This window comes from Ipomoea nil, unplaced genomic scaffold (assembly GCF_001879475.1).
Source record: "Ipomoea nil cultivar Tokyo-kokei standard unplaced genomic scaffold, Asagao_1.1 scaffold2926, whole genome shotgun sequence".
Classification (NCBI taxonomy): Eukaryota; Viridiplantae; Streptophyta; class Magnoliopsida; order Solanales; family Convolvulaceae; genus Ipomoea; species Ipomoea nil.
This window is the reverse complement of record NW_017619354.1, coordinates 1,302,633-1,353,671: the sequence shown is the minus strand read 5'-3', so window position 1 is coordinate 1,353,671 and position 51,039 is coordinate 1,302,633. Positions and strand designations below refer to the sequence as shown.

The window sequence follows — 51,039 nt, the reverse complement described above, 5'->3', positions numbered from 1 at the left end:
TCTAACCAATCTACACACTTGCTTGGGATTGTCACTTTTGAAACCAGGAGGCAAGGTCATATACACTTCTTCTTTCAAATATCCATGCAAAAAAGCATTGTTGATGTCTAACTGCTGAATATCCCATCCTTTTGCCACAGCCACTGCCAAGAAAGTTCTAATTGTGGTCATTCTGGCCACAGGAGAGAAGGTTTCAACATAGTCCACCCCTAATTGTTGAGTATATCCTTTAGCAACCAATCTTGCTTTGTATCTCTCAATAGAGCCATCAGCTTTATGCTTGATCTTATACACCCACCTACAACCAATAGGGGACTTTCCATGTGGCAAATCTGTCAGAAACCAAGTCTTATTTTCAACCAAAGCATCTATTTCTGATTTCATGGCTTGTCTCCATTCTTCATGCTGGACTGCCTCATTGTAAGATTGTGGTTCAATTGCAGAAGAAATGAATGATGCACAAAATTTATGGCTTAGAGTTAAAGCTTCATAAGATATGAACTTATCTATAGGATATGGGGAAGTTCTATTACAGTCCTTTTCTTCTTCCTGAAACATGGAATGACAATAATAATCATTCAGCTTAGTGGGAGCAGATCTCACCCTCACTGATCTTCTAGGTTCTGGTTGAATAGTATGATTCTCAGGCATGTCTTCTTCTATAGCCAGACTATCAATGTCTTCTGATCTCTCTTCATTTTCTGCATTGTCAGCACTGTGAGATGTAATGTTCTCAAAATTAGAATTGGAACTCCTTCCATCATTTCCATCATTATTATGGCTTCCAGCAGGTATGCCCCCTCTGTGGACAAAGGGATGGACCATTGATTCTAAGACTTCAGTTTCTTCAAAGTCAGACTGACCTAAGATAGGCTCTCCTTCTTCTAGTCCTTGATTCTTCTTCTGCAAAAGGATAGGTTTGTTCATAAAACTGCACATCTCTAGAGACAAAGACATCCTGATTGTCAATGTCATACATAACATATCCTTTCACATGTGCAGGGATTCCCAAAAACACACATTTTCTAGCTCTTGCTTGCATTTTATTTCTCCCTTGGGGTGTGGTGGCAGCATAACATAAGCAACCAAAAACTCTTAGATGATCATAATTGGCAGCTTTATTGAACAAGACTTCAAAGGGGGTTTGTCCATTAATCACAGGAGTGGGCAACCTGTTTATAAGATAACAAGCATGGAGAACACACTGTCCCCAGAACTTCATTGGGAGACCAGACTGGAACTGCAAGGCCCTAGCCACATTTAAAATATGTTGATGCTTCCTTTCTGCCACTCTATTTTGCTGTGGAGTGTAAACACATGATTTCTGTTGCATAATTCCTTTTTCAACACAGAGTTTATCTAAAAAGAATTCTTTGCCATTATCTGTTCTTATGGCCTTTACTTTTGCAGAAAATTGAGTGTTAGCATATTGACAGAAGTTCTCAAATAGAGTTTTAACCTCTGACTTGTTACTCATCAAATGTAGCCAAGTAAACCTGCTATGTTCATCCACAACAGTTAAAAAATAATGTTCTCCTTTTAGAGAAGCAACAGAAAATGGTCCCCAAACATCCATGTGGATTAGATCAAAACATTTTTCTGCTCTAGAATCACTGATGGGAAAGACTGATCTCTTGTGTTTAGCATAATGACAAGCATCACAAACAAATTCATGCAATTTAGGACTTTGTCCATGTTTTATTCCTTTCAAGAGTTGTATCTTATTTATGGGGTAATGGCCTAGTCTATTGTGCCACAACTGTAAGGACAAAGAATTACACTGAGCATCAACATTATTACCAGCACAATGTATCTGTCTTCTAACTGGAGGCTCATCTATCAAATAAAGTCCATCCTTCTCTTTAGCAAAGTCAAGCATTGTCCCATGAGTATCCTGAATGTTACAGATGTTAGCATCCAAGACAATTGTGCAATGGGATTGTTTAGCTAACTTACTGACAGAGATAATATTGAATGTGAATGATGGAATGTGCAACACATCTTTCAATATTAACTGATGATGAAGTCTTACTTCTCCAATATGACTGACAGTGACTGTTTCTCCATTGGGCAATCTCACAAAAACTCCATGAACCTTTTCATATTTATCAAGATACTCTAGGGAACAACTGATGTGATCTGTTGCCCCTGAGTCCAAAATCCATGCATTTGAAGCTATGGTAGTATTAACAAGCATGTAAGAGACAGGAATACCTTCATTAGAGGCTCTGAAGGCAGGCTTCATTCCTGAGGTGTTTACTGTCACAGCTGCATTGGTAGTAGATTGACTTCCCTTTCCTTGATTCTGTATGAAGGCCATCAACCTCTAAAGTTGGTCAGATGATATCCCAATATCAGTGGCTTGAGATGAGGCTCCACCTTCATTAACTTGATTAATGGATGAAATTGATGACTGGTGACCCTCTTGAATTTGTTTGTTCTTGGATTTGTATCCTGGGATCCATCCAGGGGGATATCCATGTTTCTTGTAGCATTTTTCAACAACATGACCAGTCATGCCACAATGAGTGCACTTAGGCACATTTTTCCCATTATTATTAAACTTCTTCTTGAAGTTGGAGGGTGATACTGCCACAAAACTGTCTTCTTCTGAAAATTGGTTCTGAATGTTGTGAGCTGCATTAGCCTGACTTATTTCACTATTTCTCTGCATCATAGACCCACTGATATTCCTTTCTAACTTTAGGGCCATATTGAGGACCTTCTCCATATCTGGAATAGGGTCCATCACAAGCACTCCTGACTTAATGGACTCAAAATCATCATTAAGACCATCAAGGAATCTAATAACTTGGTCATCTGCTCTTTCTTTCTGCATTTTACTCAATAAATTGCAAGTACATCTAAGACCACATTCACAAACTAACAAAGGTCTCATAGCATTCAGTTTCTCCCATAAGGCACTGCATTTAGTAAAGTATTCATTCACAGTTAGATTACCTTGTGAATTCCTGTAGATCTGGTTTTGTAGCTCAGCAATTATGTGAGGATCTGCCTGTGAGTATCTCTTCTTAAGAGATCTCCAAATGTCAGCAGCTACTTCATAGTACAAAACTGTTTCCGCAATGCTTGAGTTGAGGGATTTTAGGATCCATGAACACACAATGTTATTACACCTTCTCCAGACTGCATATCTAGGATCACCTTCCCCTGGATTCGGAATCGATCCAGTAGCAAAACCGAATTTATTCTTGACTTCCAAGGCTATTTTCATAGACCTGCTCCATGATGCATAATTGTGCTCGGACAATGGTGGAGAAACAAGGACTAAGTTCGGATTCTCCGTGATGTGCAAGTAGAACGGATCATCGAACTCATCACTCCGTTGAATCGGACTGGAGTTTGCTGGATTCTGATTCGCAGGGGGGAAGGTTTGTGCGGCTGAGCTTCCTTCTCCTCCTGCGTTATTCATAGTTACTGCTGCTGCGTAGCTATGGCGTCGCTCTGATACCATGATAGGAAAGCTAATGTATGATGAGCATCATTGGAAAGGAATGAGAAAGCTTCATTGATGATAGAGGATCAGGACTGGTACGGAGAGAATGAGATTACAGATCGATGGATAGATGATGATCAGAAGACTATATTTGACCCTAACTAACATAACCGAAAATGAAAGGGTGAGAAAAGACAATTGAGCCCCTAAGCCTAACACTGCTTAACTGCCAAGCTCAACACATCTTTATTCACTTGATTTATTATTTTGTCAGAGTGCAATAATGGATAAACATGCTCTTGTGTGGTAGTTTATAATTTTTTTTTTATTAATATATAATTATTAGGTAGGACTTTTATTATTATTATTATTATTATTATTATTATTATTATTATTATTATTATTATTATTATGTTACAACGGAGTTGAGAACCAATTTGCACATATACAACTTTTTTTTTTTTTTTTTTTTAGTTTTATAGTTAATGTTATTTTTAGTTTTTTTTTTTTAAAGTGACAATAGAAACATATAATCACTACTAACAAATTAAATAATTACAATAATATAAATCATTTTAATTACATCATAAGGCTAACCTGATCCCAGCCAACATCCCCTTTAATTTTTTAAATGATGTGATTTTTTAAAAGCTAGTTACTCCGTATTTTGTTTTAAGTTTTTGTTCCATGTTGGATAGAAAGTTTGCAACTGCAGCAAGTTTTGTGTACTTTAAAAAAAAATTCTTATTAGTTATTTATTATATTATTATATTATTATATTTATAATATAATATGAAAGTGTGACCACTTTAGAAAGTGAGAGAATATTAGAGGATGTAGTGTGAATAGTAATGATTTATAAATTGGGTAATGTGGAAGTAAGACCCATTTAAAAAAGTGAGAGAGATTTACAGGATAAGTAATCCTTTAAAAAAAATACTACCCCGATGCAAAGCTTAGGTCAACTTACCACTAAACTACCACTCACTTGTTTTTAGTTTGCTGAATGAAACAATGGGTTAGAAGAATTTACTCAAATAAAAGTGGACAATAATTATACTTTATATAAATAGAAATTGAGAGTTAATACCTAAAATTGTCCTCGACTATAGTGATTTTTCTCAATTTTGTCCTAAACGACTTTGGTGACCTAATATCGTCCCAGACTTTTGTGTTTCGCTCAATTTAGTCCTCCATTTGTTATTCCGTCAAATTGGTGTTAAATAAAGGGACAATTCAGTAATGTCAATATTGATCTCTCTTTACTTTCAACTTGTGAAGTGCGAAATTCCTCTTTCTTGTACGAATTACACCCAGAATTACTCCCGGACCTGCAAATCAAATTTTATATTCGCAGTTTTAGGAGTAATTCTGGGAGTAATTTGTAAAAAAAAAAAAAGATTTCGCAGTTCACATGTCTATGAGTAAAGAGATGCCAATATTAAAATTACTAAATTGTCTATTTAGTTAACACCAAATGGACACAATAACAAATGAGGGACTAAATTGAGCAAACACACCAAAGTCTGGGACTAAATTGAGTGAAACACAAAAGTCTGGGACGATATTAGGTCACCAAAGTCGTTTAGGACAAAATTAAGAAAAATCACTATAGTCAAGGACGATTTTGTGTATTAACTCAATAGAAATTCAATATGACAGTCACAATATAGAAGAAAATAGTTTTTATATACAAAATACAGAAAAATATTGTATTAACAAGCCACAACATACAATATATATACAGTCTGAATTGAATGGAAATTAAAACCAGTTCACCATGCAATGCAAGCTCATGTAGCTTTGGTTACGGAGGTAAAAGTGACGGAAGGGCCGAGAAGGATGGTTCCATATTCTATGGAAAATGTGTCATATCTAAGGAAAAACTCCACCAACATCAGCCGCCCCAGCACCACCACCAGATCCTTGCCGGGACACTGTTTATCCGCCGTCGTTGCATTCTCAGTCTCCCTCCCGTTAGACCAGTACACATATTTCACCAATTTCTCCCCATCACCCACGAATCTATCCCCCACGAACTCCTCACCCCTCTCAAATATCTTGGGATCCTTCGTCGCCAACGTCTGATACCCGTAGATTACCTCGCCTTTCTTAATCAAGAACGACGATTCATGGCTGTCGACCACGATGTCCTCCCTGGCCCGCCCCACCTGGAATGGAACCGGAGGCTCAATCCGTAGTGTCTCGTACACCACCGACTTTGTCAAACTCATCTTGTTCAGCGCTGAGAGTGTAACGCCGCCTTCTTGTTTAACCGCCGCCCTGATTTCCTCCGCTAGCCGGCGGTGCAGGCCCTCCCCCGCAGCGCCGACCCACTTGATGAGAGAGGGGAAGAACACTTTCATCCCGCCGTAGGCGTTGAACCCTGCCAGAAAAATGAAGTTATGGCAGGCTTCGTCTCTTTTGATCCCGATCTTCTCAGCTTCGTCCAAGATGGATCCCAGGGAGCTATAGAAAGCATCGTAAATTTTCTTGTAATCAGATTTCATCAAGCAAAACGGTAACGGGAAAGTGTGCAACGCTAAGTCTTCTAGGAAATTGGGGAGGTATTTCAGCCCGAGTGTCATCAATGGAGCCAACTGGAGAAATACCCATTTGTTAAGGTACTCCGTGCCGTTAGATCCGACAGCGGTCTCCGTCGGATCTCTGTTGCCGGAAAATAGACGGAACATGAAGTTAAACGTCGTTTCATCGCTGAGGTCGTTGAAGTAGGATTTTCCATCTTTACCCTCCACTCCATCTTCAAGCTTGGTGAAGAGCTGGGACATGCAGAGGGAGAAAATGGGAATGAACTTATTATGTAAGCCGGCGAGCGTGGAGAGGAAGAAATTCTTTAGGGTTTGGTGTTGAGGCTCGGTGGTGTCGAGGAAAGGGCAGAGACGGTAGCCGCCGAAGAAGTCGGTGGAGGGCATGAAGTTACCGTCAAAGAAATCCGTCTTGTCTACTCTAGCGTTGTCGAAGAGGATCTGGAAGCTAACGGCGTCGACGAGGACGACCGCCTTGGAATCTCCGGCCATAAAAGGCCCCGGCGGCACGTTTGCTCGGTAAACGGTGGATTGATGGGTTTGCATGCGGGAGCGGAAGAAAGCTTCTATGCCTTGGTTGTAATGAAAGTCATATCGATCCTTAATCGCCCCAAAAAACGGCAAACCATAACTGCCTGGGATTTCTCGCAACGGGAGCTTTGAACAAGAACCATGCTCAGACGATGATGACATTCTGATTTCTAGCTGGAGGCTGTTTGAAGGTTTAAGCTAGGATATTATGATTCAAGAAGTATATATAGAAGTGATTGGTTAAGTATTCTGATATGTTTCAGTATATATTAATGAAAAATACTTGCGGTACTCCCATTTTAAACTCCTAACTTGTACTCCCTCTCAAATGCTTTTGATGTAGACATTTTTCTATGAACCCACATGATGAAAATAACCAATTCTGGTTTGCCACTTCAGGGAGTATAAATGAGAGAGTAGAATTTGGGAGTCTATGTAGTAGAACTCTATATTAATTTAAAGAATAAAGAAGGTTACTTGCGATAAAATGTTGGCGTGTAATGGCTTATTTCTGACTTTGGCGCAGATGATATGATTTGGATATCATATTAAGCCATTAATTTGGAAAACAACTTAACATACATCATATCCGATCCTTTGCAATAATCAATTGAATCCACAAGATCGAATAAGAGTTTTAAAATATATAACTTTTCTTATCATTCACGTTTCAATCTATACATCTAACTATTTGGTGCTATATATAGTAGCTATCTTACATCACAGCCTCACAGCTGTCTCAATGGCTTTGACTTATATAATATAAATAGTTGTGTATAATTTTTATTTTATTTGTTAACTTAAAAAATAAAATCGTCAGTCTATTTATATATAAAATGGTTTCTTTATTCTTTTTTAAGATTTGAGTTATACTAATTCAAAGTACATCACTATTAAAAAAAGTAAATAAAATATTAATAACAACTTAGATAAAGTATTAACATTGCAAGGATATACCTGCTTACAAAAGTTGTGAAGTATATCTATCTACAGACTTAATAAGAGTCAATTTATAAAATTAGATCTATAACTGGAACTAAAAAATACTGATATAACTGTTTGTTGAAATGATTCATATTGTTTTGATTTTAATTATTTTTCATACTTTACTATATATTATATCATTTACTTTTCATAAATATCTTTGCTTAAGTGTAAACTTCAGTAATGGAATATTCCGTTAACTATTTATTATTCTTAATTTATTCATTGATTTTCATAAGGAATGTCTTAAGTTCGAACTCATCACAATCAAATTTGACATAATTGTTATGTTAGAGTGTATTTGAAAAAATACAATATAACAACCAATTAATGTGATTTCTCACTCTATGGCTAGAGGCTCGTATATTGGTCGAAGAGTGTAGTTAATACATATGAGAAATTATGTCTTTTTGGGAAAGGATAATTTGGTTATGTTTTTGAATGTGCACCGCGTCAAGACACTAAATTTACAGTGAAGCGCACTAGGAAACTAGATTAAATTAATAATCCATTTTATGGTAGAAGTGGAAACAATAAGAAGCATGGATCACACCAACTAATATGGTTTTGTATTGCAAAAGATATGCTTATGGTACTATCTAGTGGTGATTCCTCCGACACTTTCACACTCGATCCAGGCCCGGCCTTGGGCAAGTGCAGGCTGGGTCCTTGCCCAGGGCCCATGCTTGGAAGGGGCCCACCACTCCCATGACCTCTTATATATATACCATAGTATTTCGTACAATTATTTAACATACGTTAATGTTATTGTTCCTTGTGTTAGCTTAGTTGGTAGGATTCTGTTTTTTTTGTCCATATGGTCAATGGATCGAATCCCCCTAGATGTTGTTTTCCATAAAATTTCCCGTATGTAATAGTTAATAGATAAATTAGGGATACTATTATAATATGTTTTTAGTTGGTTGAGTTGGTAAGATTTGTAGTTTGTAATTTTGTATACTCATGGTCAAGAGATCAAATCCCCTCATATATATTTTTACATAAAATCTTTCCTCCCTACTTTTTAGTAGATGAATTTAGGGATGTTATTATAATAAAATTGTAACTTACCAAATTAATTTCTATTTTTAATTTGTATTTTTTTAAATTTAATTTGTAATTTTGTGATTTTTTTTTTTTTTTTTTTTTTTACCTTTAGTAGACTTGTAGTGAGATTTATAATATAGATTGATTTGTGATTCCTATCAAATTTTGAATCTATTTCTATTCGACTGATTTGCTACTTATATTTAGAATATGTGTTATTTTGTGAAATTTATAATGAGTTATGTATATATAATATATTTTGTGATTTAGTTATGAAAATATTTTACAAGATAATTAATTTTTTTTTATGAATTATCTAGTCAATGTAGTAGTTTAGAAGTTTTATTGTTTGTCATCGTATTCAAATCAATCTAGAAAAATTTGAAAGTGATCTATTTAAAAAAAATTATAAATATGATATTAATATAGAAGATGTGTGATTTAGTACGTGTTTTTTATTCAAACTATTTTATGTAATTAGTTATGTTTCATATTTGAGTGTTTTGATTTATTGTTCTCAATAATTAAGATTTTATGCTATGCTCTTTTTTTATAAGTTTTATTTTATAATTTGTTTTTAATAAGTACTTTAGTATTTATTATAATAATAATGTTATTGTCTATAAGCTATATTTGGTTTTAAACTATTTATTCATTTTATAAACTATATAATTCTTTATTTATGAAAACACTGATGCGATTATTGATTATTTTGAATTCACGAATGCATCTATAATTGTTTTCATGTGTATGTAAAATTGTTAAAAACTTGTGAATCTTATTTAAGTTATTGGACATTACTATTTTTTTCTTATTTAATTTAAATTTTAGTTATAAAAATATACATTAATTTAATATAGGGCCCATTTTTGTTACTATGCCCTGTGCCTATAGAATGATAGGACCGGCCCTGACTCGATCCCATTACACCAGACATTTTACATACAATTTATACAATTTACAATGTATACCATGTAGTGGTTATGATTTCCCTTTTCACATAAAAAAACATTAATTATTAAACTATAATAATTATTACACTAAATTATGATTTAATAGTTACACATTGCTTTTAAATTAATTTTTTTTAAAAATTACTCATAATTTGTTACAATTTTTAAAATTAAATTAAATTACTTACCACATTTATTCTTTCATCCAATATTTTTCTTTTTGTTTTCCATGAAAGAAAGAATTGATGAAATACTCATGTCAATGTTTAAAAAAAAATTATCAAATCAAAATTTGACTTGTTTGATGAAATTTATTTGTTTAATTTAATTTGAAAGAAATTAGGAAAATAAAAATGAGTTAAAAAAATAAAAGGCTGCGGAGAATTTGAAATTTTTTTTAAACTCTCTCAACGACTCAAGTACTCAACGGATTAAATTTATCGTTGAGTACTTGAGTCGGTCTGTTTAAAGCCTAAACCCTTTCTAAAGTCCGCCATAGACAACCTTTCGACCCAAACCAGATCCCATGTCTTATGTAGTTTAGGCGGTCTATGGCGCCTTTAAGTCTATGCGCCTAAACTACATAGGGTCTGTCTTCTTCTTCTTTGTACGCAACGCCGATCGTCGCCTCTGTTTTCGGTCGAAAGCAGAGTCTCATACTACCACCGCCTCTCTCTCTCCCTCTAAAGCACTAAATCGTATAGCAGAGCCGTTAACCACGGAACTTTTTCAGCCGTGTACAATGGAAGTCGCCGTCGATCGTAGGAGAACTATGTCCTGGAGTTGCAACCTTGCAACGGACTGTGAGTTGCAACCTTGGATTGCACATTAATGGTTATATGCTCAACACGTCCCCTCACGTGTGCGGTGGGTTCAGAGCAATACGTAGACCGAGGCTCTGATACCAAATTGAAGCATGTGCTCTATCTCAACTAAAAGCCTAAGCTAACAATTGGATTGTACATTAATGGCTATATGCTCAAGAACATCATATAACCATTAATGTGCAATCCAACTATTAGCTTATGCTTTTGGTTGAGATGGAACACATGCTTCAATTTGGTATCAGAGCCAGACTAAAGGTCAATGATTCGAATTTTAGGTGACCGGGGCAGCCCCTCCGCTTCCCTTAAGATGCCTTTAGAGACTGAGGCAGCCAGGAGCATAGTGTACCACATGCCTTTGGAAACCAAGGCAGCGAGGAGCATAGTGTACCACATGCCTTTATCTAAATTCATTTAAGTATCCTTTGTAATTATAGCTAAGGGTCGTATGGGTACCGAATACCCTATAATCAAAGATGGTGGAATATCTAAGAAGATATTGGTTCAAGGGGAGGGCTGGTTGAAACCCAAAGATGAGGATGTGGTGTATGGTGGGTACCGTATACCATATATTATTAAATATATCTATTGATTTTTAATATATATATATATATATATATATATATATATATATATATATATATATATATATATTTTGCAGTCAAATATTCGGCCCAGCTTTTGGATGAGCAAGTTGTCTCAAAATCGGACGGGGTTGAATTTATGATAGCGGAGGGTTTTTTTTTTTTTTTTTTTTTTTTATTTAACTGTTAATGTATTTTCTGTTATAGGGAACTTCTCTAATTCTTGTAATTTGCAGGTTATTTTCGTTTTCTTTAACTATTTATGATTTTTTGAATTGAAGCATGTGTTTCATCTCAACTAAAAGCCTAAGCTAATTGTTAGATTGTACATTAACGGCTACCCATGACCTTTGATCTGGCTCTGATACAAAATTGAAGCAGCCATGACCATTGGTCTAGCTCTGATACCAAATTGAAGCATGTGATACATCTCATCTAAAAGTCTAAGTTGATAGTTGGATTGCACATTAATAGTTATATGCTCAACACGCCACTCACGTGTGCGGTGGGTTCCAAGCAACACGGGGAACGAGGCTCTGATACCAAATTGAAGCATGTGCTCCATTTCAACTAAAAACCTAAGCTAATAGTTGGATTGTATATTAATGGCTATATGCTCAAGAACAGCATATAACCATTAATGTGCAATCCAATTATTAGCTTAGACTTTTAGTTGAGATGGAGCACGTGCTTTAATTTGGTATCAGAGCCAGACTAAAGGTCATGAATCTCAAGCTAGGGAACTTGTCTAATTTTTGTAATCTGTAGGTTATAAGCCCTTTCACTATTTTGCCACCCTCTACAACCCTTAAGATGCCTTTGGAGACCAGCGCAGCCCCTCCGCTTCCGTTAAGATAACTATCGAACTAGTCAAATGGAAAGAGGTATTGTTTTTTTTAAAGGAAAAAAGGTACTGCCTAAAGAGTCTTATGTAGGGTTGATTGGTTTTTTTTATTTTTTTTATTTTTTTATTTACTTATCTAGACCTCTGTGAATTCCAATATGGATCAACAAATTACTGTAACGAAGATTCTTTTCCAGAATTTGATTAAACAAAATGAGATCCAGATTGCCAGATCATTAAGCAAATAGACCTCTTTAGATAAAACAATTTAGGAAAAACTTGTGATTTTATCAGAGTTCAAACTTAAAATTGATCAAGCAATGAGATGCTTCATTGAGATGCCCATCGAAAATCTAATCGAGGAGCTTACGAAGGTATATCTATATCAGTTATTAATTAATTTTGTTATTGCCTATAATTCTTTTTTTTTCTCTTTCATTACAGATGAAAAAAAAAAGTAATAATGAAGCTGAAGCTAAGGTTGATAATTCTGAAGTTGAAGCTCAATCCCCAACGACTGACTTGCTGGATCCCCTGAAGAGGAAAAATGGAACAACAAGGAAAGCAATGTGCATATTTGGGGAAAAAAAACTAGATGACGTGGAGAATAAATTGTCTGAGGTTACATTAGGAATGTCTGCAATCAGTGACTTAATTACTGAAAGCACGGACTATCTATATAAGGTTAATTATTGAAAGCACGGACTATCTATATAAGGCCCAAATGTTATTGATCTATAAAGTGGGTACCGTATACCATATAGTATTAAATATATCTATTGATTTGCACATTAATGATTATATGCTCAACACGCCCCCCCTTCACGTGTGCGGTGGTTCCAAGCAACACGTGGACTGATACCAAATTGAAGCATGTGCTCCATCTCAACTAAAAGCCTAAGCTAATAGTTGGATTGTACATTAATGGCTATATGCTCAAGAACAACATATAGCCATTAATGTGCAATCCAACTATTAGCTTAGGCTTTTAGCTGAGATGAAACACACTTCAATTTGGTATCAGAGCGTCACCCATAAGCGACTACGGTCTACGTGTTGTTTGGAACCCACCGCAAACGTGAGGGGGCGTGTTGAGCATATAGCCATTAATGTGCAATCTAACTATTAGCTTAGGCTTTTAGTTGAGATTGAGCACACTTCAATTTGGTATCAGAGCCAGACTAAAGGTCATGAGTTCGAATCTCAGCGTCACCCATAAGCGACTACGGTCTACGTGTTGCTTGGAATCCACCGCACACGTGAGGGACCCACCGTGCACGTGAGGGGGTGTGTTGATCATATAGCCCCTTAAGCTTAGGGAACTTGTCTAATTTGTAATTGCAGGTTATAAGCCCTTTCCAATATAAAGCCTGAATGTAAGTCCCGAGCTTACCAATCACTATTTTGCAGATGCCTCATCATTATTTTATATCTAATGTATTTGTGCAGATGCCTTTGGAGACCGGGGCAGCGAGGAGCACAGTGTACCACCCTCCGCTTCCCTTAAGATAACTATTGAGCTGGTCAAATGGAAAGATGTATTGTTTTTTTTTTTTTGAAAGGAAAAAAGGTACTGTTGTTGCCTAAAGAGTCTTATGTAGGGTTGATTATTATTATTATTATTATTATTATTATTTTTTTTTTTGGCTTATCTATACCTCTGTAAATTCTAATATGGATCAACAAATTACTAGAACGAAGATTTTTTTCCAAAATCTGATTAAACAAAACGAGATCCAGATTGCCAGATCATTAAGCAAAAAGACCTCTTTAAATAAAACAATTGAGGAAAAACTTGTGGTTTTATCAGAGTTCAAACTTAAAATTGATCAAGCCATGAGAGACTTCATTGAGATGCCCACCGAAAGTCTAATCGAGGAGCTTACGAAGGTATATCTATATCAATTATTAATTAATTTTGTTATTGCCCATATATATATATATATATATATATATATATATATATATATATATATATATATCAAATATTCGGCCCACGTTGTCTCGTTTGGCTCTGATGCCAAATTCAAGCATGTGCTCTATCTCAACTAAAAACTTTGCACATTAATGGTTATATGCTCAGCACGCCCCCTCACGTGGTCTGACTCCGATACCAAATTGAAGCATGTGCTCCATCTCAACTAAAACCCTAAGGTAATAGTTGGATTGTACATTAATGGCTATATCTTCAAGAACAACATATAACCATTAATGTGCAATCCAACTATTAGCTTAGGCTTTTAGTTGTGATGGAGCACACTTCAATTTGGTATCAGAGCCTTACCCATAAGCGACTACGGTCCACATGTTGCTTGGAACTCACCCCACACGTGAGGGGGCGTGTTGCGCATATAGCTATAAATGTGCAATCAAACTATTAGTTTAGGCTTTTAGTTGAGATGGAGCACACTTCAATGGTATCAGAGCCATACCAAAGGTCATGAGTTTGAATCTCAGCGTCACCCATAAGCGACTATGGTCCACGTGTTGCTTGGAATCCACCGCACACGGTGCAGATAGGTATTGTTTTTTTTTTTTTTTTAAGGAAAAAGGTACTGTTGTTGCCTAAAGAGTATTATGTAGGGTTGATTGGTTATTTTTTTTGGCTTATCTAGACCTTTGTGAATTCCAATATGGATCAACAAATTACTGGAACGAAGATCCTTTTCCAAAATCTGATTAAACAAAACGAGATCCAGATTGCCAGATCATTAAGCAAACATATTGCCTGTTTAGATAAAACAATTTAGGAAAAACTTGTGGTTTTATCAGAGTTCAAACTTAAAATTGATCAAGTAATGAGATGCTTCATTGAGATGCCCATCAAAAATCTAATCGAGGAGCTTACGAATGTATATCTATATCAATTATTAATTAATTTTGTTATTGCCCATAATTCTTTTTTTTTTTCTCTCTTTCATTACATATGAAAAAAAAAGAAGTAATAATGAAGTTGAAGCTAAAGCTGACACTAATGAAGCTGAAGCTAAAGCTGATACTACTGAAGTTGAAGCTCAATCCCCAATGACTGACTTGCTGGATCCGCTGAAGAAGAAAATAGAACAACAAGGAAAACAATGTGCATATTTTGGGGAAAAAATTGGATGACGTGGAGAAGAAACTGTCTGAGGTTACTTTAGGAATGTCTATTATCAGTGACTTAATTACTAAAAGCACGGACTATCTGTATGAGGCCCTAATGTTATTGATCTGAGCTATAAAAGGGCCGGAATGATTACTATGAATCTTTTTTATTGAACAGAACCTATACAAATTACCCTATAATGACATTTTGTTTGATATGGATGGACTACTGACTTGTTGTTGTTAGAAATTTATAGAGTAATTGAGATTAATGTTTCAGATGAACTACCATGAAAGCTTAAATAATATTTGAAGTTGTGGAGTTGTAAATATTATTTTAGTTTGGTAGAAAGTTAATTAAAATACTGAGAGAAATTTATATAGCTATATGCTTGAGATATATAGATATATGCTTGTGATATATAGCTATATGCTTGAGATATATAACTACATGCTTGGGGGTGGGGTGCTGTAAATTTGATCAAATTTAGATTAATTTGGTGTTGTCAATTTCTTGTTTTCCTATGCATGGTTACAATGTTTAATGATGGTAAGTTGGAAATAATTTCAATACCATGCATGTAATTATTGATTATTTAAGCACACAGATGATTTTTATCCTTGTGAAAGCTTTTGAAATATTATGTTATTAATATTTCTGATAAAGACATAATTGCCTTTGAAATATTCTGTTATATTTCTTATGAAGGGATGCAGAAAGTTTTATGCATGAGATATGCATAATGAAATTCATAAAATTTATGACTGCCTTTAACACAAAGTTTATCATATTGAGAATGTGTTAAAATTCTGAAAGCCAAAAAGTTTACTAGCTAGTTTATCTAGTATGGCTGGCAATTAGCAATGAAAAGAAAGTTTAAATTTAAATCATGGATTATGATTCTTCAGTTTAGAAGAAACATGAAAAGTTAAAATTAAAGCTTAAAATCAAAATGATTTATTCTCCAAAGTTGATGTTCTCTGAATGGAGGATGTTTATTCTCCAAAGTTGATGATGTCTCAAATGGAGGATGTTGAATTTTTATTTTAAGAAGTCCTCACTGCTAATAAGTTCAACATGATGATTAAAATTCTTGGTTGTAGAATTTGCATGATATAAATATTTATTAACTAGGAACTTATTAAGTGGGTTCCAATATAATCAATTGAATATTTTATTTCACCAGTTCATTAATAGAATATTAAAATTCTATCTATCATCATGTTTGAGTGGCTAAATAGATAGGATTAAAAGGAATTTTGATATACTTGAATAAAACCATTAATTATGGTTTAGTATATTTAATAGATCGAAATTCCATTCTGAAAAGATTTTCTAATGTCAGTTGAATGTCTAATCATGAAACTTGTTCCTCAATTAGTAGATGAATATTTCTGCTTGGAGGAGGTGTTGTTTTATGGATTTCTAAAGGCAAAGTTTCTTTTCCAACTACGGCGTCTGAATTTCTTATGTTGGCTTTGACATGCAAGAAGTTGATTGACTAATTAAGGAATTTGATTATTTAGATTCTGGTTTGGCCAAAACCGATGTCACTAGTTTTAGTACATCGTGACAGCGCTACTACACTGGCCAAAGCATATAACAATATTTATAATGGCAAGTGAAGGCACATGGGCTTGAGACTTAGCTATGTGGGAAATCCTAGGTAATAGTGTTGTAGCACTGGACTTGGTATAGTCCCGGTTTTAACGGATCCGTTTGCAAAAGTCTTTGCAAGGGACATGGTTCTAAAGACATCAGAAGGGATATAGAAAACCTAATTATTTAATTGCAAGTGAATGAAAGCTCAACTCGCGTCTAAGTTATTACGTTAGACCTTGAGTTCAATGTTGATGAGTACTTCATTTTGTGATTGCAAGCATCAAAAGTATAAATTAAAAATTATATCCCAAGAAAAAGTGATGCTTGGTTCTGCATTGTTGTAGGGGTGAGTTTTACTCTTAACTGATCTTTTGAAAAAATGCAAGATGCAGTGCATGATATAAAAGATTAGCCTCTGTGAGCATGAAGTGTGGCCGCTTCAAACAAGTTTGGGCTTTACTTGGTACGTGCTCATTAATGGATACGGACACGTGGCCATAATAGTGTCAAGTTACAGTGAGTTGTAATGACTGTAAAACTTGTATGTGTTATATCTACGTTTCTTCAAAGAGACTGCGTGATTCAAGGTTCGTCCATCACTGCAATCCGAATTAATGTAACGCATATAACACTATGTGAAAGTTCAATCTCTAAGACACTTTCATTTATGCATGAGTTTTGGTTTTATCTTGGTACAATATTAATTTTACTATATAAATGGAGGAGGAATGTTGGAAATTTATATAGTAATGGAGATTAATGTTTCAGATGAACTACCATGAAAGCTTAAATAATATTTGGAGTTGTGGAGTTGTAAATATTATTTTAGTTTGGTAGAAAGTTAATTAAAATACTGAGAGAAATTTATATAGCTATATGGTTGAGATATATAGCTATATGCTTGTGATATATAACTATATGTTTGAGATATATAACTATATGCTTGAGAGTATTAATGCATGTTTGAATATTTTCATGCATAAGGTTTTGGGGCATTTTGAAGCTATATGCTTCAAAACTACACTTAACATGCTTGGAATATGCTTTTCTATTTATGCATTTTGAAGCTATATGCTTCAAAGTTACACTTAACATGCTTGGTATATGTAGCTGTATGCTTGAGATTATTGAACTACATATGTGTATATTATTTATATTTATCCTTTGCATGATTTCATGCGTAAGGAATATATAAATAAATAAATAAATAAATATATATATATATATATATATATATATATATATATATATATATATATATATATATATATATATATAATTTTGCATATAATTACTGACTCAAAATAAATTTAATAATTTCTCCAGTGATGGATATATCATTCAGGATATATCTTATCTTATGAAGTTGAGTTTTAAATCACAGCAACTTCCATGCAACTTCTCCAAACAGATATATTTTTTCATCTATAAATACTTATGGAGAAACATCTGAAGAAAAAAGAAAAGTGATCAGGCAATTGATACATGGAATCAATTTGCAGGAAACCAAGATACTTCACAGGCTTATAATTCTACAGAAAATTCTCAAATAAAGCAACTTGAGAATTTCATTCATCTTCTTGTATCCTATAAGATTAAATCTTGTTGCTTTTATAGAATGAGATTTAAAGCTTATAGGAAAGTAATTACACGCCTGAAAATATCAAATGATCTCGTTTTTATTCCCTGTTGTATTCTATATTTTGGTTGTATCTCAAATGTATTACAGAATACAAACATTTTTTCCAAAACAGTTGTTTGATATCCTGTCCCAATAGATCTGCAGATGCAATTGTATTTCTATCAGATAAATCGCATTGTTCGTTAGAAATGCAGTAGGCACAAAATTGTTAGGTTAATCTGATGTGCTGCTAAGATGTAGAACAAATCTGCAGGCTGAATTGATCGGATTTCGTAAAACTGATGACAAATGCACGAGTTTAGAGAACGTGCTTCTCGGGGCTGGTCACGACTTATGAATGCTCTCACTTTTCCAGCGAAGCATGTATGATGTTGTTTGAGACTTACTTTGGGTAGAGAGGTACTGGAAATGATGAGTTAGGAAATTGATCTGTATTGAACTAGTTGACTAGATTACTAGAAGAGAATAATAAAATTTAGGAAGAGAGATACTTAAGAGGAGCTTGGGAATGGCTGTTTAGCATGCATGGGACTATTACTAATTTGGTTTCTTAAACGAATTGGAGAGTAAATAAAGATGGATACCTTGTTTTCTTTTACACTTGGATGGTAGCACTGTAGCATTAACCCCCCTTATAAGAAGAAATACTCCATAACTTGTTGAGGCCCTTTTCTATTTAATTAACAGTTGACAGTATATGCTGCATGAATAAGAAGGATTCTTGGGTTTTCTGGTGGACACTATACCTTACTGTAAGTAAACAATGTGGAATAGATAATATTTTTGGCCATCAATGCTTGGGCCAAGGTACAATATGGTTATCAAGGTTTTAGAACTTAAAAACACTCGGTAATATTTTGATTTTGTTTCAAAATCATTGCTGTCCAAAATTTCTATCACAATTCCAGCAATCTCTGGCGAATTGGAGCATTGAATCGCTAAAAATTTCAAGAATTGTGATAAAATATGGTGGACGTGGTGGTGATGATTTTTAAACCAAATTTTATGCTTTGAAACATTAAAAAAGAAAAAAAAAAAAAACAATTCAAACAATGTGAACTCGGCATTTAGTGTTCAATTTTCAACTGAAATGGATTATATGCATTGAAATATGAGAACGGTTGAAGATATGTGCCATATGCCTTGATCTGACCTCTGAGAACGGTTATTGGGTATATAGAAATACACACACACTTGTCTAATTCAGTCCAGCATATCATTCTATTTTCTGGTCATGATTTTTACTTTAAACTATGCTGGATATCTTACTGCAACTTGTGTAGTTTTGCCAAATAGAAACCTATAACACTGGTCACGAGAAGTATGCATCATGCTCGTCAGTGCATGATTGCTCCATGGATTTGGTTTGAAAAAGGCTCGTGGATCTTGAATGTAAAATATAACCTAAAGGTTCCTATTAAATTTTAATTTAATAATTAAGTTGGATTAGCTCGAGGATCTAGACAGAATAAAGAAATTAATTATAAAAGCAATAAAAGGAACCGTGCATCAGGAAATGTTCACGCAGTCTGGAGCCTCACTCTTACGTCTGCGGGGCCACTCACGTCAGCCCAATCCACTAGATGATCAACTAGGAGTACAAGGGAGAGTACATTACACACTAAAGCATAAACTACACTACTCCAGCGCAACGCACTACTCCGATCTAGCGACTACTCCAGCATCACTATGGACTTGACGTGCAGGCTATCTTCATCACAACTTGAACCAGTTGAGAAATTAAACCTTCAACAGAATATATTGATAGAAAAACCAGTGGACCCAATGGGCTTGAGGCCCAAGAAGAAAGAATGGACCAAGAAATGGGCTTGTCGTAATAGGCCCAAAAGAATAAAAGAAATCTACGCTTTGGGCCTTGAGCAGACCCTGAGGAAGCGCGGACGAGTGGGGAGCCGAGTCCAGGGAGTAGGCAACAACAGGAGTCAACCCAACCGGTGACCGTTGTTGCTTCAATGACCGCCATTAATGCGGGTCAATCCAGCCGTTGGGAGAGCCTAGTAACGGCGACCCAACGACTCTTAGCCTTTTTATTTCTCATTATTTCACATTAAAAGTTGTATTTAAATTTGTAAGGGCCGGACACCTATAAATAGGTCTCCCTCAAACATATAGAAGACCGGTCTTCTTTTCAGGCAAAAAGTACTTGAAAATCAGAAAGAAATCAAAAAGAAATCCCAAGCTATGTAGTTGTCATTCTCATTCGAAAGTCACTTTAGAGTCTCTTTTCCGGTGAATCCTCCAATCTAACGGATTGTATTGGACCTCCGTGGGTCCCAAAAATCCTAAAACCAACACATGGTATATCAATATAATGGGTCATTGGATTGCTTATACATACAATAATAAGAGCCCTCATGAATTAATTAGCACGATATAGTGTGTTCGCTGCAAACTCTAGTCCAGTCGCTGCTTTCTTGAATCGTTCATCAATGGCTAGGAAATTCCACTTTGTCATGAAACAATATGGACCCCAGATCATATATAATATATTCAAGTTAATTGATGGATATATTAGAGATGGACACGGATCAAACTGACCTGAGGATAAGTGAAGACAACCCGGAGGATGACCCAGGCTGGGGGAAGCCTCAACCCGTGGTGACCTCGGCTTGGGCGGCCTCAGCCTAGGGTGGCCTCGGCTTGGGGTGGCCTTAGCCTTGGGCGGCCTCAACTCGGGGTGGCCTCGGTTGGGGTGCTCACCTTGCGCGCTACGTGCGTGGACTCGGTCAATGAGATCCAACCACCTACCTTATTCTCATAGGGGTGGCTAGGAGGAAACTTAATATAAAATAATGCATTATTGTTTTAGTTAGGACATCTCTCATCTATTCACATGTTCAATCATTACAACTATTTGTAATATTTTTACAACACTACATTAATACAAGAATTATCTCCGCGACATATATTCCTTGTCTTTTTCGACTTTATTATCCATTTATCTTTATTCTTTATATACTGTCTAGTTTAGTTATTTGGGCTGCCCCGAGTTAATTAAATCCATCACAAGTAATAATTAAAATCATGTAAACACTATTTTAAATATTCAATTATATCGTATTTATGAATCAATAATGAGAAATCATCACTCAGAACGCGGTAATCAAATGAATGGAACAGAATTCTCGTACCTAAATGATAATGAATTCACTCTTGATTGAGGTTGTTGCACATTATCTTCTTAATAAGTTGTTTTTTTTTTTTTTTTTTTTTTTTTTTTTTTTTTTTAAAGATCTTCATAAGTTTTACTTCACCTTTGTTTACAATTATATCAGAGACATTTTTTCTTTCTTTCTTGTGTGCGTCAGGGTGACATGACTAATTACGATTTACGATTAGGGCATCCCCAATAAGAAAATCTTTGGAGATTTTGGAACAACAAAATCTAACCTAATAAACTTTTAATAAATGGAGGTGTTGCATTTTTGAAAAAATTTTCTCCTGTAACACCCCCACATTTTATCAGCAGTGTCAGAATTTTATTAAAAAAAAAAGTGAGAGAGTGGCCCGCATGGGCCATTGAGATTTGAGAGCAGGGCCGGCCTTGGGGCATGGGCCGCTGCCCAGGGCCCATCCCTAGAGGGGGCCCATAGACTAAGATATAATAATATATTGTATATTATATATTACTTAGTATATATTAGAAAAATTATTTAATTATTTTTGACTTAACGACTTCTTATGAAAGTCGAATAGATGGAAGATTTAGGAAGAATCGAAGAAAAAAGGCATCGGCACATCGCAAGCCACAACCATTTAATACCTCTCGCCACAACAACTGTTCAATTCCTCTCAAGGAGTTATTAAATGTCCAGAAGCTAAATAAGAATGGGCAAACGAGTGAATGACAATCTACTTTCATAATCCACAAATAACAAATCTTCTCTGCGGTCAGTCGGTCCTGACTCTGTTCGCCACGCCTTTACCACTCCGGTCTACTATTGTAATTTGCAAAGGTATTTTAATTTTTATGATTTGAGATTTTTTTTTGAAAGCTATGATTTGGGAATTAGGCCATATTGTTAATTGTATTGTTGAAAAGTCTATGATTTGGCCATTTGAGAATTGGGATTTGCAGAATTGTAGAATGTACTGCATTAGGAATTTGTAAAATTCTGATTTGTGAAAGCTCTATAATTTATTTAAGAATGATAATTTTTAATTGGGATTTTTAGAATTGAAAACTACAAGTCATGGCTTAGTTTGCAGATTAAATAATTATCCATTTATCCAGAATTCTAAATTCCTAATTGTTAATTGAAATATTGAATAAGCTGTATTGTTGTATCTTTTTTTTTTTTTGAGATGAAGCTGTATTGTTGTATCTATTGCTTCTCAAAGTAAAATGGCATCTGTCAGATGCCAAAGTTATTTTTTGGTTTAATTTACTAATTACTTTGCTGTAGTGATTCATATTGTCTCTTTTTAATCTTTCTGGATTGCTCCAGTTGAATGTTGATGTCCAAATATTAATGAGGATTTATTCGGAATTAATTGGCCTATATGTTATAATTTCATTTATTTATGCAGAATATTAATCTTTATTGTTGCAGGGATTGAACATGAATATTTTTGTATATAAAAAAATTGTTGAAATTTTTCTAATCTTATTTCATGTTATTTGACGTCATGATTTTATTAGTATTATTAAATTTTAATTTCAAGTTTTCATATAGGGCCCATTTTTTTAATTTCGCCCCGGGCCTATAAAATGTTTGGACCGGCCCTGTTTGAGAGTGGCCGCCGGCTGGCGGCCACTCTCATTTGAAGATCTTTGATCTCTTTTTTTTGTTTTGTTTTTTTGGTTTTATTTTTGCAACGGCCAGCTTCTTCTTCTTTTTTTTTTTTTTTTTTTTTTGATGAGGTGGATGTTGGGGCCCACAAAAATCTAGGGTAAAATCATTAACTATTGAGGATGTCCCCGGCATTATGAAGACGAAGGTAGCCAGCGACCAATTATTGTGTGCAAGGTGGCAGTGTCTGATTGGATGGGTTACCCCCATCCATCGGGCTTATGTGGGCATAAGAGCGTTCAATTCGTTTGCGTTTTGATTGCATATATGTAGGAAGTAGGAAGCAGCGCAGCATACGTGGCGGATTCATTTTGACGAGCGAGTCAACGTCATCGTTTCAAACATGTTCACATTTAAGCTCGCTACTGCACATGCAATATATCTTCAACAAAAATACAAATTAATTGCCAGCTATTTGTGTCACCTATGCAAGTAATAATAAATTAGGAAGGATTAGATATTTTTGGAACGTTACCTCATTTTGTCTCTTAATATTCATCATTAATTTTTGTTTTTCAAAAAAAAACATAAAAATTCTAGATGTATTCATATTGTTGGTATTTATCAGTCTATAATCCTAATATAAATCATAGGATGAACATCGATAATGTAAAGAAATAAATAGAATTCGACATGATTTTAATGTCAAAATTTTCATTATTTGATGTAATAGTGCATGTACAAATATCATTAAGCTTTCATTGGATGCCAATGGTGCTTCATAGCTATGAAGAATAAGAAAAGGGAGGAGGTATGTCTTGGAGAGTGTGAGATGATGTTAGGTTTATGTTGCCAAATGGTGGAGAGAAGCCTTATTTTCTCGGTCTTTTCTTTCTTTTATAAGCTAGAAGGGTAAAATGATATTTTCATGTACTTGTAAATTACTTAAGCCATTGGACCAATTGAGCCTTGTTAAGTTTGGGAATAATAAAGGATAGAAAGATAGAGATTCAAATTCAAATTTATTGCTAGAAAAAGAGTTCTACTTAATTATTACTATAGTTCAAGTCAAGTGTTATTTTCCCTCATTAAAATCCTTACCTAATATTCACTAAAGTATAGTTTAAGACAAGTATTATTTTTCGGGTGACATGCAATGAAATTATTTCACTGTTGCAAAAATTGGGCCTAGACGCCGATTAATCGGCGCCTAGATGCTAGGCGGTCGGCCACCTAGGCGCCCGCCTTGGCACTCTAGGCGCCGATTAATCGCTCTAGGCGCCCGCGCCTAGGCTCTAAGCGGTCTTCAAGCGCCTAACAATTTTTTCAACCTTGAATTATTTAAAAGCTTTTATTTAAAATAAAGAAACTATTTATTTCCATTGATTATATGTGAATTGGACAGCTTCAAATTAATAATGACCTATCAAAACTGAATATTAAAAATTACTTTTTGTGAGAATATCCAGCAGTATTTTATAAATTCAGTATGTAAAGGCTAGATTCTGAAAGGGGTGACCCATGCAGGTTTAAGGTGTGTAGCATAGGTTGTAACGTAGCTAGGATGATTTTCTTCATGTTTGGTAATGGTTTGAGACTTGAGATGATGGTGGCGATTAAAGCTGCAATTTAATTACAGAAATATATATCAGAAAGGGTGGTTGGAAGGATTGCATATTTGTATAATTGTATGCATGAATATAATATGTAAAATGCTTCTTCCTCATGAATTTTCTTTCTTATATTTCTCTTCATGATGTGACTTTTATTTATTAGATGTCATGAATTGACTGATCCCGTCACTAATTAAAAAGAAAATTTAGTAACTAATTAACTAATGCCAGATCATGAGGGATTAATTGGAGGAGAAAAATAAGAACATTAGCATTACTCATATTACTCATATAATATAGATACACCTACTATATATATATATATATATATATATATATATATATATATATGTTTTCCTAACTTATGAAAGATTAATCTTAAGTCTCCAAAGCCCCTTTCCAAAAATGATTAGAAGTAAATCGTGAGTCCCCGTCAAGCTTGATCATCGACCAGTGAAATTTGAATCTATATTGCAAGTCACCGGAGCAAAACTTAAGGTGATCTGTCAAATAATACGTACTCAAACTAATTGGACTAGTCTTATGGCACAACTAGCTTGCATTATTATTGGTGACATAGTAGTGTTGTAAAATATATATAAAAATTAAAAATTCCATGCTTCAATTATTGTTGTTTCTAAACTTCACATGTGATTAATTGAGCTGTCCATGTGGACCCACGCTTCAATTGTTGTGGTGTGCAGTGGCAGTGTCTGCAGGTTGATGACTTCACCACATTCAAATATTCAATTCATCAGGAAATAATGGTGCGTTGGGGGTTGCGTCTTGCTCAAGTTGGGTCCATCTGCGCCGCACCACTGCGCCTCTTTAGTCTTTACGTGGCGGCTTTATTTGGACGACTTCATACCTATACATTCACATTTATTAGTTAGGTTGCTTTCCACGCTGCTCTGTTGACATTTTCTCCTCTAAATTACCATTCAAATTCAACAAGTTTATCCTTAAAAACGGGCGTTTCTTCTTTGGTCTTGCCAATCCATTTTCAAGAAACATACAAATGAAACAGTCAGTCGTTTAGGTCAGACCAATATATTACAAACACTTTTTGACACCACTGCATTCATACTTACATTATACGGACTATATAATTCATTTTGAATTTGAATTTCATATGCCGATCCGATGATCATAAAAAAGAGTAAAAATAATTAAATCTTTATAAAAACTCTTAGCAGACTACAAGACATGTCGGGTTACCTTTTATCTCATAAATTACTCTTTAACCTCTTAAATATTAGATTTTAATTTAAAAGTATATTTTTTTAAAAAAAAAAAATTACATTTCAGCCTTTGATCTACATATTACATGTGCATTTTTTTTTCTCTTGAAAGTATCACACTTTTCTTTATAATATGATACGTGACAATTAATTTATGTCCCGATTAATATTACATTTTCATCAATAAGGGTGAGTCCCCTGTGAGATCGCACTTCACAAATCTTTATATGTGAGAAATTGTAATATTTATGAAAAAAATGTAATACTTATAAAAGAAATGTGATACTTTTGATAAAAGAAAATACAAAGTAAAATGTAGTGTTAAGAATTGAAGAGTTACTTACAAGAAAAAATTTGTAATATTGGATATGTTGCCTAAATATAATTCAAAGCATTAAAAAAAAAAAAAAAAAAAAAAAAAAAAAAAAAGCATTCATCATCGTCATCCTCAGCTCACTGCCACGTACACAAAATTTAAAATATATTAAAATGTAATTGCAAGTTAATTTGAATTGGGTTGATTTACGCACGTGGTGCACGATTACCTCAGGTCGTATAATAATACGTACGTAGTTACCCCAAATGGGAAATTGACCACGACCATCGAATCTAATCCCGACATGCATGTATTTGCTTGGTTTGGTGGAGAGACAACCAATAATATAATGGTCAAATACCATAAATAATATATTCAATTCGCAATTTTGCATGACTAGGCTTCTAGATATGAAAGTATCAACCGTCCTGCATGTCTTTGGTACAAGGAATGTATGTAGCAACGCCACGCACAAATACCCTACCAATCCGCTTACTTACTTGTCTCCTTTCCTTCTACGCCCTCAGATCAATCTTCTGCTCTACTAATCGTACATGGACACGGTTACGTTGGTAATTCAACCACCAAAATTATTATTATTGATTAAATAATATACACCTACTATATGTTATTTTTACATATTAATTTTTTTACAAAAATCTTTTCAGCAATCGTATTTCATTAATAAATAAATTATTTTTTAATGTATGGTGAGATCAAATGTATCCTTAATTTTATTTAAAAACCTAAAGTTAAAGATTACCAAATCTTGAAGTACAAATTTGGTTAAATTAGTCAATAAAACAATAAATATATGGAACTTAGAATTTTACCACAGTTCATCTTTTTCAGCAGCATATTCTTCTCTTTATTATCTATCGTAGACTACACGTATCATCCTCACACGTGTCTTTCCCTTCCACCTTACGTATCTATAATAATCCAATCCAAACCGCCATATATCCTTCTCAACCATACGCTTATATATCTCCCATTTCCTCTCCTGCCCGTTACATTATTATATCATTCTTTCATTTCATTCTCATTTCTTGCTGGAAAAAAAAAATCCTACTTTTCTTTACACACTGATTAATTAAGCTACCTTAAATTAGCTTCCATCTCTTACTTCCTACTATACAGAAAGAACTATGGCAAAGACAAAGAACAGTGATGCAGCAACGTTGTTCTCTCAGAAAGAAGTCCTCGGACGGCAAAAACTCGGCGCCTTTCTTTTCTCGGATCCCGCCTTTTTAAGCGACCATCACGAAGATAGCGATGACAGCTCGCCGCGCCGTCGTAGTAGCAGCGGCGCATCCTCCGCTCCCAGCCCAACTCGCTTTCTGGCCGCCGCTGGGAGTCCCAGTAACAGCAGCACTCCCTACTCCCCTTTTCTCATGTCCCCTTGGAGCCAAGTGGCCGCCTCTCCGTATGTTAAATCGCCGTGGATTCTTCAACTTCCGGTCCAATCTCCGGTTTGCATCGACGGTAAAAGCAGCCTCATCGGATCGATTGTCCGAGAAGAAGGACACGTGTACTCGCTAGCAGCTTCGGGTGATCTTCTGTACACGGGTTCGGATAGTAGAAACATCCGGGTCTGGAATAAATTTGAGGAGTATTCCGGGTTCAAGTCGAATAGCGGGTTGGTGAAGGCGATTGTTGTGTGGGGTGGCAAGATTTTTACGGGTCATCAGGACGGTAAAATTCGGGTCTGGAAAGCTTCGGGTCTGACAAAGAAGAGTTATACGCGTCTTGGTAGTTTACCTACCACTAAGGATTATATCAAATCCTCCATGAATCCCAAAGCTTACGTGGCAGTCCGAAGAAACCGGAGCGTTCCGTGGATCAAGCATTTCGACGCCGTTTCCTGCATGAGCGTAGATTTGGATCAAGGATTACTCTATTCCGGTTCTTGGGATAAAACAGTGAAGGTGTGGAGATTACGCGATTCGAAATGTATCGAATCCGTTAAAGCCCATGATGACGCCGTCAACGCGGTGGTCGTTGGGTTCGACGGATTTGTCTTCACCGGCTCGGCTGACGGAACGGTGAAAGCATGGAGGCGAGAACTGGTCGGAAAAGTGACGAAGCACGTGCTGGTGGAGACGCTGTTGAATCAAGAAAGCGCCGTGACGTCGTTGGCGGTGAACGCCGAGGCGGCGGCGGCGGTGTACGCGGGTTCCTCCGACGGGCTGGTGAACTTCTGGGAACGGGAGGAGCACTTCGTGGAGTACAGAGGCGCGCTGAGGGGTCACAAACTCGCCGTGCTGTGCTTGGCCGGCGCGGGGAGTTTGGTGGTGAGCGGGTCGGCGGACAAGAGCATATGCGTGTGGCGGAGGGAGGAAGGCGGGGTGCACACTTGTGTCTCCGTGCTGACGGGGCACACTGGGCCCGTCAAGTGCTTGGCGGTTGTCGAGGAAGACAATGATGATGCCGCGGAGGATGGACGGTGGAGATTGTACAGTGGGAGTTTAGATAAATCCGTCAAAATTTGGAGGCTGTCGGAACACATTCCAGACGCGCAAGAGATGTAAATGGTAGGTTCACGCACCAACAGCCAACAGGATGGTAGTTACAAGCAGTTACTTTAGACGCCGACAAAATTGACAGTTGAGCCGACGTGATGACTTTGGACAAGATGGGAAGCGGGGGGTTCACACGGTGAAAACTGAAAAGAAAACCGGCCAAAATATTAGCAACGCATCAGTAAAAAGCAGCGGAAGTTACCATACGTGCAAATAGGAGAGAGTGAAAAGTTGAGGTTGAAGATGTAAATATCATAATTTTCAATTTTCAATGTAAATGTGAAATGGGACATCTCTTGATTTAATTTTCAATGTAAATGTGAAATGGGACATCTCTTGATTTTTTTGTTACTAAGTTTTGTAATTGTGGGTTTCGTTGTAAATATGTGGGATAACTAGTCTTTGAACATTATATGATGCCACAAGTTTGTGTGATGATTAAAGTCGTTGTTTTCGTCATTAAATTTGTATTCTGCAGTAAACTTATAATAATTTATGAAGTAATAATATTACATTACACTTATTCTTATTTTTTACTTTTATAACATGAGGACATACTATTATTGATTCAAAACAAAGTATACCACAAGCTAAGGGCAGTCCCGCAATGCATGAAGAATAGGTTCCGGCTCTTGCTTGCACAGTACAATTGACATGGATGCTTTACCAAAACTTTCCTTCTCACTAATCCTTATCCTTCTCAACTGCTAGTGTGATACGCCCATTGATGCTAATCCCGCAACAAAAATAATTATTACTAATTAAAAGGATAATTATTAGTCATTTCATTATTATATTTATGTAATGTTAAATACATCCATAAATCATTTTTCTTGTTATTTTGTTTTTATTTTGGTCTACCATAGCTTGAATACGGATTAGAGCCGGAAGCCTGCTAGAAAGATTTCTCCAGCTATGTACTAAATTTGAGTACCTAATATTAGTGTTTTTATTGAGTCAATCTGTGTAAGCATCCATTACCTTTTTTTTTCCTCCATAATTATCATTTTCTTTTAATACTCCCTCTGTCACATTTGGCATGTCATATTTATTATTCATTGGTCAAACCAACTCTTTTTTCCTTGCTTATTTTCTTTAGTAATTTTAATTATTTTTTTTGTTAAATAGTACTTTTAATTTAGTTTCTAAATATATAAATTTTATATACTAATACTAAATTTAATATTATGAAAAATTGAATTAAAAATAACTTTAGTTAAACCTCGTTAACTTAACTAGACAAGCAAATGGGACGGATGGATCAGAGTATTACAAAAGACAAATCTTGAAATGAAACACACAGTCATATTAATTGGTGCTTTTATTTTCTTTTCTATTCACATACTGTCATGGCAAAGCAGTTAATAATAATTCTCTTAATTGTATGAATTGAGGAGATTAACCATGACATGAGTAATTATTCGTCTCACAACAATTTTCATAAATTGGTAAAAGATCAACCCCAATTAGATGGCCCAAGAAAATAGGTAGATATCCTCTAAGAAATGCAAGTTATATCCTACACCACGGCGCGCGTTGTACTATGCGCCCAGATGCAAAACGACGTCGTTTTAATTTTTTTTTTTTTTGAAATTTCCCGCCCCAGTGAATGGCAGTAATTTTTTCTTTAAAAAAAACCCGCTGTTCAAGAATGTACATAATGTTATACTAGAATACACATAATTGTATACATGAATGTACATAATTATATAACAAAATATACATACTCTTTTTAAAAGATAATACACATAATCTAACATAATACATAATAAACATAAACTTTTAACATAATACACATCAACTCTTAACATAATACACACAAATTTTCTGATTCGGATGTACATAATTGTATAAAAAGAATGTACATAATTGTATAAAAAATGTACATAACTGTATGAACCAATACACATAACTGTATGAACAAATACACATAACTTTGTGAATAAATACACATAATCTCAGTAACTTCCTACCGCGCCTCCCAAAACGATCCCAAAACAACGTCGTTTTGGGAGGCGCGCGACGCACAGTGCTATGTGCGCCGTGGACGATTGAAGAAATTAGCATTGTAATTGAAAAAAAAAAAAAACTCAAAAGATCAACCACAATTTGAGGCCTAGCTACGTCAATGAATAAAAACTGTTCACAATCTCAAGAAGTTAAAGCACATACAAAAGTTTACCCATCCTTGATCACCACCACCTCCTAATATCCCATGGAAAGTTGAAAAAGTAGTGGTGGCTATGAAGATCGAGTTCTAATTAGGAGGATGAAAGTGTATTAGAAACGATTTATGTATTACTAGTGTCTAGCTCCCATTACTAATAGTCACGTTTGAAATTTTAAGTACCCATTATTATATAAATCTTCCATATGGTAAATGATGCTGATGAAGAAACCCGTCTATGTATAGCAGTGTATATTATATGTACAGGCAAGTATGAGAATCATATGAAGATGAGATCAAAGAACTCTTTTATTCAATGTTGTTCTTGAATATTTCAGGGTTGCAAAAATCCCGCCTAGGCACCGAGTATTCGGCGCCTAGGCGCTAGGCACCCCTAGACCGTGGCGATTTTCCCACTAGGCTCCCGCCTAGGCGAGCGGCCGCCTAGCGCCTAATTCGGTTGCCTAGCGCCTAATTCGGCCGCCTAGTGCCTAACTCAGCCGATTACGCCGAGTTAACTCGTCAATTTCTGTCGAGTTAGCCGAGTTAACCCCGCTGACTCGACCTTGCTAATTTTTTTCATTTATAACACACACACACACATATATATATATGTGTGTGTGTGTATGTATGTATGTATGTATAATATGACATGTATGTACCTACACACGTGCACTGTTTTCTATATTTTCAGTTAGCCGCCTAGGCGACTGCCTAGGCCGCTTAGGCCCCGCCTAGGCCGTCTTGGCACTAGGCGCTACTCTACCGCCCGACTAGCGCCTATTGCAATCATGGAATATTTAGAGAGAGTAGAGAGGATTATATGCTCTAGAGAGAGAGAGAGTGGAGGAGACGGAAAAGGCTCCCCTATAATGAGGGCTAATGCCCTTTATATAAGACTTGACCCGTCAATTTAGACCATGACCCAATCCGATCCGTTTGACCCCGACCTAAATAGGAGAACGAAGCGTTCGGGGAGGCTGAATTCGGGGTATATTCCCTATCAGATGCAATGGCGTGAATGAATTCAACAATAGAGAAAGGTAGGTGATGATAATTCATGTAAGCTTATAGAAAGATCTCTGTTTCGCTCTATTTTTTGAGGGAGAAGAAAGATTAAAGAGATGAGAGAGTATGGAGAGACTATTGGGAGACATAATAGAAATATAGAGAATATTGAAAGGTATGATAATTTTATTATAATCTTATTCATGTATACTATAAGAACATAATATAAATATTGTATTGCTTATGCTAATTGAAGAGTGTTAATATTACTCTCACTATCCTAATTCTAGGAACACATGCAATTAACTCCACTAATTAAATTACATAATTAATCCTCTGCTAAACTAAACAAAAACAATTGCACCAAAGACTAATTAATCCTCTGCTGCAGACATACTACAAAACTCAAGCAGCACCATCTCTGATCTGAGACCAAAACAAAAACAAGCTAAGCTAAGGAAACCTGGCCTCTACATTTACAAATTAAAGTCGTCATATATCCACAGCCAAGGCAGGCAACTTTCTTTTCAGCATTCTCCAAGCCAGAAAAGAACACTTATTTATTTTAACCAACAACTAGTGTGTAGTAAAGGGGCCAACAACTAGTGTGTAGTAAACAAGTTATTGAAAAGGTAAGGTCACACATTCAACACAAAGGTTTAAGCAACTTGGTTTGTTAATTACAATAGAGAATTGAAGTACAGGCCTGCAGGTAAAATGATAAAAGTGTTTATTGCTCACACTTTGCATAATAGATCAGACTTTAAAATCCTGAACACACACACTTAGGATGTCATGGCATTATTTATACAGACCCAAGATACTTGTAATAGTCTGTGTAGCAGTGAGGAAAAGAAGCAGTATAGCTGCAACGGTTGAAATCCCTGCCCATGGACTGTGAAAATAATCACGTCTTAACTTTGACATCAACACATTCCTTGGTTTCTTGCAATGTTGAATCAAATCGTAGCACACATTAGCGTAACAGTAGTCACGACTCGAATATACAACCCCTTTAGCTAGGGTGTTAAAAAGACGAGCCACTTCCCAGTCAAAACCTAACCCATTTAAGATAATTCCATTGAGGCGAAGTATGCTGACATCCTTGTCTGTTTTGATAAGATCATCCATGAATACCACGTAATCTGAGAAATACTTGGGATACACATCAATGGAATGCTGCTCGTAGGCTATGAGATTCTTGAAAAGGCTGACCGATGAATCCCCAAGTCTGAGCGAGGGGATCTCAAGTGTGCCGCGATTGAATCTTATATCAAATAGACTCATCATGCCAGCTTCAACCTTTTTGAAGTCAACTCCTGCTTCTAAAAGCTCGCTTGCAGAACGTATATAGCTTGATTCCATGGAAGCTGCAGGGTGCGGTGTCGTCCTTACTTGAGTTACTTGGGATTGATGAGGGCGGCAAAGAATATGCACCAGTTGAAGTAAATGCTTTACCTCTTGGTCATTCACCTCATTCAGGATCAAGGAGAAATACCTGAGCTTTGATAGCACATCTGAAAATGTGAATTCCACCAAACTCAAGAAGGGTGCCTTGTCTTGTGTAGTTTCCATTATCATTTGATAGAGTTCATTAAGAACAAAGAAGGGGAGTTGGTTCTCCATCAGCAACATGTCTCGAACAATTTGAACTTCCATCCAGTCAGCCACGAGAATAGGAGGATCACTACATCCAGTTGTTGTTGTTGACTTTGATCTAACAACAAATTCCACTACAAAGCAACCATCATGTAATAACATTTCTACAAATTCTTTTTCACCCATATCTATTATTGGATCACCATAATAACTTTTTGCTCTGGTTTCCAAACCCTTTAATTTATTCCTAATGTTCTCTTTAGTCAATCCGCGCCCTTCTGCTCTTTTTAAAAATGATTGCAAGTACCGCTCTTTCAAGTTCATCACTTTGGGCGAATTCCATTGCATCTTCCAATTGGGCGAATTCCATTGCATCATCCAATTGGGCGAATTCCGATGAAAATAGGGGCCAATGGAAATGAGCATTGGTTCATAATCCGCCGGGGTTGTACGCAGCCCGTAATGCACTCTGAATATGTATTCTTCTTCACAAAAACTTGGTGTATGTAGAACCTATACATATAAATATATCTCAAAATAATTAAGAGTTTCATTTAAGGGTCCACTCTATAAATTATTATTAGGAAAAATAACACTTTTTCCCCTGAGTCATATGCTTATAGCACTTTTTCTTTTTGAGTTATTCATGCATCCACATTTGCCACCTCAATTATTATAAAAGTGACAATTTTTCCCTTGATATATTAAATGGACATTTCTACCCTTAAAATAAATATTTTATTTATTTCTCTTCTTCAACAAATTAGTACTTATACGTAGGGATGACCACGGTTCAGTTCGAAATGAACCAGATACTATAGCAATCAAATCGAATTTTTTTTGTTATGATTCAAAACCAGAACCCAATATTTGGATTTCCGTTTATTAAAATCGTGAATTGAAAAAGATGGATTCTAAACCGTGAACCGGCAGTTCAAATCGGAACAACTACTAGCATTAGCTTAACATTATAATTATAATATTTGTAAATAGTGTATGTTCTTTTTTGCATTTATTTTGATTCTCATATATAAGTATATATAAACGGGATTTGGTTTTGATTTTGAACCGTCAATAAGGTCAATTCATGGTTTCAAATCCAATTTGAACTGCTGGTTCAAACTTTCTTTTAAATATTCGTTTAGAATATTCTAAATTCAACAACTAATGTATTTTATTTTTTCAATTCAGAACATGAACTGGCAGTTTCGATTCGCGATTTTAATAAACTCTAAATGTCGGGTTCCGGTTCTAAATTGTCATCATAACCTTTCTGTTTGGTTGCTATAGTGTCTGTTCGGTTTGAACCAAATCGTGATTATAATTTGTTGGAGAAGAAAAGTCCATTTAACATATCAATGGGAAAAACTGTCACTTAAATAATTCAGGGAAAAAAGTACTATAAGTATATAACATAGGGGGAAAAATGTCATTTTCCCTAATAATAATAATAATAATAATAATAATAATAATATTATTATTATTATTATTTTTTTTTTTGAGTTAATTCCAATTTTTAATTTTGAATTGAAGGTCATGCTAATGGTTGCTGTTACAGGAAGGTGGAGGGGTGCCCTTAAGTGCCTAATAAAAGCTATTTAAATCCTCCACCCCTATATAACAAGGAGTTGGGCAGTAGAGTTTTACACAGAAAAATAGAACACGAAAGTTCATCTTTTTAGCCTCAAAACCTCTCTGCTTCTACTCTTTCTTTAGCCATACTGTGTTCATAACCTTGACTTGCTCGCCGGATTCTTTGTTTGAATGCTCAAACATTGAATCATAGCAAGTTTTATCCCGGGAAGCCTAGGCCACAACGCTCCTAGCATCTTTGGGAGGTGGCAAATAAGGTTTTAAGGAAAGAGTGATCACTTGACTCTTGCAAAAACCCAACACCAAACACTAGTCAAATTCTTCATATTTCCTTCCCTTCTTTTCTAAAAAATAATAATCTTTTTACTGGATTATTATTTGTTTTTCTACCAACGGTACCAACAGTCTTAAAACCTTATTCCTTGTTTTCCCGTTGGTTGTTTTCTCTAATTTCTTTGAAGAAATGGAGAACCTCGAGTTGCCTATCGTTAACAATGGGGAAGAAAATGTTGTTGAGAACAACAATGGAGGAAACAGCAACAATGTTGCCAATTCCCAAGCTACACCAGTGAACGTTGGTTCACAAGATGGTGGGAGCACTGAGGGATATATTCCCATGTCTCGGGTACCGTCGGTACCGAGTGGTTCGGCTGAAAATCCGGAGAAGTTCACCGGTGTTGGTTCGAACTTCAAGAGGAGGCAACAGAAAATGTTGTTCTACCTAGCAACTCTCGGCTTGGCAAGGTTCTTGTCCGAGAAGGTTCCCGAGTTGAAGGAACAAGAAGCACAATTCGTGATGGCAGTTGGCTATTGGAAGGATTCAGACTTCCTTTGTCGAAACTACATCCTGAATGGATTGTGTGACACGCTATACGATGTATATCGAAAGATAAACACATCAAAAGCGTTGTGGGAAGCTTTGGATCATAAATATCAAAGTGAGGATGCCGGCTCAAAGAAATTTGTGGTTGGCCAATTCCTTGATTTCAAAATGGTTGATTCAAAGACCGTGCTAAGTCAGGTAGAAGATTTGCAATTAATCTTTGACGAGATCCGTGACGAGGGCATGGTGCTAAGTGAAGCCTTCCAAGTGGGATCCGTGATCCACTTGTTGCCTCCAGGTTGGAAGGACTTCAAGAACTACCTTAAGCATAAGCGAAAAGAAATGAATCTGGAGGACCTGATCCAGCGACTCAGAATTGAAGAAGGGAACAGGACGAATGATAGGAAAGTTCCTATCGTTGTTGGCGCTAAGGCCAACGTTGTGGAGCACGGTAAGAGCTCCAAGAGGAACAATAAGGGCAAGCAAAAGCTAGGTCCGAAAGGTGGCGTTACCAAGAACAAGTTTCCTGGTGAGTGCTACAATTGTGGCAAAACTGGCCACAGAGCATCTGAATGCAAGGCTCCAAGGAAGAAGAACAAGAGTTCTGAGGCCAATGTAGTTGGAGATAGCAGTCAGAAGGAGGTCGAGATTAGCCTTTCGACTATGGTGACCGAGGTGAACCTCGTGGGCTCAAACCCTCGTTAGTGGTTCATTGATACCGGTGCAACCAGACACTTGTGTTGCAACCGAGAGATGTTCAACACCTTTGAGACCGTTGAGGGTGAAAAGGTGTAGATGGGAAACTCTGCTCAGTCTGCTGTGGAAGGCATGAGCAAGATGGTTCTGAAGATGACTTCCGGGAAAGAACTGACGTTGAACAACGTGTTGTATGTTCCTGAGCTGAGGAAGAATCTTGTGTCTGGCTCACTGTTGAACAAACATGGCTTTCACATGGTGTTCGAGTCAGACAAAGTAGTTTTGTCCAAGTTAGGGATGTTTGTTGGTAAAGGATATGTAACTGATGGGTTTTTTAAGCTCAGTGTAATTCATGTTATCAATAAAAGCAAAGTTAATTCTGTTTACTTCCTTGAGTCTTCCAATTTATGGCATGGTAGACTAGGTCATGTTAATTTTAATTCTATGCGTAGATTAATTAGCATGGACCATATTCCTAACTTTCAAATTGACACAAATAACAAGTGTGAAATTTGTGTTGAGGAAAAACTAACGAAAGTACCTTTCAAATCGGTTGAAAGGGAAACTGAACCACTAGAATTAATCCATAGTAATTTGTGCGATTTTAGATCGATACAAACGAGATGTGGTAATAAGTATTTTATCACATTTATCGACGATAGCACACGATACTGCTATGTGTATTTGCTTAAGAGCAAAGATGAAGCCGTTGATAAATTCATTCTTTATAAGAATGAAGTGGAAAACCAACTTAATCGGAGAATTAAGAAAGTTAGAAGCGATCGAGGTGTTGAGTACGAAGCACCTATTGGTGACTTTTGTGCAAGTGTAGGAATAATACACGAGCGTACTGCACCTTACTCACCTCAATCGAACGGTGTTGCCGAACGGAAAAATCGTACATTGAAAGATATGATGAATGCGATGCTTGGGGTGAGGCGATTTTGACAAGCAATTACCTTTTGAATAAGGTACCCCGCAAGAAGCTCGATAAGACTCCTTATGAGCTGTGGAACGGTAGGAAACCTTCCTACCAGTACCTGAAAGTGTGGGGGTGTCTTGCCAAAGTGTTGGTGCCAACACCTAAGAAAGTAAAGATAGGTCCTAAGACGGTGGACTGTATCATTATTGGTTATGCACATAATAGTAGTGCTTATCGGTTCTTAGTACATGAGTCCCATAATCCGGACGTATATGAGAACACGATAATAGAATCAAGGAATGCATATTTCTTCGAAAATATATTTCCTTGTAGGTCCAACGAGGGACCAAGTACGTCAAAACGAACATTTGACGAAACTATGGATAATGATAGTGGGGGATCTGAGAGAGAACCCAAGCTCAAGCCGAGACGCAGTAAGCGGGCGAGAGTTGGAAAATCATTCGGTCCCGATTTTCTAACTTATTTGTTAGAGTACGATTCGTGTACTCTAACTTGTTTATTAGAAAATGAACCTGATTTTCTATCTTGTTTGATAGAAAACGAGCCTCGAACGTACGTAGAAGCCGTGACTTCTACGGAAGGACCAATGTGGAAAGAGGCTATAAAAAGTGAAGTGGATTCTATCCTACAGAATCACACTTGGGAACTTGTTAATCTTCCTCCGGGTAGTAAACCCTTAGGATCCAAGTGGGTCTTTAAAAGGAAGATGAAACCTGATGGTTCCATCGAGAAGTATAAGGCTAGGCTTGTAATCAAGGGTTACAGGTAACGCGAGGGCCTCGATTACTTCGACACGTATTCTCCCGTGACGAGAATAAACTCCATTAGAATGATACTTGCCATAGCCGCGTTGCAGAACTTGGAAGTTCATCAAATGGATGTGAAAACCGCTTTCCTAAACGGAGAATTAGATGAGGAAATCTATATGGAACAACCCGAAGGGTTCGTGGTTCCGGGCCAAGAAAGGAAAGTGTGTAAGTTGGTTAAATCGCTCTATGGTTTGAAACAAGCGCCTAAGCAGTGACACGAGAAGTTTGACCATGCGATGTTAACTAATGGGTTTAAAATAAACGAAAGTGACAAATGTGTCTACGTTAAGGAAACGATAGACGGCTACGTCATCCTTTGTTTATATGTTGATGATATTCTCATCGTTGGTAGTAATGATCGGATGATCAAGTCTACTAAAAACATGTTAAATGCGAGATTTGACATGAAGGATATGGGTTTGGCCGATTTAATCCTCGGGATTAGAATCATTAGAAGACCTGATGGTCTCGTGTTGAGCCAATCACGTTATATTGACAAAATCATTGAGAAATTTAACAAGGATGATAGTCAAGTGGCTAGGACACCATTTGATACAAACATTCATCTAACCAAGAACCACGGAGAAGGTATTTCACAAGTGGAATATGCTTGGGTTATTGGTAGTTTGATGTATCTTATGAGCTGTACTAGGCCGGATATTGCCTATGCGGTTAGTAAACTCAGTAGATATACGAGTAACCCCGGTGCTATGCACTGGAAGGCAATAATAAAGGTTATGAGATACTTAAGGTATACTCGTGATCTTGGACTGCACTACGGGAGATATCCCGCTGTACTTGAAGGGTATAGCGACGTGAATTGGATATCTGATATTAAGGACTCAAAGTCCACGGGTGGCTACGTGTTTACACTAGCCGGTGCGGTCATTGCGTGGAAATCCTCTAAGCAAACTGTGATAGCTAGATCCACGATGGAATTTGAGCTGATAGCCTTGGACAAAGGTTGTGAAGAGGCTGAATGGCTACGCCATTTTATAGAGGATATTCCTAATTGGGAAAGACCGGTACCTCCAATATGTGTGCATTGCGATAGTCAAGCCACAATTGGGAGAGCACAGAGTCATATGTATAATGGTAAGTCTAGACATGTGCGTCGTAGACATAACACCATTAGACAACTGCTCACAACTGGTGTTGTCTCGATTGACTACGTAAAGTCAAAAGACAATATAGAGGATTCGCTGACCAAAGGGTTAGGCAAAGAAGTTGTGGAGAAGTTGACACGAGGAATGGGTCTAATGCCCTTGGACTAAAAGTTCTATAGTGGATACCCAACCTAGCTGGCACTCAAGTTCAATGGGACAACTAAATTATGGAACGGAGCGCGTCACTGTGGGGGTCTCGGACTCCCTACCACTCCTCGTTAAAACAGTGACTCCCGCAAGAGGCTAGCATGTTAATGCTTTAATGATTCTTGAGTATGCGGGAAACTCGAGAAAGAATCACCTATGTTAGAGAGAAGTGAGGGTCGCTTCAAAGGAGCATTGTTGGGCACAATTCTTTAGAAACTCTCGCAGAACCAGGAACGGTGACCCACAACCAAAACGGGCACACTCGTGAGAGCAAGAGCATGGTTGGGAGATTCCTGTGTGAGATATGTCATCGTCTACACAAACGGCAGTCGGTTCAAAGACATCGCGTTCTACCGTACAGCCAGTAGAGTAAACATGTCTTCACAAGGGAAGGTTCAAAGGGTATAGTGACTCCCTACCTATCCTATGCAGGGATCGACCGTTTGAACACAGTTGTTTCCGATTTCAAAATACCCCGAAAATCAATTTTTCATTCATGTGGGGGATTGTTGGAAAAAATAGCTTAAAATGGCATGTTAAGTGGCTATTTTGTGGTACAATTATCAGTGGGGTCCACTTCCAATTTGGGTCGGGTCAAAGTGGATTCGGGTACTTCGTAGTGAGACGAAGAGATTGATATATTGTAAGCTCTAAACGGATAATGGGTGAATGAGATATTGATTCTCAATATAGACCCATTGAGTTGGAAAAATGAAGGGAAAAAGTGAACTTTGTCCTACATTGGTTTGGAATGAGGATTCCCCCCCCCCCCTATATACAAGAGCTCTTTTGAAGCTTGTAGAATTGTATAGCATAGAGGCTCTCTCTCGGGAGGTGCAAATCAAATTCTCCATATTTCATTCCCTTCTTTAATTTTATAGAAAATAATAATCTTTTTACTGGATTATTATTTGTTTTTCTACCATCGGTACCAACATTGTCATCTTAATGAATCTACAATATTATGATAATAAACCTACCATATTATAATAATAAATCATGATCTATGATACAAGGTAAACCATGATTGATGATATAATTGGCCATAATTATATGCAACTAAGTTTGGACTTTCATAGACAATTAAATTGCTAACCTTACGATGGTAATCATCTTTCATCTCCTTTTTCATCTCCTTCTTCTCATCTTTCTGTTTGGAAGGGATCCTATTGATTGGAATTTGACCTGCTGCAAAAGACACCGGAGGAGGAGAGCCGGGGGAGAATGAGTAGGATATAATCCAAACTTGACTGGATTAGTATTCTGCTGCGTAATGTAAATATTAGAGCAGTATTTAAAAGAATATATAGTATTTGTCACCCTCTTTCTTCGTCTCTATCTTCTCTTCTTCTTTCTCTTTCTTCTCTTCTTTTTTATGTTCTTTGGATGGATTCCTAGCTATTGGAATTTGACCCGATGCAGAAGACTCCGGAGGATCCAGAATATGGCATGATCTAAACTCAACTGGATTAGTTGTATTCTGCATAATGTAAATATTAGTGCAATATCAAAAAAAAATATTATGTTGTGTAGGATTGGTAAGCTTAAAATTGATGTTGGGACAAAAACTAGTTGAAAATTAATTTGCTAACCATTTCATTCTTTTTGAATACCTCCTCTTTTTTCTTCTCTTCTTTTTTATGAGATTCTTTGCAAGGATTCATGTCAATGTCAGACGCCATGGCTTCGCTTATCCTATTCTTATAACAATCAAGAAGAGAGGAGAAAAAACAAGTTAGAGTAGGAAGATAAATAAACAAATGAATTAATTCTACTCTAGCTATTCGATCGGCTATATATACAATATGACATTTTCAATTTTTGATTCAATTTGATGACTTTTGATATCTCAACTTTTTCAAACAGTCACATTCACATTCACACACAAAAAAAAAAAAAAAAAAAAACAAAAAAAAAAGGTTAAGAATGTCCTCTATATACAAAAATATAAAGTTTAGTAAAACTGATACGGAGCAACATTTTAGATAATTTGAATCGAATTTAGTGAATTTCATTATAAAGTCAAGAGTAAAATATGAAAATTAAGAAAGTTGATGAGAGCAAAGAAACTTACGTCGCTGAATTTGGTATTAGGAAGGTTTTTTTTTTTTTTGAAAGTGGTATTAGGAAGGTTATTATGTGAGAAGTTTGTAATTTGGATGAAGCTAAGCGAGCTTATTGTTGCTTTTTATATATGTGATGTGATGAGTGATCCCAAGTCAACTTCCCAATTAAGTTCAGTCTGAGTCATTATTATTAATACCGGGCTGCAGAATCTGTCATTTATTTAACTAGCAGGTTAGGTCAGAGTGGTGCTGCCCTGAATTTTTTAATTAAAAATAATTTGTGATAATAAAAATATTTATTCAACGTAATATGTTAGGTTGTTTTTTCTTTTTGTTTTTTTTTTTCTTTACTATTGATCTTGTTACAAGGTAGTATCTGTTCATCCCAATTGAGAGAGTCACTTCATTCCGCTTGGTTATAAGGTCTTTGGCATGTTAGGTTGTATTTGATTGTATTAATTTTGAAAATTTTGTTTGAATGGTAAATAATGACACTTCTAAATAAAGAGTAATATATATACACGCACACATATATACCATTTGATTTACGAGTACAATGTCTACATGGAAGCTGTGCTCTGAATGAAATCAAATTGTGATCTAGTTAACAAAGGGTCATAATGAGGTAAATCAGTTTAGATTGTTCATAGATGGCATGTTCAAATCAAGAAGGCTAACATCAAGGACGGAGCGAGGAATTCCGTTGAGGGGAGCGAAAAAGCAGGAACGGATCCAAAAAAAATTTCCAGTGAAGCCGAAACTTTAAATTTTAAAACAAAAGAGATAATTTGAAAAAAAAAATATCTAAGAAATATAGATATAAATATTATTAGATATGAGCAAAAAATAAAACCCATCGAAACTTTATAAAAATATTCATAACAAAAAATAAAACACAATTAATTTGATAAAATAATTTGAATAAAAAACACATTATAAATTTACACATCTCATTATTAATATAAAAGAATGTTATATATGTGTGTGTGTATTAAATATTAAAAAAAATAATTTGAATAAAAAAAACACATTATAAATTACACATCTAATTATTAATATAAAAGAATGTTATATATGTGTGTGTATTAAATATTTTAAAAAAAAAACTATTAAAAACGTGATTGTGTTGAAAGCAAAAAAACTGTGAAAATGTGTAGGCACTAAGTTTTGAACCCATAACTTTTATTATAACCAAAACATGTTTTGTCAACTAATCTAATTAACTTCTTATTAACATTCATTTGTTTTTTATATACTAATAATTAAAACTTGCACTATATATACATATATACATACAAAGGTTATATATAGGGTGGGGTGGGGGTGGGATGGGATGAGGGGGCAGCTGCCCCCTCTGCCCTCCCCCCCCCTCTCCCCCCTTGGCTCCGTCCTTGGCTAACATACAACCTTCATGAGAAGTTAAACTCAAAATCTTTTAGTTACTAAGTCAATTGTCCAACCAAATTGATTGAGGATACCCCAAATAATATATATCTTAACTACACTAATTCTTGAAATATTTAAAATTTTATAATTTTTATTTGTTAAATAATTGCTAATACTATCGAAGAATAACTAAAAATTGATTAATATGTTTAAAACAATCATTACATTTAAGTTCAACAACAAATCTAACATCTAAGTTTTTATTAGTTAATAATAAGTATGTATAGACGACCGTCTCATGAATACTCACACTATGGTGAGCATATTTCGGTCGATTATTGGTTAAAAACAGAAATAACAGAAATTTTTTTATAGAACCGCATAATCCGAAACCGACCAATAATATAAGAAAATCGATATAACCAAAATCGACGGTTATGGGTTGGCCAAAAATAACAATAACCGAGCTTTAGTATGTGATATGCAGTGAGTCAATGACTTTAAATTTGTTAGATTAAAAATAACCAAACAGGGCCATATATGAACGAGGTAGTTGTCCTTGAATTTTGGCAAATAACAATTTTTAAACATAAAAATACTCCAGTTTAGTAAGCAAATCTAAAATTGTAAACATAAATTTTTAAAACTAAAAACAGTAAATATATATAAGACGAAATTCTGAAGTTTAACATTTAAATTTTAAAAATTAAAACACATTAAATTCTAACCTTGAATTTTACAAAACAACAACTTAGGCGTGAAGCAGTGAGGAGTGAGGAGCGATGAGCGTGAATCTGCTTTCTGAACTTCTGCTGAATTCTGCGCGAGGCGCGTTGACCTAGGGGTGAAAAGAAGAATGCAAATTAGAAGTTAGGGACTAGGTTTTAATGTTTTATTAAGGGCATTTTGTTTTTAAATTTAATAATTTTATGTGGACTCATTGGTCATTAGCTATTATTTTTTTTAATCCAAATGAGCCAGCCGCCGGAGTCCATAATTCTTTAACTTATGATTCAATAGTACAAAATTGAACATAGAAAATTGATCAGGCCACCATTGTTAAAAAATGATTGTCTAATTTTAACCCAAAAATTTGCGATGGCAATTTTATCAATAAGTTATCAATAATCCGCCACCATTGTTAGCTGTAATGGTTGCCTATTGTATTTTGTATTTATTTATAAAAAAAATGATTTATAATACACAACCATTTCTAATAAAAATGATTGCCTTAAAATAGAACTTGTTTTATAATAGGCAATAATTTATAATAGAAATGATTAGAAATGGTTGCCTAAGATTAACCCTAGATCTACTCATCAGATCGAAATCCTCTCAAACTACATACTCCATCTCATACTACATACTCTCGCCGTTGCTCTGCTCCGATCGCCGCTGCTCTACGCCGCCGCCGACCCACCGCCACCACGCCGTTGGCCTGCGATGACCGTACTCACCGCGACGCACGCACAGCACCACGTACACCGTCGCATGCCCCCACCACGACGCACTGCAACAGACGCCATCCTCGCTGACGCCACTGCCGCCTCCCCAGCCGCCAATCTGCAGGTTAGTTTTTTTTTTTAATTGTTAATATATATATATATATATATATATATATGTGTATATATATATATATATATATTGTGTAATTATTATTTTAATAGATAAATAAATGTGATACTTTATGATTTTTATAAATTTTATACATTTGTGAATTTGGCTCAATAGTTGTTGGATGAATTAATTAGGTATTTGATTAATTAGATTGAATATGAATTATATAGGTTGTTAATATATATATTGAGTATGAATTATTTAGTTTGATGAATTAGATTGAATTTGTTGATGAGTTAAGTATAAAATTTGTTGAATCAAGAAGGCAATTTTTCAGAATAAAGAGATGATTATGATACACATAAAATTTTTATTTTAAACCATTGAAATATAAGAAGAATATAATTATAAATAAAACAAAGTTGGATGTAATGTCCTACACAACTACCTACTGCCCATATGGTTTTCAATAAAAAAAAAAATAACATAACCACGTGAGCTTACTTGTTCACTAGTGGAAAAATAATAAATTTAAAAAAAAAAAAAAACGAGAATAGCTTGGGAACATCTCTATAACCATTGTGTATCCATATCTGCATAGTACTTAGAGTAGTATTTTATGAATTCACAGATATGGATAGGAGTTGGATGTTTGGAAAACGCACTACATTCCTATATATGCAAGGGGTTCAAGAGTTTATACAATGTGCTGAAGAAAATAGGAGTAAAAAGGGGGAGAACTTTATTGTGTGCCCTTGTTGCGATTATCAGAATTTTAAAAGATATCGTAATTCTGATGAAGTGAAGAGTCATTTGATACGCCGTGGTTTTAAGGAAGGATACACAAGATGATATGGCATGGTGAAAGCTTAATTCCTAGTAAAAGTGTAATTAAGAAAAAATATATAGATAGTGAAACTCATGCACATAGTAAAACTAAAGCAAATTGTCAAACTCTTGAAGATAATGAGAAGAATAATGCATCTCATGTTAGCAATGATGAGAATGATGAAGATAATGACCGAATAGATGAAATGATGCGTGATGTGCAGGAACATTTTAGTGAAATGGCTCCTGAATTTAAAAGTTTGTTTGACAATGCTGAAAAAACCGTTGTTCCCTGGAAGTACTAAATTTACTAAGTTATCTTGAGTGCTTAAATTATACTCCGTATAATTTAAAAGCAAAGAATGGATGGAGTGATAAGAGTTCGGGATTATTAGAACTACTAAAAGACATGCTTCCGGGCGACAATGAACTTCCTAATTCAACTTACGAAGCAAAAAAAAATGTTGTGTCCTTTGGGTATGGATATTGAGAGGATACATGCATGTCCAAATGATTGTATTTTGTATTGAAAAGATTACAAAGACTTGCATGTGTGTCCAAAGTGTGGAGCATCACGTTATAAAAACAAAGATGCGTGTGAGAATAAGAAAGATCCCCCAGCCAAAGTATTATAGTACTTACCTGTAATACCAAGATTTAAACGCATGTTTGCTAATCCAAGAGAGACAAAAAATTTGCAATGGCATGCTATTGGAAGAAAAGAAGATGGAAAACTGAGACATCCGGCTGATTCACCTCAATGGAGAAATATTGATAGGAGGTGGCCTGATTTCGGTTCTGAAAATAGAAATCTTAGACTTGGACTGTGTACTGATGGAATGAATCCTCATGGTAACATGAGCAGTCGACAAAGTACTTGGCCTGTTCTTTTAGTAGTTTACAATCTTCCACCTTGGTTGTGTATGAAAAGAAAATACATCATGTTGTCGTTGTTGATATCAGGGCCTAAACAACCAGGAAGTGGCATTGATGTATATCTAGGGCCACTTGTTGAGGATTTAAAGATTTTGTGGAATGAAGGTGTGCCGGTGTATGATGCTTATACTCGAAGGAGATTTACCTTACATGCAATGATTTTTTGCACAATAAATGATTTCCCAGCTTATGGTAACCTATCGAGTTATACTACTAAAGGAGCTAAGGCATGCCCAATTTGTGAAGATGAAACTCCCAGTCTATGGTTGAGTAACTGCAAAAAGAATGTGTTCATGAGCCATAGGACGTTTCTCCCTACGGGTCATCCTTATTGTAAGAAGAGAAAGGATTTTAATGGAAATCTTGAGACTCGAGTTGCTCGTTTACCTTTATCTGGACATACTATTTATGAACATGTTAAGAATATTGATGTTAATTTTGGGATCTACCATATTGATGTTAATTTTGGGATCTACCAAGATAAGACTTGTAAGACTAATCAAACGACTCATTGGAAGAAGAGGTCTATATTTTGGGATCTACCATATTGTGAGCATTTATCAGTTAGACATTGTCTTGATATTATGCATGTTGAAAAAAATGTTTGTGACAGCATTATTGGGACACTATTAAACATTCAAGGGAAGACGAAAGATAGTGTTAAGACTAGAAAGGATATGGTTGAAATGGGAATACGGGATAAGTTAGCACCACAAAAGAGTTAGGAAAGCAGACATACTTACCTCCAACTTGTCATACTTTATCCAAAAAAAGAGAAAACAAGTTTTTTGTTCCTGTTTAAATGATGTCAAGGTTCCTTCTGGTTATTCGTCGAATATTAAGAAACTTGTGCCGATGAAGAACCTTAAGTTGGTTGGCATGAAGTCTCATGATTGTCGTGTATTAATGCAACACATGTTACCTATTGCTATTCGAGACATCCTACCGAAACATGTTAGGCAGGCTATAACAAAGCTTTGTTTCTTTTTCAATGCTATTTGCAGTAAATTTATTGATCTAGATTTGTTAAATGATCTGTAGGCTGATGTGGTTGTTACTTTGTGTCAATTTGAAATGTATCTTCCTCCATCTTTTTTTTTTTTTTTTTTTTTTTATTATGGTGCACTTGATTGTTGGTGAGAGAAATTAAGATGTGTGGTCCGGTTTTTTTGAGGTACATGTATCTGTTTGAAAGATATATGGGAATATTGAAAGGATATGTGAGAAACCGGTATCGACCTTATGGTTCAGTTGTAGCAGTTGTCATTCAGTTGACACAAATCCAGTTACAACAGTTCAGGTAATATTAAAAGTTATTTCATATATCAAAAAATTATTTCTTGTTAGATTAAGATTAACACACAATTTTAAATAATAGAGTCCAAAAAGGTGTTTACTAGCAGTATGTCCCAATGAAACACCAATTGATGTTGCAAAGGGTATGGCTCATCCAAGTACTGACGAGACTTTGGTGAATCACCAACCATTGTTGCATAACTGTGTTAAAGTTTCGGTGGATGAAGTGATTAAGGGTAGAGAACACTTTAATCTCCCCTTACCAGATCAGCAATATGTCACTATTGCAGATATAGTAGCAGTTTTGCACAATGGCCTATGCATTTAGTGACTTTAGAAGAGGTATGCATTCTTTTATTTAGTTATTAAGTTAGTTTTCGTTATATATATATATTTAAAAGGGGTTAGTAAACTTACAATTTTATATTTGTAGAGTTCATCAAAACAAAATATGAAACCAAAAGATCAAAGTGCTGATCTATCTACTACTGGTGCACGAGCTCCCATTGTTGGTGATGATGTCTTACCGCACTTGGGGGAGAATTGCAAGTGTTTAGTGGATTTGTTGACAGGCTTTCCACTTGGTAAAGACTGTATTGAGTTGGAGCTGGATAAAGCAATCTTCCATCATAAAAACACAAGTTATATTTTTGTGATGATGAATGATATAGTGGATTTGATGATAATGAATTGGCTTAATGTCTCAATCATACAAGTGTTTATACTGTAAGTTTTTTTTTTTTTTAATTATTACTGTATTTTATATATGTTTACCTATATTTAGTGAAGTTTCTTATTCATTATTTCTTAATTTTCAGATTTCGTAATCAGTTGTGCAATCAGTATGACGTTAGGTCAATCGGGTTTGTCTGTCCGACTCAAATTTGCCACACACTATGCTTAAAAGCAGTTCCAGCAAAGTTACATCATATTTCATCCACGTCATGGAGCATCACAAAGATAAAAACTTTATTTTAGCATCATATCATCAAGAGTAAGAAAATTGTTCTTATATTTTATTAATATAACTCATAACTTTATATTTGGAGTATTAGATATTAAATTTTTAATATATATTTGTGTTTTTAAATGTAGCTCTCATTGGTTACTTTTGGTGATTTGCATACGGTCAAAAAGCGTATGCATCTTGGATCCCTTGCCTTCTAATCGCAACATAGGTTTAATTAAAGGCTCTGTGAATTTGTAAGTAAATACTTTATTATTTATATAAGTATTTTAGCATCTATGATATTATTTATAAATTTTTATTTATGCTTATAATTATTATAGGGCATTTCGCTTTGTTCCTACGAGTGCATGGGTTAAGAGCATCAATTGGAAGCCATGCAAAGTATGTATGAAAATTGAATTTAAGTTTTACAGGGCGTTTGGTTGGAGGGATTTTAAATTCCATTCCCACATAATTTCCACATAATTCCAAAGACCATTAAATTCTGTAGTTTGATTGGAAGGAATTGCAATTCCCCCATTTTTATGGAATTAAAATCTCATGTCCCCCCCCCCCCCCCCCCCCCGGTATTTTAATTCCTGGGATTTTAAGAAGAAAACAAGATAGTGATGAGTCAAAATTACCCCTTCCTTTTTTAACCTAAAATTAATGTCTAACAACAACAATGGACATTTTTGACTTCTACTTATTCCCCTTTCAATTCCCATGTATACCAAACATTGGAATTAAAATTCCCAGTAATTCTATTTCTGTAAACCAAACACTGGAATTTAAATTCCCACTTTATTCCCAGTAATTCATCTCCCATGGAATTACAATTCATTTCCCACATAATTCCCTCACTCCAACCAAACGTCCTGTTAGTGTAATATTTTGAATTACAGTAAGTTGTTTAAATTAGTAAAATAATATATGTATTTTGTAGTGCCCGATCCAACCGGGAGGTCATGAGTGTGGATATTATGTCATGCGATACATGTATGACATCGTGACAAAATATTCATCTGTTGATAATTTGGATGGGGTAAGTGAATTTAAATAGAACTATGTATAGTTAAGTTATATTTTATTAATTAACATATTTAATAATTTTATTAATTTAATTTTTTGTAGGCATTTGAAAGCGATAGTCCGTGTTCTATCGACGACATAAATGAGCTTCGAGAGCATTGGTTAAAGTTCTTCTTTCCGAGTGCTTATAACTTTTATTTTATTGATAAAAAGTATTTTGTTTTGATGATAGTATTGAGTTGGGCATGTTTTGATGATATTATTGTATTAAAGTATGAGAATTTTAAGTGCTATTGTATTTTGATGATAGTATTTGCATTGTGTTTAATTTGATGATAGTATTTGCATTGTGTGTTAAATGTATTGTTTTAAAGTGTGTTGATAGATAAATTGTATTATGGAGTAATATTGATAGGATTTGAATAAGCTATAACAGGTACAGGAATTATAAAAAAAAAAAAATTAAGGATTTTAATTAAATAAAATAATTAATTAAATAATTAAAAAGTCATCCGCGACCATTCCTAGCCTAAAATGGTCGCGGATGACTAATTATTCAAAAAATAAAAAAGGAAAATACGACCATTTCTAGCTTCAAAATGGTCGCGTTTTACCTTCGAATTAAAAATAATAATAATAAAATAAATACAATACGCGACTATTCTTGTTAAGAACAATCGCGTATTACTAACAATGCGTGACCATTTAAAAATGGTCGCATAAAGCCCATGGCTTTTCGTGAGCCTCTCATAGGCAACCATTGTACAATGGTCGCTTATTATCTTTTATAATGGTAGCGTATCTGCAATTCTGTACTGGTGATTCTTTTGTTCAAATGGGCCTTGTAGTAGGCAAAGTATTGTATGGACCATGGTCCACACAATGTTATGTGGACCATAATAAAATGTACATTTTTAATATATTAAATGTACATTATTTTTGTACTGAATGTACATTATACTATATAATGTACACTCAGAAAAAAATAATGTACATCCCCTGAATATAATGTACATTATTTTTGTACTGAATATACATTATTTTTGAACTAAATGTACATTATTTTACAGTAAATAAAATATGGTCTACACAACTTGTGTGGACCATGGTCTATACAATAATGATTGGTAAACTAATGATTGGACTTTGTTATTTTAGAAATAGTCCTCCTTTAAAAATATGTATATCTTTCTTGTATCAAATCCCAAAGGTAGCAATAAGCACTTTCAAATAATAATATTAAGTTAAAATATATTATAAAATTAATAATTTTATTTATTTTTCACTTGTTTAAATATCGGTTTTTTGGTTGATCATTGATTCTTTTTCAAGAAAATCGATAATCGACCGAAAAAATGAAAATTTTGAATTAGAAAACTGATAATCGAACTTTTCGGACGGTTCGATTATCGGTCAACAATTTTTCGGTCGGTTTGATTTTTTTGTTCACCGCTAGCTACCTCTTAGGAGTGTTGGAACGTTGTAGCATCAAT

At 35.3% G+C, this 51,039-nt stretch overlaps 4 protein-coding genes and 1 long non-coding RNA gene across 5 annotated transcripts; 2 read left to right on the top strand and 3 right to left on the bottom strand.

The window, feature by feature from the left end:
• Positions 1-5,155: 5,155 nt before the first annotated feature.
• On the bottom strand, positions 5,156-24,413 carry LOC109161754 (allene oxide synthase 3-like). The gene is made up of 2 exons (XM_019310254.1): positions 24,409-24,413; positions 5,156-6,732 (listed from the first exon to the last, which is right to left on the bottom strand). The coding sequence occupies exon 2, from the start codon at positions 6,694-6,696 to the stop codon at positions 5,251-5,253; it is 1,446 nt and encodes a 481-aa protein (XP_019165799.1). The 5' UTR covers positions 6,697-6,732; positions 24,409-24,413; the 3' UTR covers positions 5,156-5,250.
• Positions 24,414-27,034: 2,621 nt separating this feature from the next.
• On the top strand, positions 27,035-28,991 carry LOC109162202 (cell division control protein 4-like). The gene has a single exon (XM_019310948.1). It carries the CDS (start codon positions 27,172-27,174, stop codon positions 28,552-28,554), a length of 1,383 nt encoding a protein of 460 aa, XP_019166493.1. The 5' UTR covers positions 27,035-27,171; the 3' UTR covers positions 28,555-28,991.
• A 3,387-nt stretch (positions 28,992-32,378) lies between these two features.
• Positions 32,379-40,675, bottom strand: LOC109161619 (UPF0481 protein At3g47200-like). Its single transcript, XM_019310103.1, has 2 exons — positions 40,593-40,675; positions 32,379-33,832 (listed from the first exon to the last, which is right to left on the bottom strand). Exons 1-2 carry the CDS (start codon positions 40,626-40,628, stop codon positions 32,522-32,524), a joined length of 1,347 nt encoding a protein of 448 aa, XP_019165648.1. The 5' UTR covers positions 40,629-40,675; the 3' UTR covers positions 32,379-32,521.
• A 197-nt stretch (positions 40,676-40,872) lies between these two features.
• On the bottom strand, positions 40,873-41,199 carry LOC109161620. Its single transcript, XR_002050941.1, has 2 exons — positions 41,089-41,199; positions 40,873-40,976 (listed from the first exon to the last, which is right to left on the bottom strand). It is a non-coding gene; the product is annotated as an uncharacterized LOC109161620 (long non-coding RNA).
• A 6,256-nt stretch (positions 41,200-47,455) lies between these two features.
• LOC109161663 lies at positions 47,456-49,879 on the top strand. The gene is made up of 8 exons (XM_019310154.1): positions 47,456-47,569; positions 47,648-47,907; positions 47,999-48,291; positions 48,384-48,559; positions 48,661-48,768; positions 48,856-48,916; positions 49,461-49,559; positions 49,649-49,879. Exons 4-8 carry the CDS (start codon positions 48,462-48,464, stop codon positions 49,877-49,879), a joined length of 597 nt encoding a protein of 198 aa, XP_019165699.1. The 5' UTR covers positions 47,456-47,569; positions 47,648-47,907; positions 47,999-48,291; positions 48,384-48,461.
• Positions 49,880-51,039: the final 1,160 nt, after the last annotated feature.

What these genes read in the sequence shown, in the direction of transcription:
- LOC109161754 (XM_019310254.1), bottom strand. Translation starts at nt 6,696, where the DNA reads ATGTCATCATCGTCTGAGCATGGTTCTTGTTCAAAGCTCCCGTTGCGA.
- LOC109162202 (XM_019310948.1), top strand. Translation starts at nt 27,172, where the DNA reads ATGGCAAAGACAAAGAACAGTGATGCAGCAACGTTGTTCTCTCAGAAA.
- LOC109161619 (XM_019310103.1), bottom strand. Translation starts at nt 40,628, where the DNA reads ATGAAAAAGGAGATGAAAGATGATTACCATCGTAAG. An exon ending in AAGATGATTACCATCGTAAG is followed by an intron (nt 33,833 to 40,592) that starts GTTAGCAATTTA and finishes TTATATGTATAG; the next exon opens with GTTCTACATACACCAAGTTT.
- LOC109161663 (XM_019310154.1), top strand. Translation starts at nt 48,462, where the DNA reads ATGCTTAAAAGCAGTTCCAGCAAAGTTACATCATATTTCATCCACGTC. An exon ending in TCAATTGGAAGCCATGCAAA is followed by an intron (nt 48,917 to 49,460) that starts GTATGTATGAAA and finishes TGTATTTTGTAG; the next exon opens with TGCCCGATCCAACCGGGAGG. An exon ending in CTGTTGATAATTTGGATGGG is followed by an intron (nt 49,560 to 49,648) that starts GTAAGTGAATTT and finishes AATTTTTTGTAG; the next exon opens with GCATTTGAAAGCGATAGTCC.